General features: G+C 26.1%; 5 protein-coding genes across 25 annotated transcripts in view; 3 read left to right on the top strand and 2 right to left on the bottom strand.

The window, feature by feature from the left end:
* Positions 1 to 1,480: 1,480 nt before the first annotated feature.
* Positions 1,481 to 7,467, top strand: LOC126895638 (protein regulator of cytokinesis 1-like). 7 transcript variants are annotated; one of them, XM_050667750.1, is made up of 13 exons: positions 1,481 to 1,742; positions 2,276 to 2,441; positions 2,510 to 2,608; positions 2,710 to 2,853; positions 2,921 to 3,040; positions 3,104 to 3,256; positions 3,404 to 3,568; positions 3,758 to 3,981; positions 4,054 to 4,201; positions 4,708 to 4,866; positions 4,944 to 5,072; positions 5,499 to 5,721; positions 6,226 to 6,375. In XM_050667750.1, exons 1-12 carry the CDS (start codon positions 1,702 to 1,704, stop codon positions 5,673 to 5,675), a joined length of 1,725 nt encoding a protein of 574 aa, XP_050523707.1. In that variant the 5' UTR covers positions 1,481 to 1,701; the 3' UTR covers positions 5,676 to 5,721; positions 6,226 to 6,375. The 7 variants fall into 7 exon arrangements, 6 of the variants coding, with proteins under 6 accessions (XP_050523707.1, XP_050523706.1, XP_050523705.1 ...); XM_050667749.1 differs by having other exon boundaries at positions 5,499 to 5,717; positions 6,226 to 6,374; XR_007701685.1 differs by lacking the exon at positions 6,226 to 6,375 and adding an exon at positions 5,297 to 5,427 and having other exon boundaries at positions 1,482 to 1,742; positions 5,499 to 5,567.
* Positions 7,468 to 9,207: 1,740 nt separating this feature from the next.
* Positions 9,208 to 32,371, bottom strand: LOC126895639 (tropomyosin Per a 7.0102). 13 transcript variants are annotated; one of them, XM_050667758.1, is made up of 10 exons: positions 32,229 to 32,371; positions 31,772 to 32,034; positions 18,614 to 18,747; positions 17,152 to 17,269; positions 13,764 to 13,834; positions 13,398 to 13,473; positions 12,674 to 12,736; positions 12,266 to 12,335; positions 11,465 to 11,543; positions 10,074 to 10,597 (listed from the first exon to the last, which is right to left on the bottom strand). In XM_050667758.1, exons 2-10 carry the CDS (start codon positions 32,009 to 32,011, stop codon positions 10,594 to 10,596), a joined length of 855 nt encoding a protein of 284 aa, XP_050523715.1. In that variant the 5' UTR covers positions 32,012 to 32,034; positions 32,229 to 32,371; the 3' UTR covers positions 10,074 to 10,593. The 13 variants fall into 13 exon arrangements, with proteins under 13 accessions (XP_050523717.1, XP_050523711.1, XP_050523710.1 ...); XM_050667760.1 differs by lacking the exons at positions 10,074 to 10,597; positions 11,465 to 11,543; positions 12,674 to 12,736; positions 13,764 to 13,834; positions 17,152 to 17,269 and adding exons at positions 9,208 to 9,595; positions 13,054 to 13,116; positions 14,179 to 14,249; positions 16,784 to 16,901; XM_050667756.1 differs by lacking the exons at positions 11,465 to 11,543; positions 12,674 to 12,736; positions 13,764 to 13,834 and adding exons at positions 13,054 to 13,116; positions 14,179 to 14,249.
* A 7,029-nt stretch (positions 32,372 to 39,400) lies between these two features.
* LOC126895668 (unconventional myosin-IXAa-like) overlaps positions 39,401 to 60,948 on the bottom strand; it is a 31,203-nt gene continuing 9,655 nt past the window's right edge. For all 3 annotated transcript variants that reach the window (XM_050667808.1, XM_050667811.1, XM_050667809.1), the window contains 19 exons: positions 60,882 to 60,948; positions 60,155 to 60,386; positions 59,933 to 60,090; positions 59,643 to 59,868; positions 59,340 to 59,540; positions 59,210 to 59,280; positions 58,358 to 58,438; positions 58,217 to 58,299; positions 56,575 to 56,803; positions 55,595 to 55,845; positions 51,986 to 52,272; positions 42,919 to 43,095; positions 42,550 to 42,835; positions 42,253 to 42,488; positions 42,100 to 42,177; positions 41,837 to 42,033; positions 41,516 to 41,771; positions 41,114 to 41,297; positions 39,401 to 41,051 (listed from right to left, as the gene is read on the bottom strand). The exon at positions 60,882 to 60,948 is cut by the window's right edge and continues 185 nt beyond it. In XM_050667808.1, coding sequence (XP_050523765.1) covers positions 40,942 to 41,051; positions 41,114 to 41,297; positions 41,516 to 41,771; positions 41,837 to 42,033; positions 42,100 to 42,177; positions 42,253 to 42,488; positions 42,550 to 42,835; positions 42,919 to 43,095; positions 51,986 to 52,272; positions 55,595 to 55,845; positions 56,575 to 56,803; positions 58,217 to 58,299; positions 58,358 to 58,438; positions 59,210 to 59,280; positions 59,340 to 59,540; positions 59,643 to 59,868; positions 59,933 to 60,090; positions 60,155 to 60,386; positions 60,882 to 60,948 — 3,410 coding nt within the window. In that variant the 3' untranslated portion in view covers positions 39,401 to 40,941. The remainder of the gene's footprint in view (positions 41,052 to 41,113; positions 41,298 to 41,515; positions 41,772 to 41,836; positions 42,034 to 42,099; positions 42,178 to 42,252; positions 42,489 to 42,549; positions 42,836 to 42,918; positions 43,096 to 51,985; positions 52,273 to 55,594; positions 55,846 to 56,574; positions 56,804 to 58,216; positions 58,300 to 58,357; positions 58,439 to 59,209; positions 59,281 to 59,339; positions 59,541 to 59,642; positions 59,869 to 59,932; positions 60,091 to 60,154; positions 60,387 to 60,881) is intronic.
* Positions 44,837 to 47,326, top strand: LOC126895674 (microsomal glutathione S-transferase 1-like). The gene is made up of 3 exons (XM_050667819.1): positions 44,837 to 45,068; positions 46,618 to 46,712; positions 46,785 to 47,326. Exons 1-3 carry the CDS (start codon positions 44,937 to 44,939, stop codon positions 47,032 to 47,034), a joined length of 477 nt encoding a protein of 158 aa, XP_050523776.1. The 5' UTR covers positions 44,837 to 44,936; the 3' UTR covers positions 47,035 to 47,326.
* Positions 48,710 to 49,721, top strand: LOC126895671 (uncharacterized). Its single transcript, XM_050667815.1, has 2 exons — positions 48,710 to 49,109; positions 49,185 to 49,721. Exons 1-2 carry the CDS (start codon positions 48,969 to 48,971, stop codon positions 49,719 to 49,721), a joined length of 678 nt encoding a protein of 225 aa, XP_050523772.1. The 5' UTR covers positions 48,710 to 48,968.

Below are 60,948 nucleotides of genomic sequence, written 5' to 3'. Positions count from 1 at the left end.
TTTAAATATAAATTTCTCAACCTTATTTTTATTTACATCAGTTAAAGGTTACAGGAGAAAACTGTAATTGTCCATTTTTGTAAATTTTTCATGAAATCAAAAATAAGGTTATAAATTCTTATTCTATTAATGATAAAACAAAAATAGATCGTTAAGTATTAAAAAAATGAAAACATTTTTTATCCTAAGGATTTCATACTTTATACTACTGTCACTTATTGAATCTAACGATAAAACAATATCGTAAAAAATGAACTACCATTTTTTCCCTCGCATACTTCAGTTTAAGGTTATCTAGGAAATAAAATTTTCTATTTATCATAGTAAAAATTTTAGTTTAAAATACATTTAAGATTAAATTATTTTAGCTTGCTATATTTTGTTTCTTAAGTTGAATTATATAATTTATAATTTGTATGTTATATATATATATATATTAGATACATAATACCACTTAATGAAATCTTGTATGAAAAAAATACATAAATAATAATACTGCAAGATAAAAACATATCAGTGGATAATACATTTTAGGCAACTTGCCGAAATTTTGCTTACAGTCAAATTAAATATACTTATGAATGGCAATAATCCAGAAGCACATATTTTTATAAAAATATGATTGTATTTATTATTTATTTTAGTTAATTTTATAAACTTTATAGTATTATTTTTTATTTAATATAGGTCATCGAGCTAGCGTAACTAATAGAAAAGCTAATAAAATAGGAATACTTATATCATAGTGTTAAATTTTCTGATGATTATTAAAAAAAAAGGTAATCATCAAGAAAAATAATAAATACTTAAATTTTAAACGAGTATTTTTTGTGCCTGAAGAAAATTTGAATACATGGACTTATATAAAATCTTTATTTTTCATTTGTGGAGTAGACAATTTTTTCTTTTTAAGTAAGTCTTCAAAATTTATTTTGGACCCTTCTTTGCAACAACTTAGGGCACTCTTTACGATAACATCTGGCGAAAATGCTACAACTTTGCAATGATATTACCGTTAATGACCATACCACAAACAAAATAATACCATATTTGTTAGTAAATTAAAAAAAAGTTTCAATTTTTATATTTTTCAAAATGTTATGATTTTAATAACATACAATTGTCATAATATGAAAATAGTCTATATTCTTTATTATATTCTGATTGATTAAATAATAGTCATTTAAAAACTGTTTAAAAAAATATACTTACTTTACCGCTCTCTATGAATATAATAATTAACTAAAAATTTTCACATTATATATACTATTTATTAAACAATGGTTTATTTCGAAAATAATATAAAACAAATAACTACATACAATTATACTTAAGTTTCTTTAAATAATTCATTAATAAAAAATGATTATGAGTTTTTTTATTTATAGGTGTTCCATATCAATAAAAGAAAAAAGGCAACAGTGTTCATCGGTGACTAACCATTGTTGTTTGAACGAAAAACCGTTACAAAAAATAACCGACATCTACTGCTGCTACAATCAATTTGTGTTGTGTTCAGCTTGAACATACAAGTAAACGAATTGCTAATGTATGTGTGTACTAAAGTTTCCAATTTTGATATTGTTTTAAGCATTTTTATTTTACAGAAGTGTATTTTAACTTATTAAGTTTTTATGTAATGTAAATTACCATAGATTACTACTTAATTTTTAATTAATTGTGCTTCTATTTTTTACAAAAATGTCGTCAACTATGTTTGGATCACCCATCCTAAAGGATGAGTAAGTTTAAATTAGTATTTTAATATTAATATCTATTTATGATAATTTAAATTGAAAAAATGATAGTAATGGTTGTACTAGTTAATATTATTATGTTTGTGAATGTGTAACACCTGCTACAAAAGTAACTAATGTAATTTTGTATGATGTTTATAAATTTATAGTTTTTTTTAAAATGATATTGTCTTTATAGTTCTAATTACGTTACAATATAAATTTTATTTTATTAAACAAATTATTAGTGATGTTTAATTAAACATATTGCTGCTTATACTGTAACAGTATGTATCTCAAGATTTGACAAAATAAAATTTTTATCAGTTATAACTAAAGAAATTTTTCTACATATTGTTTGTGGGACTTAACGGCTATTAAAATAAAATCACTATTTATATTAATACATGTATAATTGAAATTTTTTTTGATCATCCTAAAAATCTAAAAAAACTGAGAAATGTAATGTTGCGATATAACATTGATGTATGATGTTATGTAACATCACACAATACAGTAATTTTATTATTCAATTTTAGTTCGGATAATGATAAGATTAAAATAATTTTGGATGAGATTCAAACATATTCTATGAATGAAATACTTAAGGTGAAAAAAAACCTAGATATAATATATGGTGCATATTCAGAAGAAAAGAAAAATGGAATCAAACAACTACATGAACAATTAATGCTTCATATAACTGTAAGCTTTCTGATATATTGAATAATCTGCTTTTAAGTTAAATACAAATGTATTTTCCCTTTTTTCAGACCTTTTTTGATGATGTAGTATTAGAGTCTGACAGAGATAAAGCTAACATTATTAAAGATATTGAAGACTTATTGCTTGAAAAAGATGTTTTAGAAAAAGTAATACCTTAATTTTTTTTTTAAATACTTCATATTTTATAGTAAATTTGTAAAATTGCAATACTTTTAAATATTAGTGAATAATATTTTTTTCATTTTAGGAACTGCAAATGCATATACCTGTTGATGACCATAATGATGCAACACCTTTAATTGATGTTCAAATAAATATTGATAAAGCATTGCAAGGTTGTAGAAAAATTAAAGAAGAACGAATGAAAGAGTTAAAAAAACTTCAAGATGAAGTAAATTTTATTTATTTATTATGTTAATGAAATTGTATTCAGCTTTTTACAAAAAATTAATTTTTAGGAATTGAAAGTATGTAGTCTTCTCAATGAACCCCCAAAATATGCAAACATCAAGAGTATGCCTTCAGCTACACAGCTAGAAACTATAAAACATCATCTTGTTGATTTACAAAATATGCAGGTATATTATATCACTAGTCCATGTTTTATTAATTGTGAAAATAATTTAACTGGAATAAATTAGATAAAACGTCGAGCATTATTTGTGGAAAGTAAAGAAAAGGTTGAATTATTAATGGAAGCTTTAGAAGAATCACCAATATTGAGTTTTGACAAAATGGTTGTGGGTGATTCAAGTAATTTTATTCTATCACAATCAAATCTTGATGAACTTCAGGTAATTATTAATTGTTTGTTTAGCAATAATTTGTAACTGAATATTTTATTATGATTTATTCATGGTTGTATAATAAGTTAAATATATTTTTATGTTTCTATATAATTCCATAATTATACATTATATAATTTATACAAATTATTCCAGAAATTAATCAAACGCCTTGAAGAACAAACAGAAAATCAAAAATGTATTGCTATGGAGTTACGTACTAAGTTAAGCTCATTGTGGGACCGATTGCAAATTGATGTAACTTACAGAGAAAATTTTGTAAGCTCTCGAAAAGGCTATGGTAAAAAAGTTATACAAGAGGTAAATTCATTACTTTTTTTTTTGTCTATTAAATAAAAATTTGGCTGAAATGTATTTTATCGGCCAATCACAAATTAAAAAAATTTCAGAATGTTTTATTATGCTGAGTAAGAGTATATGAAAACTTAAGTTATTTACAAAATAAATAAAGAAAGTTTATCATAGTACAATTATATTAATTTTTTCTAGTTAAAATCTGAAGTGGAAAGATGTGAAACTCTTAAAAAAGAGAATATTAAACAATTTATTGAGAACCTTCGTTCCGAACTTAATGATCTATGGAATAAATGTCATTTTGGAGAACGACAAAAAAAAGAATGTCAAATATACTATAGCACAGAGTATAATGAGGATATAATGGATTTGTTAGATTTTGAAGTTGACAATACTAAACAATTTTATAATGATAACCGGTAATAAATTATTGCTTAATTTATACATTTTGGATAAACATTTTAATTTTATATTAAAAATTATAATTTCAGAGATATATATTATTTAATTGAAGAAAGAGATAACCTTTGGAATAAAATGGTTATGATGCAAGAACAAGCCAATGATCCAGCCCGATTGTGGCAAAATAGAGGTGGACAGTTGTTAAAAGAAGAGAAAGAAAGAAAATTGATTCAAAAAGTAATTATTATTATTATTTAATTCAATTAAATATAATTTTTTTATCAAATATTCTAATTTATTTGATAAATGTTTATTAATATACTAATATAAAATTACATTTGTGTAAAGATATTGAAATTTTTAAAAATTGAAAATATTTATCCTATTAGTTATAATAAAATTATTATATAACTAAACCTATTTAATTAAAGTTTGAATAAAAATAATGCAATTAAGTATCTCATATGAATTGAAAAATTATTAATATAATGAGATGAATTCTACAATTTATGTAATTTAATTACTATGTGATATTAAATAAAAGTACTTTCATTAATTGACACTATTATTATTATTTTATTTATTTTAATTTTTTGTTAATTAGGTTATTAATCAATGATGTAAACACCTTTGTAATTGTATGCAAATGATCTTAAAATTGAGACATTCTATTAAAAAATTAATGTGTTGTTCCCATATCTATTTAAATTTCATCTAATACAATTTTTTTACTTTGTGGTCAGGAATTGCCTAAAGTAGATAAAGAATTAAGAAGTTTACTTCAATCATATGAGCAAAAAACACAAAAGCACTTCATGTATAATGATGAAAGATTATTAGATATTATTGAAAAACAGTGGAATCAAATGAAAAATAATAAGAAGACTCCGCAATACTCTAAGGTAATATTAATTGAAACAAATACTTAATGTTTATAATATGTCAATACTAATTTATATTTGAATAATTCAATTTTCAGCCTAAAACTCAAACAGGAATTAAAGCTCAAACTCCACTTACAAATACAAATAACAAAAGGAAAATTGTAGCAACATCTGGCAGTCATGCTTCTAAGGTCCGTAAAATTGGCATGGACCATAAAGCCGTGGTAACAAAATAAAATATAGTGTACCAATAAATATATTTTTAATATTAGTTATTTATCACAATGTAAAATTGATCTATTTATCTTCTTATCTATATCTTGATTCTTTCTTTCTTACAACTATACTATATTTTATTATGTAACATGTATTACTTGTACAATTATACTTCATTAGTAGACCTCGTTTATCAGACCTATATTTGAATAATATGTGTTAAGTAAAACAGGTCTATGTTATCTTCTATATCAGCTTTATAACTCAAGTTTTTTGAACCAGTTAATATTTACACAGAGACATAATCCAATATTTTGAAATATATAATGTGAACTGAGTCATATAAACGAGGTTCTGTCTAGTGTAAGTAAACTTGTATTTTAATATGTAATTATTTATTAGTTGATGTTAATATTCTTGTTATTATTACTTAGATGACACCTAGAAGAGAATTATTTAGTAAAGATACTAATGTTGCTACATTGGTACCATTAAACTCAACCAAATTAAATGACATTAATATAACATCAAATCGACCTAATCGAACATCTCGTCGAGGATCCAATGATGAAAATATATCTGTGGAATCCTACGCCACCTTCCAGGTTTGAACTACGTGAGGCAAATACGTTCCACACAATATTTCTTCGTTTGTGTGTAATTTCTCTCTGTTGCTTATGCCAAACTTTATATTAAAATAAAATTTATTGTTACATAACTATCTTAGCTAAAATTGTGCATTTACTTAAATTCCCAACACCCACAAAAAAAAAAACATAGCGAAATAATATAAATTTAAACTTGTAATAATAGAAGTACCATTATTTATTGATTGATTTTAATCTGTTTATTGTTTAACTAAGGATTTCCATCCATTTTTTGAAACATTGATTCAAAAATTTATGATAGTTATTACTTGTCATAATTTTTTTATCAGTTATTAATTTTTGTATTATCTTATAATTTGTTGATTCTCATTCACTACTTGCTTAATAGCTGTGATTTTTTGTGGGATGGTTGCTTTTTACATATAACAAAATTGAATCGGTTACAATGTTAATTGCCTTTTTATTTGTTTTTTATAATTTGGAATCTTTAACAAAATATAACCATATATATACCTCTATTATGTATAATAATGATAACTTAATAATTTTTTAGGAACGTCTTGAAAATCAAAAACATGTTATACTAAGTCCAACTTCTAGAAATGTCCTAAAAGAAAATGTACGCTTTACTCCAAGAAAACCAATTGTAAAAACGCCCTTAAAACAGTCACAATTACCAGTACCTTCTACACCCAAAACACCATCAAGAACAACTCCTAGAAAAGTTGTCAACCCTCGAACTGTTACCAAACTTACCCGTACAATAAACAACAAACTTCCCATAATTTTTTAATTATTAAAAAAAATTTAACATTTGTTTTACATTTTTCGACTATTTTGTTATTTTTTTTTACTGTGTTTTTATCAATTTTACCTTTGTAAATATTTTATGTCAGTATTATTCTACAAGCACCAACATATAATTTAATATGAAGAAAAGCATTTCGTTCATGTATAAATTCTCATAAAATTTAACATTTACAAAAATTGTTCAATTAAGTTCTTGTTAATTTTCGTATTTTGTGAATTTTTGTTTTATTTTCAACTCGTAAATGTTACAATGTTAATTATCTAAGTAATAGAATTATAATATTTATTCATTGATAAAATAAATAGATTGTTCTCTGTGTGTATAAAAAACTGTTTAAGTGTAATAAAAATTATATTTTTTTAAATCTTTTACTTTTAACTTTCCAATAAAAGTTAATTTTATTGTAATACCACATATAAAAGTAAAATAACATACTCAAAATTAAAACTAAAAATATTTTATAAATTATGACGTGCTTATTTTTATATATTACTATGTAAATTATAAATAATATATATTTTTTATACTTATTAAATATATGTACATATATAATTTTCACAGCTTAAAATAATTTGCAAAAAAAAAAGTATACATAAATATTAAGTATTATTGTTTGTTTTTTAATTATATATTATACTATTAAAACTAAGAAGTGAAATAGAAAATAACATTTTATGTTTGTTTAACACCAAATTAATGAATTTTTTTTTTTTATGTTATATAAAATAAATAATGAAAATCTATTAGGTATTGGTATGCCTTAACTTAATATACTGTCAGATTTGATAAAACATTTATTTTTAATAATCTTAAAGAATTTTTTAAAGAAACTAATTTTTCTCTTTTAGTTGCTAAATTTGTATCATTAATTTTGTATGGGCGTCTGCAGGTATCAATTGCCCAACTTTGACTTTTTGCTTGGTCAATTTTCATAATCATGTATTATAAAAAAATATTAATTAAATTATATTATGAATACCAAAATTGTGTGCATTTTTTTTTGAGATAATAACATAAAAGTTTAGATTTTATTTGTTAAAGAAACTTAATTGCATAAATACCACAACATATTTAAAATTTTTGAGAATGTCAATTGTATTAATACAATTGCCATTCTCAAAAATTCTTTACCTTGCAAAGGATTATACACAATTATTTTTTGAAAATCTAACTCATTAACTGAGGGGGCTAAGCTCCTTATTATTGCACCTAGGCATAACCTTCATAAAATCGTATTAAAGGACACCTCATCTCAAAATTGAGTCTGATGAAAGAACAGTAAAACAATATTTTGCACCTCCCATAAAAAATTTAGTAATTTTATTAAATTAACTTTATTTTATTATGTACTAGCTAGTGAAGTAATATTATGTAGGACATGTGATGACACATTAAGTTTTACAAATGAAAAAATGATGAAAGTAATTTCCTTAAATTGATAACTCAAATTATCCACGACACACCACAAGCATTTTTATTAATATGAGCGTGAATGTTAATGTGTTAACCAAAGCTTAGTATAAAATTTTCCTTTTTTTGTTATTGGTTAATATGCAGCCAAATCGTAAGATTGACCAATTTGGTCAGCAATGTCTCTGTACTCTTGTTTTGCAGTATCGAGTTTTTCTAAAACAAATACAAAATAAGCACCATGCAATTTAATATTAAAAATAAAAGTACTAATTATTAGTGTTTTTAGATTAAAGACTCATAATTAAAGGTACTAATGCAATAATCATATTGCTGCAGTTTAATATGAAACTTATTTTTTATGTCAGTATAAATTCTATAAAATCTGTATATCTGATTATTGTACTAGTACCTTCAAATATAATTAGTTAAATAATTTTATTTTAACTCAATTTTCAACAACATTTCTAGTTTTTAATTTTTTATATAATATTAGACGCAAATACCATATAAGTTATATATAAAACATATAACAAAATTGTAACTTTAAAATAATATTAGTTTTTTGATATAAAACAGATTATTTCTACAAATTATGATATTGAGTGGTGTTATGCCCCTTCACTCAAAGCAATGACATAGTTAGGGTTTTGTCTATTAGAGCAGGATATACAAAAGAAATGTTTTTTTCACTCCTCTAAACTAAAAGTTAGTATCTTTATCTTGTAGAAATTTGAATGAATATATTCCATTTTACGAATTAAGAAGCATCCGTGAAAATTAAAAGCCGAAACCATTTATTGTTAAAATAAACTTGTTAATGTCACAATAATTTTGAGACAAAAATTAAAAAAGTTTCTTTATTATTTTGATTATAATAAATCAAATAAATTATAACTTATTTGAGAATTTCCCAATAACCTAAGTTTCAGAAGTACAATTTTCATCTTGACTTTTTAATCTAAGGTTTAAACAAGATACAATTATGTCCACTCAACACTATTATTGACGTAGATTAAATTCATGCAACAAGTTTAAAGTTTATTCAGATTTTTAAGGTAATAACCACTTTTTACTTAGGTTGTGCTAAATGAAAGTATAATAGCTTTACATAATTTGTCAGTTTATAGCAAGTTACCTAATATAGGATTTGTTATACTAATCTGTATTTAACCAAATTCAGAAATATACTTTATAGACCATGCTTTTTTTTTTTTTGCTTATCGTAAATACAATTATTTGAGTTTATATATATTTAGTGTATAGAAAAACAGGAACAAATTCATTCATGCATACAAAAAAGTGCTAAATAAATAAAACGCATTCAATTATGTATTTGAACAGTATAATGTGTAATTGTGTGAATATTTCACATAGCTCCAACAAAATAACTAAATCATTTCGTTATAACATAGTTAGATATTTACATAAACAATGAAACACTGATGGCATTGCACTAAACTCAATGTTTTATAGTTATCATTCGGCAATAATAATAAATAAAAATACATTATATAGACTGATATAAATAATAAACAAGCTGATAAAATAGTGCAATTACACAACATAAGAGGATATTAATCTTAGTTTTATAATTTATTATATTGTGATGGTTAAACATATTAATCAACGAGTTCAGAGAATGTTTGGTCAAGATCGTCACAAATGTATTTGTATTTCTCTTTCTCGTGGACCAATTCGTCTGGAAAATAATAAAATATATATATACGTTCTAAGTTAGCAAGAAAATTATTATTAAAAAAATAACTGGGTACGACTCTTTATATATTCTTTTTATCTTCCACATTTTATTGATAAAATATATATATATATAGCACTTAGGATGACAATAAATAACTGTATAGAATTTAATTAAAATAATAAAATAATAATTTATAAGATGAGCTATTGGTGATTATAACCTAACGTTAATGCAAAATCAATTATTCTGTACAACAGAAGTAATGTTCAAGTACAGAAGAAACAATTAACAATATTAATAAATTTTTCTTTTAATTGTTGGTTATTTGACAAATAACAATAACAATACGACGCATAAAATAAATCACAAGATATACTATCAAATTGAATTGATTTTTTAGTAAGGCAACAATAGTTACTTTTCGCTTTTAACGTCATATAAAACAATAGACTGTATTATAAACGAAAGATAAAATAGATATTCTGTATAAATATGTTATATTCAAACAGACAAGTATCAAAAATATATAAATAAATAATTTTAGTACAATTAAAAAAATTTTACATGGTAAATAATTTGAAACTATTAGTGTTTAAAATTTATTAACTGTATATTTTAAAGTAACAAAGGTTACTTAACTATTTAACTTGTCTACAAGCGTAAAAACAAAGCTATAATAAAAACATAAATTGTAAGCTTATACAATGCACAAAATAGATATATGTTATCAAACTACAGAAAATATTGAGTTGAAATCATTTTGTGGATGATGTTAGTAGACTGTATTGTATTTTTAATTTTATTTATATGTAAGGGAATGTAGAAAGGGAGTGTAATTGGAAAAACAGGCAGACAGATGGGAACTATACGTTTGTGTACAGGATAGTGTAGGTTATGTGTAAATGTGTAGTATTGGTGTTTAGATGCCATACAAATCAACAAACGCAAGATCCAAGCTGTCACCAATATCTCTGTATCTTTCTTTTTCAGCAACCAGTTCATCTGAAAAGCAAATTGGTTAAATAGTCATTAAGTCCTATCAGTCTGTACATAGGAAAAACATTGAAAAGGAAAGTAAGAATAAGATCAAAATCAAGCCCAAACCAATACAAAGGATGAAGATCTAGTAAAAATATACAAAATATATAATATACAATTGNAAACGCAAGATCCAAGCTGTCACCAATATCTCTGTATCTTTCTTTTTCAGCAACCAGTTCATCTGAAAAGCAAATTGGTTAAATAGTCATTAAGTCCTATCAGTCTGTACATAGGAAAAACATTGAAAAGGAAAGTAAGAATAAGATCAAAATCAAGCCCAAACCAATACAAAGGATGAAGATCTAGTAAAAATATACAAAATATATAATATACAATTGAAATTTTTTTATTAAGTATGAAGATGGGTACTATTAAAATACTTAAATTAAATATTTTTAAACCTAAAAAAAAATACTTATCTATTAATAAAAATAAAAAATTAATAAGGTTCAAGAATTGATTATTCTATTTCTTTTAATAATTATTAAATACTTTTATATATTTATTCTCTAATATTGAATTATGAATGTTAAAAAAAAATGATTCTAATTCTAAAAATATACATTTTTTTAATGAGTTTTTTTAAAAGCCTAAAAGTAAAGAATTGGAAATGCTTAAATGTTAGTATAATGAAAATAAGTGCAATATAAACATAAAATGTGTGGTCGAACCTGTGCTTTATGTGAAGTTAGTATTTGAATGTATTTGGGAAGTGTTAAAACAAAAATATTAACTAAGTGTATTTAAGTAAAAAATACTTGTAAAAAAAAGGAGCAAGAGATTTATAAAGGATAAAGAGGAATATGAAAGGATGGTAAGTTATTTTACATGTTTTGGATGTCGTGCAAGGTGGCTTCCATTTCTTCTTGTAAATGCTTGTTCTTTTCTTTTTCCCCAGTAAGATCATCTGTTATGTCGAATCCAAGATCAAACAAATGCATCACACATAAAAACAAAATATTAGACAACATGCAAAAATAAAATACACAAAAATAAAAATATCTAAATAATAGTATAGCTAAGTTAAATCATAACTACAGTGCAAAACAAAAACTGTATTTTTAATTATGGAAATCTAAAGACAGATATAGTTGAGTTTATTTTCATTTTAATAAGGTATTAAACTCGATAAGTAGTCACACTTAGAGATGAGTGAACACAATCACACATTGTTATAACCATAAGGTAACACAAAAACATAGTTAGTAAAAATACTTCCTTTTTTTAGTCTTATAATAATTTAAGTGTGTTGACAAAATTTAAAATTAAAAAAAATGGAAATTTATATAAATGTTATTATTTGATGCCTATTTTTTCTAAAATGTTCTATACAAATAAATATTTTCAAGAATTTTAGGTAATTACTAATGAAATAAAATTAAAAATTAGTTTTACAATAACATTTAAATTAAGTCATTCTAGCACATATTTAATGAATTATCTTTAATATTTAATATATAAATGAAAAGCTATGAAGTTAAAATATATATGTCAAAATAGGTTACATACCCAGTATTTCACCACTTACTAATAACTATTTTATTTTCATATTGAATATTTGAATATTGTAGAAATATTTTATGATGTATAAAAAAATTAAAGACATAAACATAATAATGCCCAACTCACCTTCAAGCCTATCAACTTCTTTCTGCAATTTCTGCACAGATCTTTCAGCAAATTCTGCTCTAGCTTCAGCCTATAATTAAAAACAATGCTTAAATATCATATTTTTAAACAAAGCAAAATTTGTAAAATTTAAAAAAAAAACTCATGCAAATGTGTAGTAAAACATGTTAAAATCACTTAAAATGACAAATTAAAACAATAAAAAAGCATTTTTAAAAATAAAAATGATAAATCAGTACAAGAATATATGATATTCTTAATTTTATTATTTAAGTAAAAATAATTTTTTTTTACTTTTTCTTTAAATTGTTAAACAAGATATCTTCAATTCACTTTAATCAAAATTTAAGAATTCACAGGTAAGAGATATTTTAAATGATTAAATGCGTCTGTTTAAGACCTATTTACCTCTTTAAGTTGTGCACTTAGACCTTTAACTTGTTCCTCAAAAGTTTCTTCTCTTTGAGTTGCCTAATTTTTTTTAAGTGCCAAGTGTATAGTGAGTTAAGCGTGTACAAACCAGTTGACAAAACAAAATAAAAAACAAAAACAAGTTAGTTATAAAATATCAATATCACAAATGTCATGAAATTTAATTACAATGTTTTGGTAATGTGGAGTTAAGTAAACTAATGTTTAGTGAACCAGAGCAATATTTTAGTGAGTGTTATAAACACAAAAAACTTAATTAAAATAGACCAAAAATCAGTGTGCAATTGGTCAAAAAGCAATTTAAAAAAAAAAATGGTATGCAACCACACAATCTGAACCATATTATTTTGTAATACCTCTTTCAAACGATTTGTTAAAGTCTTAATTTGGTTCTTATACTCTTCTTCACGTTGGTTAGCCTGTCCAAAATCATATAATGAAATATTTGATTTGACCAATGTTTTATTTTATTTTACCCATTAAATATTTAAAGAAATATTGGGATAAAAACATTAAACTTTGATTGATTAATTTTAATAAATAATTCTTCTACACTTCTTATTAAAACGTAAAATAAAAACCATATAAATAAATAATATAAAATAATTAATTGTTAAATATAAAATTCTAAGTTATTTTCCTATTATATTTATATGAACAATAATATTGTGCATTTAATAAACAGATAATATACATTTACCTTTTCCTCAGAAACTTCCAACGATTTTAAGTTGTTACCTACAACACGTAATTCTTCTTCCAATTCCACAATTTTTCTAAAAGATTAAAAACTTGTTGATTAATGCAAGGTATTTATATAAATTAAAAAAACAATTATTTGATACAAAATGTCAAAATAGGAAACATTGATAATTTTTGATTGCGATTAGAAGCTAAACAATCCTTACAAAATTTTCAAACTAATAAGCAACAAACAAAAGTTATGTTTTTAACTTACCCACCATAACAATACAAACTATTTATTTATTTATAATTGATATTAAAATAAAATTTTAACAAATTATTTATAGTATGATTTACATAATGCATCTCATAATTTACTCACGCATCACTGTGTTCAGCTCTTTCTTCTGCTCTTTCTAAATCTTGCTCCATCATGACCAATTTACGACCAACCTAATCACAATTAAAAATAATAAAACAAATTGCATGCAAAGCTGTTAAAAATAAAAATCAAAGAGGAATTGAAAAAAATGAAGGAAACTATGTAAGGATAACACACAAATATTATCAAATAAATAAACACAAAATGGAGCTTAATAACTTGTAACAAAAGCTTATAAATAATAAAATAAGAGTAACTAACAATTTTTGTAATAAATAAGCCAAAAAAACGCGCATTATATTATCTAAGCTATCAATCTCATTTGAAGCAATAAAAATCGCAATCTCAAAAATTATCCAACTAATTTCCTGTATCATTATTTTTTCTAATTTTTAATGATTTATTTCGTGCTTACGATTCACCAGATTCAGCACGCTCTTCAGCTCTTTCCAAATCAGCTTCAACCATGGCCAGTTTACGCGCTACCTGATAGTAATAAATGTACAAACATTTTATTTATTTTATAATAATGACTGTAATATCAAAACTACTTTTAAAAGACAAAAACAGATTGAAATAAAAATGTTAATACTTTAATATTAAAAAAACACACAACAAAGGTTAAAGGTTAGTGTAAAATTAAGTCTTTCATTGAATCCAAGTAACATTTAAAAAAGTAATAAATTAAAAATATTACAATTTAGAATAAAACTAATACAAATAATTATACTATAAATATTATTAAAAAACAATTTATTTACTTAATTATAGACTATTGAGCTCAAACCCATTTTTAATTATTAACATAAGAGAAATTGTTTAAAGGAAAATAATACAGCACTATACTTGTAAATAAATGTGTAACATTTATTCCTAACATTAATTGCTTCACAATATGTTTGTAATTTATTAAGTTTAATAGAAAATATTTTTAATAATATAAAGGTTAGTGTAAGGATTATAATATAAAAGAAAACTATTTGCATTTATATTATTCTGACAGGTTTAATTAACCCTTAACTCTAGCTGTTACAAACGCACAACAGCATAAGTCTAAGGTATAACCTTATATATATATATATATATACATATATATAAAATTTACTATATTTATAATTTTTTTTCATTTTAATTTTCAAGTAATACTACACCATAGGCATTTTTTAGGTTTAAAGAAGATATATACATTATTTATAAACAAAAATTAATGAAACTTCATATTTCTTTGTAAGATAAAAGTATTATTTAATATTTAAAAAAAATGTGACATTGATCATAAAATATTGAAAATAATGAGTTAACTTTACAAAAAATATCTTTAAAAAATTAATTTTTTAAACTATTATTATAATTTAAATATTTTAAGTAATCCTTGAAAAAAATAAAAAATCTTAAAGTAAAAAAAATCTTTTGATAAAATACAATTCATTAGTGGGCTTTTATAGTATAAAACAATCATCGATAAAAACACAAGTCAAATTTTAAGTTGAGATTATAAACCAGTAAATTTAATAGAAAATTTATAGATTTGTTAATTAAATAATCTTTATACTGCTTGCGTTATTTTATATAATTTTTTTAATTTGTGTTCTTTTATAAAAAAATTTAATTATGATAAAATAAATACTTTTAAATTTTATTTCAGCAGTAAATTTTTATTTTTTTGTAAATGTTCTATTATTTCTTACAACTTTTTAAAATTAACGTAATATAATTTAATTTTGTGTTGAGTATGGTTTATGTATTTTTTTTTTAAATATAATATATAATTTATTAATTGAATTTTATCATTTTTTCTACTCTTTTACTAGAAGATCCTAAACATTTCTATTTTTTAATATTTACATTTTGAAATATTTTAGAATATCAGAATATTCAAATCATACTCACAATTATATCAATAATTTTTTTTAAATACGACAATTTTGAAAGTAAATTCTACATATTTCTAATGAATACCTAATGTATGTTTTTTATTTATAAGTAGAACTATTTTTTCAATTATTTTCACAAAAATTAATTCTAACAAAATTAGTTTAAGATAAAACTCTACTCATAAATTACTTAAATATTGAAATGATTATGAATAATAATCAATTTAATTCTCTTTATAATCACCCAGTCAACAATATATATGATAAGTTCAGATGGTCCAAAAAACATGTATATGTACATTTATTTATACATACTTTGATAAATTCAAGCATAGATATTATATGAATAATAAAAACACATAAAACATAAAAATTATAAAAATATTATTTAATTTGCATTTTTTAATATAAAATGTAACATGTTCATCAATATTTCAAAATTAAACAATTTATTGATGATAAAACAAAATAAATCTAGTACATATAAAATGATACTAACTATATCTCATTCTTAAAAACAAACCATGACAGATTGAAGGTAGTTCATTATTATATATATTAAATATGTATAAAATAAATCGATTCAGTTTTTAACTTAACTCTTTTAGTTAAACATGTATATATATAATGCATTAAAACACTTATAATGAAATATAAAAAATAGTCCTTTTTTAAACACGATAAAATTTATTTATTTTATTATAAATAAATTAATTAATTTGTATATAAATAATTATAATTTTAAAAATGACATATTCATAAAAATCATTACTAATTAACAATATTTAAACAAGATAAATAGAATTTGATATTATAATTGACAAAATAGTTATGATAAAAATGTACACATTTTTATTCAATTTTACAGCTGATAAATCACATTTTACTCGGACTCAACAAAATAAGTTAGCTAAAATCATTAATTGGCTAATTAGTTTTAAAAACCAAAATAATTAAGATATTTCTTCAAATAATCATTAACTTATTTTCCATTAAGTTAAACTGTATTTCTTCATAATTTCGATTAGTTTATCTAATATTCATACCACATTGTTATGGTTTTTTCATTAATATTGGTTAGTGAGTTACAAAAAATCAGGTAAGGTAACGGTTCATCAACAGTGTTAGTAGCACACTATCGTTCACCTCATCATATTTTTTATCGGCTTCTTCAGCCAAGAAACGGGCTTCTTTAAGTTGATTTTCCAATGCATCCATACGTTCTTCATCGGCCAAACTACGATTTTCCAACACCTTACGTGCACTATATAAATCCCAAATTTTATACCCTATTTATGTAAATTTTAAGCTTCTAAAAGTAAATATTATGTATTCCTAATATTCTCACTAATAAAGTCCTACCTATAATATTTATATATTAATAAATCCTATACATAATTTTTAATTTATATTGTACTCTAAGCCACGTCGTGTTTTTGTGTTTATAAGGAATAAGAGGAACAAACAAATATTTTAGTAAAAAAAATAAAGCAACTCAAAAGCTATCATTTTACCTCCTCATACTTCTTGTCAGCTTCTTCAGCAATGAGTTTGGCTTGAGCCAATTGAGCTTCAAGTATAGCTACTCGATCATCTTCCATATTTGTTCGATTTTCCAAAGCTTTACGAATCCTTTCAATTTTAAAAATATACATAAAAATACACACATACACATGTTATTGTGTTCTTAGTTATCATGCAAAAACAATGAACTACTCTAATTTATATCTATAATTTAGTTAAACAAAAATAGTTATTCGTTAATAAAACTGTTATACTTGTATTACATTCACTTATACGCAAAATTATTATCTCTTATGAGCTATTCATTAAAATTAAGAGATGGAAAACTTATATATCTCAGTGAAACTGAATAAATAATTTTAAAAAATATATAACAAACATTAAAAATTATGTCTAAATTTTCATTTTTTAACAATATCTTAACTTACTTAATTCACTTTTTTTTTGTATTAAAGAACCTATTCCCTCTTATTTTTAATACATAATGTGATTAAAATAAATATTTTATACTATTTTTAGTATTAAAAATTATTATGTACTCGTTGTATTAAACATCTAATAGAAAAACATTATTTAAAATATTTTTGATAGTTCAGCTACTTTAATTTTAAGAAAATATCATGAAATAAAAAAGATTTTCAAAGAATAAAGAAAAAAAATATATATATATATATTTACAAAATTTAAAAAAAATCATGGCAAAGTAAAACCAATAACTTCTGCTCATCTGAACATTGAAGCTAAAAATAAATTTTAAAAATTACATCTCTATTTCCCAACTAAAACTTCAATTATATTGATACAATATAATAGGCTATAAAGGAAATAATATCTCATTGGTATCTAAGTAATAGATAAAATAAAGGTACTTTTTAATCAAAAAAAATAATTAATAAGAAACTGATTGCCCAAAACTAAATATTTCAAAAAATATTATTTTCAAATCATAATAAAAAAGTTAAATAATATTTCTATCAAAATTTTATTGAAAATAATTAGATTCAAAAAATAAATTAATCTGGTTATAAGATAATTAATTAAAACACACAATTTTATTAAATGTTTAATATGTTGGCTAAATTAGTAATGTCAATTAAAAACTAATGCTTTTGTTCACACAGTAATTGGTTAACAATAAATTAAACTCACCAACTAAATAAGAATTATTAATACGACGTGACGGTACTTTTTGAAAGAAAGTATGAAAATGCATATTTTGAAATCATTTATGGTATAATTAAAATAATTATAATAGAATAAGATACCCTAAATTAAAGAGTTTATAATTAAAATAAAATATTGAAAAGTTTCTATCAAACAATTGACTTTTTGTTACCACTGTTTTTAGTAAATGAATACCTATTTTTTCCTTAAGAAAATTGAAATTATTTTAAACTTTATGGACCAGAATAATAGTTGTGGCTCAAGATACATATCCAATAGGGAACTTACCGTTCAGATTCATCAGCAGCTTGTGATGCTTCTGCTAACTTAGCAGTAGCAGTAGCCAAGCGCTCTTCAGACCTTTCTAAGTCTTCTTCAAGTAATTGAATACGTCTATTAAGAGCAGCTACTTCACTTTCAGCCTAATTAAAAAAAAAGCACAATTACTATTTATTTAAATATTTGTTGTTATTTATAATATATTAAGTTTTACTAATTATATCCAAAATTTGACTAGGTGTATTTACGTAAAATAAGTATCAACAGGAAACCAAGCCTAGGTAGTAACTTCCTGGATAAACAGCAGATATATTTTACTTAATAAATGGAGAGCCTATTGTTAGGTGACAAAATGTTTCATCACGCCTAACTAACCTATGTAATTGACCTTGTATGACTAGATTACACTAAATAAACTAAATATATATATATATATATATTACACAAATAACTTTTTTATTTTAGTCTAGCTTAATTAGCATATGGTAATGTATTTAATTTTTTTTTTTTTTTTTTTAAATCATTTAATACTAAATTTATAAACAAAATTTGGATGAAGCTTTCATTTTCTTTATTGCCTCCAAAAGTTAAAAATTATACAGATTGTCAAATGAATATACTTTTTGCAAAAGAAATTAAATTCTATTGTGCTTTGGTACAAATGTGTTATAGTATGAGAAATGAAAGATTAAGTATATTTTTTTTCTTATAAAACAGTCTCTAGAACAAACTGTCAATAAATACTTGAACTAAAGCTAATTTATTTAAATTTATAAATATAATAATACAGTTATATAGTTCACATTTAAAAAAATTATTGATGTTGAAGTATATCATTCCACCTCTAACCTTCTTATCAATAACCAATGATATATTATGAGTATATAGAAATAATCAAATATTATATATTCTACTTACATTCATAGTAAAAAATTAAATAATCAATTAAATTGAAAACGATGATCATTTAATTTTAATCAAAATATTATATTCTATCAACATTTCATTTTAAAAAACAATAGATCTAATAAATAAATAATTCTAGCACCATTATTAGAATAATAATTTACTTTGAAAAGCATGATAATTCTAGTTTTATACACCACAAGTGCAAATATATTATGATATGTAATCTGAAACGCAACCCTCTTATTAGGTAGATTCATATCTTACTCCTTCAATTAGTTAAAAGTCGAAAAATCATCAACTAATAAGGAGTATCGTAAAAATTCTATTATAAAATTATAACAATAATTTAAGAAGACAGTATGGTATTTATCTAATAGAAGTATTAACATTGAAGATAGGGAAATTATAACAAATAGTAAATTTAAGTTTACTAGTTAAACTTGTATATCAACTTGAATTTCAGTACATAGATTTGTAAACCCGTCGATAATTACTCAATCATCGTAACCAATAATATTTCTTTACCGAGTTGCCAAATTATCGATTCTAACAAAAAACTCCAATATTTAGTTTTTTGTATAATTATTATCTAGAGTAGTGTTAATAAACATTTCTTAATTAAACGATAGTACAAATCAATGTTTGACCATCAATACTGAAACAGTGTTATTGATAAAATATCTCAGGTCTACTTGTTATTAATAATAAAAAAACCTTATACACAGCTCACTAGCTTTTCTTACAAATAATACCAAAAATATTGATAAAGAAACATACTTCTTCTCGCCTCATGACCTCCATTTGTAGCTTTTTATGAAAATCCTCGCACTCCTCCTTATACCTTTCCATCTCTTCTTTGGTCTGACGCATTTTTTTCTTTAAAACGTCTAACAACGACCCTTGCTGTAAGGTGGTCATGATGATTTTTGTTTTCGAATAAACGCGTTGGCGGATTAAAAAGGGTATGCGGAACGAATAACACCGGACACACACAAACCGCACCCTCGAGAAATTTCAACTGTAACTCTCACGTTATCAAACGAGGGACGACAAGGAACAACAAAAAAAAACACTGACAAACCTTCTACACGTCGCACAATTTTCCGTATAAGCCACACATACACAAACAAATACCGAACGTTCCGTAATCAACCGGCTACGACGACGGATCGGGCGAATACAATACCCAATACATACACGCACGGCCAACGACGGGTCATATACGGTGGAGTGTATGTAACGGCGCGGAGGAAGAGTGGGACGAGGAGAACAGCGACGGCGGCGAAGGGGCGGCGGCCTTGCTAGCGACGTTGCCGGTTTTTGCGACTAACAGGGCAAGAGGAGAAGCTGAAGCGCGGCAATTTCGTTCGTATTTGGCGTTGACCGGCACACGGCGAAATAATAAAAACAAATTCATCAGTTACATCCACGCCGACTTAAACTGGTTTCACGCACGAACACGCTGGAAGCGCGCGTCCCGAGTATGCGTCACGCGCTTTTGAGCCGTGCCCTCTCTCTCATTCACACGTCAGGGTACAATCGGTATTCAAATAATATTAAAAGCACATTAGGTAATGACCGTTTAGGCACGGAACCCAGCGATTCGAGAATAGATTGTGGTGAGCGTGTCGATCATTCCTAATCAATCCCTTAATTCCCACATTCGCTGTTCTGTAACAAACGCAATAGCCTACGTTACGAAACGAATAATTTTTACAGCGGTACTACGACACACTGACGCCATATAAGCACGATTAGCTTTATTTGGCCATAAAACGATCATCGGTACAACAGTTCTCGTCACACGTTATGTCCTACGTTTCCACAATAGGTATGATTCATGTTTAAAACTGAACCATGTTAATGACTAACGAAAGTAGTATTAACTTTATAGGCTCTCGTAAACTACATCTCGAGTAGTTCGTTATCAACGGCATCGCGTACCAATAATCGTTCATTTAACGCATTGTAACCATGTCGTACCATAATGTCTTATTAACGTACATTCTTCGGGCAATGTAATATTTTTAATTACCGCGTACTAAGTACACGTTTAATAGCACAAGTCCAAACGTTTTCAACAACAACAAATTCCTTGTTAATTATGCAGAAAAATATAAACACATTGGGCAAACGCGTTTAAATACAATATCTGTTTACAAACGAGTTGTGTTCACAATCAACTTTTTATAACGAACACTTTTCCAAACATATTTATTCGAGAAGCTTATTCAAATCGTAATCCGTATCTATACTTATTTCAATTGTTCTTTTTTAATAAACACGGTTTTTTTATCCAATTTATAAAATACCCAAATTATACTAAGGATGTAGATTAACTATGGACACACATTTCGATTTATACTTTTCAAAGTCACTCAATCGTAAACACAATTACCACTCTATACTAAACGCATGAAGTACTTCTACAGTGACATCCCCTTATTGAATAAAACTACCGGCAAGTACATTACGACTTAACTATCTTCAACCGTATATCTATAGAACAAACCAATTCAAATAAAGTTAAAATCATTAAGCTGAACAAGAAATCAAGTGTATAGTTCATCGAACGCGCTCTAGTAGTGAAACTTAATAATACAATACAACCCAGATTTTATCAGATTTATTTAAATCGATAAAAAAATGATACGTTTCACGCGTTGAAAAAAATAAATGTGGGTTTTAATCAGGTTTGACAACTCATCATTTACCAGTAAGACTAAGTATACCACATGCGTTTCACAATAAATAATTCAATAAGCCGTATTCGCCGCTAAGAATGGGATTACTAAAGAACTCTATGTACAGTCATAAAATAATTCACACGATCGACTTTCAATTAAATTAATAAAATACAATTAATAATAAGCCAGATTGTGTAGATAAAAACATGTTTTTGTTTCATTAGTAGATTTGTAGTTCCATGTGATGTTTGGAAACCAATTGAAAGGAAATAAATTGTTTCAAATTCAGCGGCAGCGCAACGCAACCAGCTATATCGAATTGTGGTACATATTAGACAAATAATTTTACATTTGAGTCGAAAGAAAAACGATTAATAACGCCGTAACAACTAAACCATTATCATTACGATTTAAGACGTATAGAAATTGCCGAACAAATGAATTGAAAACAGCAGTGTAATGACCTCTACAGTTACAAAAAATAATATTCAAAGTAAACGCAGTCCACTCCGTATTATATAGCGAAATGCAGTGGTGGGATTTGCTGCACACGTATGCTTGGCACCGCGCCTATAGTTTAATTACATGAATAATTGACCGTGTGGCAAGTCAGTGGTTATTAAAAAATAATATACATACAAAAACGACAATTTTAAGTGGAAAACTGATATAAGACACACGCGAAATAAACGCGTTATGGTCGACTTTAATAAACTTGCAAAAAACAAGTTAAAAACCCATTAAGTAGAATAATATCATCCAACTTGGAGGACCGCGTTGGGAACCCGTTGTTCCACGTCGCGACTATCACTCCCACCTATGGAACGATCATTCGGCGCAGTCAGCTGTGTAACGCTACAAATAACGATAACCAGCCACGCCGACCATTCCGTTAACTTACCCGTCGCAACTGTGGCTTAAGAACGTTGTGCAACTCGTTCCTGATGATGCTAAACTTCATGCCCGTTTCGGTGCTGAAAACTGAACTGGATAACGCTAGCCCGGGATAGTCTGAACACCTCTTCCGCCGACGTTTTTCTCGCTCTGCAATCACCTCGGCGCTTTCGCTGGGACACCGAAGTTTGGCGAGAAGTTCAGTCTCGTCGCTGGCACCGTCCTCGACGCCATCGCCATCAGTTCTCTCGCATTTGGGTGTAGGCAGTGGCAGTCTTGCTCTGCTCGCCGGTGGTCTGTACAAGCCAGGAGTCACAGCTGTGCCCGTTGTCTCAGCTCCGATGACAATTCTTTGCTGTAGAGGTTGTTGTCGGTCTTCTGGCGGCCGCCGAGCCCTGGGGCGCCGGTCGACCGCGGTCGCCTTCCGGTCACGTCCGCGGTTCATGGTGCAACGAGACAGCAACAGCAGCGCTCTCACACGGCCGACGGCCAAGTGCCGGTGGCCCGCAGTAAACGCTACGAGTTGGTGCACACGCCGCTTCGGTTCCGTGTTGTTTTGCTGGCTGCTTACCAAAAAACATACCAAGACGACTGCTGCCGTCTGGCCTGTTGATCTCCGACCGTCTTTTTCCCTCTCTACAAACTGCTGTCTTGCCGCTTGTATGTTGTATCGCGTTAATTGATAAGGACAGCACAGTATTTTTTCTATCAAAACGTTACACAAACACTGTATGCGTACTATTGGTTATCGATTACATTATAAATTTTTATAACAATAGTGTCTGTGTATTATCGACATTTACACGTTAAGGAAGTCCATTAGGTATAGTACAATTGTTGTTATCAGTTTACAACAAACTATATCAAATACGAGCGCGGCACTCGTCTGCAATGAAACCAACCGTGTTTAATATGAATTACTTGAGTGAACACATACGTATAATATTACATAAAAATATTCATAACGTCTGATGATATTCTAGCACGTAAATAGAATTATAATTCAAACGTCATGTTGGCATCAATACATGACACTTTGGCCAATATAATATTGGCACGTTACAAAAAATGTATATATAATTAATCGGCAATCGATTATGGTTTATGTTATAAAACAATTAACACACTGGGCACTTGTAATATACATCGTTGAAATTCTTTACCGAATTTAGTAAGATATTAAGAATTTCAAGAATTTAAATTAAGCCAAATGCAAAGGTAAATAATTAGTACTTAAGTTATAAAATGTCTCGTTTATAGTCATCATTAAAAATATCATTCTTTTGACATGCATAAAGCTTTTCAACTTAAAGAATTTTCTTATTTGTATATTCTCTCAAAATAAAACCCTAATTAAACTTATGAGCATTATGACAACTTTCTTAAGCTGATACTTTATCAATACCACACGCGAATATAATTGTTACTGTTAGTCAAGAAAAGATTCAATTCGATGACGTCATTGTCTTAACTAATGACACAGACTCTTGAGAAATATTATTGACAATTCAGCAATCATTCGATAATAACACACAAATAAGATTGCTGACGAATGTTAAAAATTATGCTTGCGAAGTGGTTATTATTAATGAAGGTTAAATATACGCCGTGATAATTAAAAAAATATTGTACATACTCGTGACTTTAAGTCGAATATAAATGTATGTACATGCGATTGACCTAATAATGAATGAACATCATTAAGTGAACACAATTCAAAACTAGTACCACAGCAAATTATTTTTCTTAAATCTGTTTTCTATCGTATTAAAATATGATATAATTAAATAAAAATGTAAACAATATTATTTACAATTTTATAAATTGACTATGATGCATTCAGTTGCATTTACAAGTTTAAAAATGTTTAAGCGCTTACTTCTGAACTAACTGAAATATCGACGAATAACTTCTTAAAATATTTTAATTATCGAGAATTCAAATATTTTATACATCGAGATTTTATTGTTATTTTTGATATAAAACTCTGACCCATTAATTGTCATGTATTGATAAATATTTGTTTGACTATCTTACAGAAAAAATGTTGTTTACTTAATAATGATAAAATTATGACTGATCGTTAAATATCAATTTGTAGCTATTATTTGTAATAAAATTAGAGTATAAAAGAAAATTAATAGCAGAATGCAATCGAGTCTATTTGATGAAAAATATAAAACTTAAATTTATAAGTGAAAATGTGGCCATAATCAATACTTGAGATTTAAAATAATATTTGTTATACCATGAATAGTACAATAAAACAATGGATTCATTTAAAAAATATAACCTTAGCCTCCATATATACAATTCTAAAGAACAACGAGTGATAATAAATATCAAACGAAATAACCTACACAAATGAAAAATTATCTAATATAAATTTTTGTATTGTTTATGATTGATCATAGAACATATTTTAAAGGACAAACATGTGAAAATATTTTCATCGCTAACAATAATATCAAGAACGAAAAATTGCAATATTTTCATAATTAAAAAGAAGAATTGGTTGTACTGTTGAATGATACACATTAGACAAAAATACTACTAACTGTAAATAATAAGAAACCAAATAATTGCTGATAAATGAGTTACAACAATCATACACTATTTACTATCAGTAAATTACATTGTTATCAATTTAAGCGGATAACAGCAGCAGAATTAACCATATTATAATTTAAAATATTCTATGGTTCTTTGTTCAATATCTAACTATCGACGAACGTATTATTTTCAGTTTTAATTAGTTCATTAAATTAAAAAAAATAATTTAGAATATTATTTTGTCACAAATAAATACTTTTAGTCGAAACTAATTTAATTTTAAAAATAATTTACCGGGAGAAAAGAAATGAAAATGTAGCAACCCTCCAAAAAAAAAGATTAATAAAATAAAATTAATTGCCGTTATAATTTACTTCTAATAACTTATAAAATCCATAAAAGATAATTTCGAAATTTGTTCTACTATAATTATAATTAATACTATTATTTAGTTTGTATATTCAACAATTATTAATTAAAAATTTATTACTTTAGAGAATAAATTGCTGGAGAAAAAAATTGATTTTAAAATTTATATCGTTTAGGTAACTGCAAACAGAAAAACCTATTATAAAGTTAACACTTAAATGTTTACGTTAAATAAAATGTAGAAAATTATATGGCAGCTATGTATACAGTAATGTAAAATACTTTGCATCACTTAAAATTATTAGGCGCGAAGATTATCATTATTACTATGGTTACATAACATAAATGTATTTAGACAAAAATAATTATAACTGTTGTGTAAAGTAAATATTTAAAAATTTAATATTTTTAGCATTGATATCGTTTAAAAAGTATAGTATAGTACACAGAAAACTTATTGTTTTTCGGTAAACAAAATCGCCATTTTTATTAAAATTTGTTAATTAAATAATAAAATATGTAAATGATCTAAATATATTTTTTAAATATATCGTTCAAAAACAGTTAAAATTCAATTACAAAAAAAAAAATTTTGAAATTCGTTTAAAATAAGTTTTGAAATTTACTTATAGACTCTTCTAAACACCACCAATTACATTAAATGTTATCTCAAATTTGACACTCGTAGATATTTATAATTAATAAATTAATATGACGAACGTTTAGTAATAGGATCATTATATAGAGTGTTCAGTAAGTAAGGAAACGGGTATCTATTGTCTCATTGTTTATAACAATTTGCTTACTTACTGAACACCCTATATAACATGTAATGGTCCGACGACTGACTAACCCACCAGCCCCAAAATAATCACGCAAAAAATATAGTTACTTTAACCTCGAGTGCAGTTGTAGTCATACACAATTGTAAATAAATTTTCACTTAGGACTAGTGGAGTGAACATTTAAATTATATTTAGGGTGTTAAAATAACATTAGTTTATAGTGTTAATATGACTAAAGACTTTCTCATTTTGAGAATTTTGAATGAAGTTAAACTGGGATTCAAATTAACATAAACCCGTAAGAATTTAAAACAAATAAGTTGATATTTTTATCATAACTTTTTATATTTATAATTTTGGAATGTATTAATGTTCAATGGTCCGGTGCAGTTGACGTAAACTCAAAAAGATTTAACTCAACCTATTGGCTATAGTTAAAACAATTTCAATTTTTTTTTTTTTTCAATGCATAATTAAGAAACCTTTTCTTAATTGCATGCAAAAACATTTAAAAAAATAACAATAATATATACTAATTAAACCGTTATAAAATAATATGAGCAAAAATGAAAAATATAGTATACTTTTTACATATTAAATAAAATGTAGTAAATTTGTTAACACTTTGTCACATACAAATGTCATTTTATTCAATATAACTGTACATATGATTTCAACTAGAAAATGTGTTATACATATGTACCATCTTTGTCACTGTAGAATACGACAACAATTGCCATAGAATAATTCTAAGTTATATTTCATTATTTTTAATGATATTTTAAAATTCATTCGTAAATGAAATCATACAATTGATACCTATTAAAATGGAAACAACAAAAAAACCTTTCATTTGATGTGCTCTATTCAAAGTTGTTCAGAGAGGGGATTTATTCCACCTCATTAGTAAATATTTTGTTATTTTAGATAAAATTTTTTTCTTTATAAAATGGGGTAGTTAAAAAAAAAATCAGCTCACAAACATGGCTAAATTAATTGAATATACCTTTGTATGATCATATTTTTTAAGAATAACTTTCTGGTTTAACAACAAAGATGGAGTAAATATTTTAATAATCCCTTACATAAAATTTATTAAAGAGTTTTACCTTCTCAAAATTTGTAAAGCCCCCCATAATTATTTTATAATTCATAACAATTAAAAATATTTAAAATTTTATATCTATGTATTTGAGTAACCCCCCCCCCCAAAAAAAAATAAAATTAAAATTAAACCCCGAATAGTTTGATATTATTTCGGTTGATTGCATCAATAAGATTGTGTTAAATAATCACAATCAGTTAAACTTTTGTTTTGTAATTGCAGTTGAAACGTTCGAAGGACATTTAAAGGGTATCCGATTACGAACCGAGTAGTGTAAGAGTATGGTAAGTTCACACAAGCAAAACTAACACTGTCTCTCCGTATTTGGCACACAAAATGGCTGATGACCGTGTAACATATACTTGGGACAGTGCGACGCTATTCTATTCTCGAACTGCAAGCCCAACTCTAATTTTAGCACTACGCGGACCATGTCTTTGCACACAGCCATACTCGAGTACAACGTAACCCAGCAAAAGTATGTGTAGATGAGTATTTTGATACTAAGCTAAACTCTATCCGAATTAAAAATGTTCCATTAAGAAAAAAATACTTAATAAAACAACAAGAGACTATAATTATTTTTAAAATGAAATGCTATATGAGATTGATTGGAACAAGTCGGGAATTAACACAAAGAATTGCGCCAAATAATAAGTGTCCCTTTTCAAAACATTTTTCGAATGAAGTAAAAAAAAAAATCCTTTACTGCTGTTAAGTGCACTAAAATGTTATTGAAAATTTATTAACGATTCTTCTAAAATTTATAAAAAAAACACTTTTTTTTTTTTTTTAATTAAATGTTTTAAATGATTTAATCGTTTTAGGGAATTAGAAATTTTGGTTCTTTTAAGATAGCTAAAACAAATAATAAAATAAACATGATAATCCTAGTCCTAATAATGGTTAATAATATTCTTATTAAAATGTATAAAATAATGTATATTGTACATAAATAAATAATTTAAGAAAATTATAAATGTCATCTAATTAAATAAGAATGCCTGAATTGCTAACAAATGCAGATTGAAAACATATTTCGATTTTTAGAAGATTGTAAAACGCATAACGCTGTAGTTTTTATTGAACTCTTTTATTGACATATCAAATAACATGTACGTGGTTAAAAAAAGTAATTCACTGGAAAAAATTGAAGAAATGTGCTAATCCGAATTTAATTAAATAAAAAATCACCATGCAGTGTAGCAGTCGCACTCCTTTAATTGTTATCATATCAAATTATTAAATTTTATAAGTACGATTTCTTAAGAGTTCCGTAAAAATAAAATAACATGTCACACTATTGCCTATAATTAAAAATTAGTTATTTCTTTATATTATTAGTTATTTATTTAATGTACCTGATGTCATAGGCGCATTTATAATACAAGTTTTGGGGTTGCTAATTAATTTTTTCCTCTACTATAGAATTATTTTTATATATAAGATAGTTTTATATATTTTTTGGAGGCAGGACTAATTCTTCAACTCGGCTGAAAGTCTAAGCCCATTCTAGCCTCTTATTTTTACCAATATTTGGAGCGTACCGAAGAAAAATTGGATATGAAATTGTTATTAACTACTTAAAAAACTCGAGAATAGGTGATTAGGTATGGCCACCGATTAGCCTAGTGAGAAAGCTCTCGTCCAAATAGTGGGAGATTTGGGTTCGTTTTTCAAACCGCTGGTATATTTTTTCTTCAGTATCTGAATTTCTAATAGAATATATTCTTCCCGAGAGATATCTAGCTTCCAATTTTACTTGTTATTTCCAACAAAAAAGATTATTGATCATCATACGGTTATGTTTCGAAGAAGAATTTTAATAAATGACCATCTTAGTTAAATTACGGGTATGAATGTATTTAAATACATAAATGACAGAAAAAAACATACAAAATTCCAAGATGGATCTCCCAAGTGGCGTATCTAAGGGGACTGAAAAACTAAGCCCTTCCTATTAGTTGAGGTGAACTAAATTTTAGATAAAAAATCGCCAAAATGTTTTGATATTAGGTAAAACGTTACCCTTATTGAAAACCCTGAGATACCATCGGAACTCACTAAAACTCAATCTTCACAAAGGATAAATATTGTGACGATAGTAGTTGACACAATATAGTTCGTGTGTTTAACTATGTAGGATTGTTTTTTCAACATTTTTTTGAATAAAAACAATATTTCTTTTTAAAAATAGAATTTTATGTTTGGAGGAGGGATTTTGTTGTATTTTTAAAAGTAACTTAATTTTTTTTTTAATTTTTTAATGAATATGCTGTATTCGCATAAGAATTGGGTTATAAACAGTAAGAACGAACCAAAAAAAGATTTTCATGGCTCTCATCCAAATACTCTGCACAGTCGCACTATCATTTCATGACTAAAAAATCTAAATATAATATTTACCCAGAAATGGTAATCACTACATTTTTATGCCCACACGCAACGTTATATTTAAGAGTAATAATTCACGTAATATTATTATGTCTGGAGCGTTAATATAGTTAACCCACTACATTGTCATTAACAAAAGATCATGACAAATAACAGTAATTATTTAATAGTGATAGACACGTAAAATCAGTTTTAAACTTAACTTTGGACAAACATAATTTTTAATATAAAAATAAAATTTAAGTACAGTTTTTTTGAAACCTTTTAATAATGAGTATGAAAACCTCAGTGACTAACTTGGGTATTTAGTTATTTGGGCTATCTAATATAAATTCTTTCTTTTTAAGAACCCGTAAAATTGATCGATTAAAAATTTTGGAAGTAGACGTCTTGATGTTTGAATAAGGTCACTAAATGGCAGATTAAAGATTTTTTAAACAATTGTTTTAACATGCGATAGATTGGGCACTAACAAATGAGATATTCAAGGTTAAAATAATAAGTGATAAGACAGGAATGTACGTGTTAACTCTAAAGAAAAATAACCGTAAGAACTTGTACGTAGAGCGCTTGATTAAGTAAATAGAAAACTAATATTTTTTAATGGCCAAACACAGTCCGATAACGATATTCGATAAAAAAACGCATACTGACGGGTTTTATTTACAAAATTCGTTTGGTATGCGACAATGGAAGCCGAAACCAGTATAATATGTCATATGGTCGTCGTCATCGCAGTATAATAAAATCACACAATACCTGCGTAATACCTAATACAAAAAATATAGGTAATACACAACAGGGTTTACATAATAATAATTTTACACTTTTCTCGAATATAAATATAATTTTGTAATACGATTCGGCTTGAAAAAAATCAAATTTCATAAGCCAATAAAGATTGTTGGTAAAATTTAAAGAATATTATTGTAAATAAATCAACGCAAACATCATTATGAACAATGATTCTCAGTTACAATGTGTTTTTTCATACAGTTTAGTGTTTAGCTCAGCGTTTTTTGCTAGCCATTCGGGAATGACGGTTAAAAAACTGTACAATATTAATTAATTTTTATCTGCTAGGAATTCTTCACCGTGACCTAATGCGACGATCGACGGGGAATATTAATGTGCACGTGAGTCACTATTCGCAGATACTTTAATATTAAAAAATCATAACGGATGTATTTCGTTTGAACCGAAATCTCAAGCTGATATCTCAAACACAATACTATACACATGCTGTATATTTTTATTTATTTGTATGACTATTATGGTAAATATGTTACACATTTTTGTAAACCATAGTTTCAAAAAAAGTTCTTGAAAATGTATACTTAATATCAGTAATACAATTTGCAATTAAATAGTCAACACCTAACCCCTTTAGTATGTTGACACAACTAATTTAACCCAATACACTTAGTCTGTCGGTCGGATAACTAATATTTTCATAAAAAAATGTACTTACATTTTGAAGAGCTTTGTCCTTCTCTTCGAGCTTAGCGCTGACTTGCATCAGCTGTTCTTGGGTTTGGTCGAGTTCGTTTTCAATAGTTTGGATTTTCTTTTGTAGGGCTCTAGCTTCTTCTTCGGCTTTTTCAGCTCTCAAATTAGCATCTCTAGCTTGTTGTTCGCACAACAAAGCCCTGTCCATGGCATTGTCCTTCTCCAGCTTCATCGCCTGCATCTTCTTCTTGATTGCGTCCATTTTGGATGTTTTCTTTTATACGGCTGTAATTTGTTAAAATCGCATACAACGGATCAATTCAAAATGAAAAAAAGTAGAGAATAAATATTTAATTTAATAGTATACAATTAAAATAATAATAACTAAAATAACAACAAGTTCAAAGACATTTATCGATATTTTTTGTAATCTAAAGTACAAGGAAATAAAATGAATTAAGATAAAATAACATTCTTACCTAGTAACGAAAAGATTAAAAATCGTGTACCACGACCACTTAGGCACCGTAAGCACACGCGTTAGCACTGAACTTGTCGACTAGTTGGTCAAACCGTCCTGGTGGTAGCGGTCTTCGTCGTGCGCCGTCTTTAGGACGTCGGGTGGGGATGTACACTACAAACGATCAGCTTTCTTTTGGCCTTAGTTATTGTGGGAGTGGGAAAGAGAGGGACAACAGAGTGCTGTCTATTTTTGGGATGTCCCGAAAACGCTTCGGGCACGAATATGTTCCAGTCCTGGATGACATAACGTCTACCAATGCAGTACAAATTGTGCATAAAATAATATTATACGCTGTAACATTTGTATTACAACCACAATCACAAGTTGTAATAGTTATATAGCAATGGAAGTCACAATATGCATCGATGTTATGATACCATGTATTTTTGTGCAGCTTAAATCAGTATGCCAATTGAGAAAAAGAAAAATACCGTTATAATCATTGACAGGTTTACGTTTAAGAAACGGAGGATGGTTGCAAGTGTAATACGAGGTAGTGACAAGCATAGTCGAATAATTTTGATAATAATAATTAATTTAAATTCTTTCTATCCATTGTCATCAATAGCACTGATAATTCATTGTTTATATAGTTTATTTATGTTTCTCATTCACCTGAAATAATCGATTAAAATCAGTGTTGTAATTAGGGTTTCGCTTAAGGAGGATTTACATAAGAAAAATATTCACTTCCTTGTCTAAACGAAAAAAAATTGTATATTAACCATATATAATATATACCATTGTATATATAATTATTTTTGTAATGAGGGATATGGGTGTCATATACTACCCCCATGATTTCAATTACAATAGAATGGCATTAGTCCGTAGTTGTCACTAAATTCTTATATTTCAGATTAGAATATTTTAATTATTTAATTTTATAAAATGTGACACTTTGGAAATATTCTAAGTAATAATATACTATAGCAAAATAGATTTATTTGTCATGCAAAATACTATACTAAGACGGTCAATATCTAGAAATAGTAGGTGATTCTCTTTGAAGGTACACAAATAATGGACTGTGCCGTGAATTTTTTTTTAAGATTTTCACATAAGTTAACTATTATAACATAAAAAAAGTATATCATAATTACTTGCAAGTTATTTTGACATAGTGGTAATGTTAAATTATTTAAATTTTAAAAATATTTCAAATAATAAATGTATTAATTATTTAGTGCACATTATCATGATAAATAGTTTTATTAAAATTATTTTGTTTCAATAGCTAAACAATACTTCTAATAATTCAAATTTTAATTCGAATTATCATAAAAAATCAGTGGCAGAAGCAGGCACGTAGACATGGGTGGGCCTGGCCCCCCTTAGATTTAATGTGGCCCAGGGCCGGCCCCCCCAAATTTAAAATTCAATTATTTTTACGAATTATCAAAAACGTGCTAGGCCTTATATACATTGAAATTATTATTAATTTGTGATTACTTTTGAGTAATACAGTTATTATTATGGTTGTATTTTCATTTTTATATTCATAGAAAACGTTATTTGAAAAAGATAACGTTCTAGACGTTGGAATAGCAATTACTCCAAACGTGGTTGTAGGTAAATTTTTTTAACTCTGGTCCAACAAATGATAACAAACTACGAAGTATCTGCATTGATTAGAATCTAGTTGATTACAAAATTCAATAGAGTATACTCTATGAAAATTTTTTTGATAAATCTTATCTTTAATTTGTTTCTTTTAGCTTCGATGCGAAGCTGAGAAGGTATTGGTTTTACTAAGATGTGTTTTTTTTTTTGTGTCTGTTACCACTTTTTCTCACTGAACCAATTTCTTTCAATGATACGTCAAAAGATCACAAATTATATCTAGTCGAAGACATAACCCTCAAAAATTGAAAAATTTTCCCTCGTTCCCCGTAAATGGGGGAAACCTCCAAAAAAATTACAAATTTAAAAATCGCTAATTTTCGAAATTTTTAAAATTTTTTTTACTTAAAATTGCCATAACTTTTTTATATAGATGCATGATATCGTTATTTTTCATTTGATATATTTGTTTTATAAATCTGACCCTTTACCTGCCAACGGGGGGGATTTAAAATGACAACTTTTTCACAAAAAATTAACTTTTTCCACTTAAATTTTTAAAATGTTCCGGAAAGTCTGACACTTTTATATATATCTTAAATTAAAGCTAATGTAATATACTTTAATTTGAAAAAAAGAAATTGACCTCTGGACATGTCTTTGTGGTGAAAATGGCTACCGACTTCTATTTTCGTGTGAAAATTCTTGATTTTATTTTTTACATTTTAACTTTTTAATATTATAACTTATTGAAAAGTGTATAGATCAACATTATTTTTTATGAGAAATAATATTTTTTAATAATCCCTTTTTCATTCGACATACTTTATCTTAATTAGGATATTAATAATGAACTAGCAGATCATGTAGCTTTTGGAATAATCCACCAATTTTTTAAAAATAAACACAAATTTTGAACTTGTAAGATTCATAGAATAGGATACTGTCTAAGGAGGAGTGGAGGAACCCCCCCCACAAGCTTTTCATGGGAAACAAATTATGGAAAATGATACAAGGGCCCAAAATTGTTGGCCCCTCCAATAAACATTTTCTGGCTACGTGCCTGGGCAGAAGATTGGTGAGATAGATCCTCTTAAGCATTAGCATTCCTTTTTTGACATTTTTGTATAATTTTTATTATATTTTTAAAATTTTATATATCATAATTCAATATAAAAGTTATTGAATAGATTAAATACAAAACAATTATTAATTCTACAAATTTAATAGATTAAAATTTAAGTCTTGATTGTTATTTATACGTTGGTAAATTTATCGAGGTACTATTCTAAAATAAATATATAATTTTAAATAGGTTTAATTAGAAGAAAGACATTAATTCATATCTAATAATGCTTAATATGTTATTATGGATTATTAATTGCTATGTTATATAGATATAAAAATACAAATAAAAAAGCTCTGGGATATTGGGGCACAGCTCCAAAAATGATATTTATCATAAAGTTATTCATCTGGCAAAAATCATTTGACGGCCACTGTTGAAAATTAATCATTAAAATGAAACGATCATAATTGTGATAATCGAAATAACTCGATTATTCTCATAATAGAAATAATTTGATTACTAATTTAACAATTCGATTATGCCTATCACTGAATTGAAGCCCCCAAAAACTATTTATTCGCATTTTATATTGGACATGTATGTAACTTTTATATGTTAAGCAAAAATTGTATTTTGTTTCTAGATCATTTATTGATTTAAATAAAAAAAAATTAAATTAAAACTTTTATTTTTGATTTGTAATAACTATTTTGGAACGCAATTAAAAAAAAAAACTGAGTTCTACGAAACTTAAATAATATTTGAGTTTTTTTATATTATATTGAAACATGCACATGCTTAGGTTAGGATTAATCTTAAATTTTTCAGAGACCATGAAAATTGTTTTTTATGGAAAAAGTTTTTGAAGACAGTCTATAAAATAAAACGTTTTTAATATAAGACAAGGCCTTAGACCAATTGGATTATCTAGTAGCCGGCACTGCCCTATTAAATGTAGCAATGGTAATATGATTTAACTAAAAAACTTCATAGCGGCCCTAACAGTTACTAAATGTATTTGTAATAATTTTTATAATAAGTTTTCAAAATAATCAGTGTCTTCTAGTGTATAATTTTAAACACATTTTTGATTTATTGATAATTTAGTAAAATAGAATATGGTGATAATAATTATTACATATTAGCACAGATTATACTATAATATGTTAGCCTGTGATTTTAGTTTCAATTCGAAGCTGATATGGATTTTTTTTTGGCTTTCCTATAAGGTAATACTTTTGTGTTAGGGTTGTTTTGTCAAATGTCAAAGTAGATTAATTTCAGAACAGCGTTTATCTATTAGTAACTTTGTTATGCCTTGGAGTTATGTTTTATTGCTCTTAAGATTGCAAAATTGTAGTAATAATTATGACAAATTTACAATCTTAAATTAATTATTAATTTACAGACATCATAATTTAATATATAATAATATAACATGATTAATTAAATGCATTATTATACTACTTACAGAAATCATAGATTTTGTAATTATATATAAAGTATCTCTATGAAATTGTTTGAATACATTAATGAATACTTAGAACGTAGTTATATCACGTAATGTTTTTAAAAAAGGAACACATGTCGCAAAAACGATCTACGTCAATTATTGAACATAATATATGAGAAATATAATTAATAGCAATTCATTATTTAATAAATATCATTGATAACATTTTTTTTTAATTTCACCATAATATTCAGAACAATTAAAAGACTTATATTTTAATACACTTATTTGGTTTAAGGACTAGTAGTCACCAGTAAAATGTTCTTCTAATTAATATTAAAATCAAATTCAATAAATTCATTACAAAATGTAGATAACATACGATTAAGTGTGTAATGAATTACAAGATTTTTATTGCTATAACATATATAAAATAACCGCAAATAACGTGAGTTAAGTCTAAGTATTTTGAAGTTAATTTGCTCCAAAAACTCGGGATAACCTATTTTGTTGTTTATCAACCTAAATGATCATTTATTATATCGATATATACACACACTTATATCTTATTTTTAGTGAATAATTTGGTTACCATTTAAAGTTTCTCTTATATTCTTTTTGTAAGCTATATAGCTTATATTTTATGTAAATCTATGATCGTCGGACAAAACTACTCCTAAACGAATGTCAGACATTTTTTTAAAATTTTTAGTAATAATTGAGTAACTAGAAGAAATTAGTTAAATTTCCATTCGTTTTATATTCGTTAAAGAGAAGTATTTTTATTTTTTTTGTCTTTATCATAGGTTTATAAGAATATTCAATTCTTAACACACAAAAAAATTTATTTAGAGTACTCTAAAAAGTGTTTAACTTAAAAAAAAATTTTTTTTACAATATATATTTATTATAGGGGGACATAGATAATTCCATTCATTTTTTGCTAACGTTAATTTACAAACATATTGCTCTCAGTTTTTCAATTTTATTAGACCATGGAAATCTAATTTTCTAAATACGTATCTTACTAATCCTATACTAATATATATACATTTATTCATTATGATTTTATTAAAAAGATTAAACAGTTGTCTACCAGTTATTAAAAATAATTAAATTAAAAAAAGAGTTTAACATGTATGTATTTGACCATGAAACGTAGCAGTAAACATGCCCTTAAGTGGTATTGCTTTTATGAGAGCCTTTCTGAATACTTATACATTTGTTACTATAAAGATGTTCTCAATTGTATTTAAGAAAATTATCGTTAATTTAGTCATAATGTCATAAGCGCAATTTCAATGAAATGTTTGAAGGAGCACATTATATGGAATTTACCCTCCTTAAATTTTTTTTATAAGTAATTTTTCTGATATTTTAGCTCTTCCGGTGGCTCAATTTGCACTAATACTCATAGTAATTTTTATAAGATTTCTTTTATTTAAGATTGTTATTATTATTTTATAATCAAAATTTGATGCGTTGATGATGCATTTAAAATATGATTCAATATGGTTTATTCGATATCTGTGGACTTATCATTAAGTAATTTATGTTCGACTTTCAATACTAGTCTAGTAAAACACTTTTAAACTTAAGCATGTATAATGTCAGTAATATAAATCAATAATATTTAAGTAATAGAAATCATATAAATATACTTTACTACTACGAAGGCTACCACTGTTGAGTCATCGTCTTCTTGTCTGGTTTAACTCCTTTTATGGTAACGAATCTACACAAATTATTAATGGTTTAACTAAGACAACTATCACAATATGTTGTGAATTTTCATGAAGTTGGTGATTATGAGAACAGCATATGTAATTACTAATTCAGATCGATATCGGTATTGATCTGTGTCCTATTTTACAATTTTACATCATGCAATATTTTTTCTTTTTGCAAAATATTTCTTTTCAAACTGGAATTATGAATATATCGCACTTCTTTTAAAATATCAAAATAATTGAAAGCTCATGAGATATTTAATTATAGTAAAATTATTATGAATAGACTACAACATGAATAATAGTTTTTTATTAAAGATGTTAACATTTGGACTTAAATTAAGCATTTGTTTAATTTTTAATACTCTGCTTCATATTTCTCATTAGGCATAGTAGGCAATGCCTCTATTTAATAGGGGAATTAGAATTTTATGTCTTATCTTATTGTATCTTTATATAATATATAAAGTCTAGAATTTTAAGTCTTTTTGTCAGAGATTCGTGAATTATCTTGACAAATATTTTTACACTTCATCATTAAAAATAAAAAAAGATGTATTTAACTAAGGTGAAATGGCTTAAAAAGTTGTTTTTATATGGATCATTGAAAGTATTTTAATGGATAACTAGTATTTTATAATTATATTAATTTAATTTAATTACGTCTTAATAATCATCCTTTAGGTTAATTTACAGAAATTTACTTTATATTTATGTGTTTATATACAGCAAAGTATTTTAAATTTAATTGTAATATTTATGTATTTTGATCAAATCTGTATAATTATTATAAACTCATTATAAAAAAATAGAAGTTTAAAAAAAAAAAAAATTTTTTTATTGGTTGAAGCTTGTGAACGAACCAGATAAATATTTTTTTAATTAGTTATACTTGTAGATACATACATTAATCAAATGACCATTATTAAAACATTTTTATAACAATTATTAATAATTATTTTAAATGTGAATTTCTATAACATATTCATTAATTTAATTCAAGTACCAAAGAATAAGTTTTATATTAAAACTTTATTATTATAGTTAAGTAAATTCCATGATTTAAGTTAATGGATAATTATGAAAGAAGTAATGTAATAATAAGTTTTAATTACATATTTATAGCCTAATAACTATATTTCTATTGTAATAAAAAATAAATTAATAAAATTAAAAATAAATAATTAGTTCAAAAATAAGTATTGAGCGAACATAATTTACATAAACATATTACATTGTTTTGTATTTTGCTAGAAAATAATAAAAATCAGAAGTCAAATTTCTATAGTTATTTACACAATAGAAAATAATAGTTGTAGTATTAAACAATTTATTTTACAAGTATATACACTTTTAAGCTATACAACAGTACAAAATAAAAATACATGATCAAATTTATTACAAAAAATATTGGAAGATAGATCACAGATAAGATAATATTACATAGGACTACACAACATTAATATTAGAAGTAATTATTTATGCAATCAGTGTAACAGCTTAACAAAAAAAAAAAAAACTGAACTTTCTGTTACAATTTATAGGTGTAGTTTATTATAATAGTAAAATATTTAAAATATCAAGGTAATACATATGAAATTGTTTTAAAAAAATAACAGGAATGTAAAATTAATAACTAATATGAAAATAAGTAGTACTAAAATAAAAAAAGTAATATTTAAAATTCATAAACAATGAAATTTTTGGTGGAATAAGTACTTATATTATTTAACAATTGTTAATGTTAACAACAAATAAATATATATAATATATATTTTTAACACTTTTCACAAATTTTGTAGAATTTATATATGATTCAATTATGATTATTTACATAAATTATTTATAATAGTCTAACAATATAAGTTGTATAAAGAAAAAAATAAAAATAATCAGACCTCATTAAGTGTAAAACTGGCATAGAATAATTTCAAAATGTTTTACAAAAATTATAAGTATTCTTATAAAATATTGAAGTACTAAATTAAATATAATCCAATTCTCAAATAAATAAAATTAAAGATAAAGTTATAAAATGTCTCAATAAGATAATTTAAAGAAAAAAATGAACACTTTATTGTTTGTTCAGTTTCAAATTAATGAATTTTATAAACCAACTAAGAATAGTAGTTAATAATTTGTTCGAATTGACTTTAATTTTTAAAATTAAAGTTATCATATTGCAATTATTAATTCAAATTATATTCAATCAACTTTGGATTAATCATTAAGTAGTTTGCAAATATAAATTTAAATTATAATAATATATTTTGGAAATTGTATTTTAAATTATTATATAATATCAGTCATTTAAAATTTTTTTTATATATAATATTTTAGATTAAAAAAATAATTGTCTCATACTTATTAAAAAAAAAAATTCATAAAAATAGTTTAACAAATTTTTGAGAAGGAGTAAGAATATTTCTTTTATATCTTAAATATTTGATTATACAAATCTAAGTGTTGATGTTAATTTTGTTTAAGTATGTAAAAAACTTGATTTGTTGTAATTTATATCTGATAAATGATTTCTAAAGAAATAATAACAAATAATAGAATTATAAACCACAACTCCTTCTTGTAACAGTCTTTTTGTATAAAACACAATATCTTTGTACACCATCATTAAAAATAATAAATAACAACATAGCACCAACTATCCAATTAATAAAGGAAATATACTATTTCACAAAAACAACAAGTTATACAAAAGTAACAGCCTTTGGGACAACTCAATTATTTTATCAAGTCAACAACAAAATATACTTAAGATTTAATTGATAAATTATTATAAACATAAAAAAAAATTGTCGGTATAAAAAGTTAAAATATAGTATTTTTCAATTAGTATTCAAACCATAATAGGGTCTTCATCACTGTCTATTGTAGTATTACTAGATCGTTTTACTTTTTTTGTAACATTTCTTAGTTTAGCTTTACGACTTCCAATTGTACTAGAATCTAAAAAAAAAAAAAAAAAAATTAGATATGAAGTAACACAGTTTATATAATCATCTACACACTGGCATCAACATCATCTAAACTACCGTCATCAGTTGATAAAAGATCATCATCTGAATTAGTGCGTCTTAAACTTGGTAAATTTGATGTTAAGAAATCTTTTTCTTTTCTAATTTCATGTATTTGTCCAACTAACATTTTTTCTTCCTCATCCATTTTACCTGGTCCTTCAGTAGGCCCATACACCTGTAATTATAATTATAAACACATTTTATTTAAAATAGTTACAATTCCAGTATCAAAGAGTGATATAAAATTAAAATGCTATTACTTTTAGATAAAAACCACTTAGCTATTAATTTTATAGTAAGACCAAACATATTAAATTAATCACTTTTTAACATAAAAGTCACTATAATTTAACACAGCTTAATTATTATTATATAATACTTTTAAGCACATACTTTAGAAATTCGTAAAGAGGATAAGCGGTGAGTAGCAGTATGATGAGCAGTATCTAATGTGTCAATATCAGCTAAAGTTGATTTAATTTTGTCCATTTGATGACTTATAATAGAGCTAATACATAAAGTTTGTTGTTCAATATCACGCAGTGATTCTTGTGCTGGTACTAATTTATTAGTCCTCAAAACACAAGGTGCAAAAACTATGGCTAATGAACTTGCGTTCATTCGGTTAACATTTTCATGCAAAGCAACTCTGTAAATAAAAAATAACTTTTTATTAAATACATTGTTAATACTGAAATAATATTTTGAAATTACCTGGCAAGATGAAAAACAAGTCTTTCCATTAAGTCATAATTGACTTTTGGCAATTTTTTTAAAATATTGAACAAAGTTGATACTCTATCTTCTGATAAGCTAGCAGCACGAATAAAATCATCGTAACAATCAAATGTTAATAATGGTTCTGGCATGTCACGAAGAAAAGATTTAAGAACACTAGCTAAAACATGAACCTGAAATAATATAAATAGTGTATTTACTAATATTAATTTAACTTTAATAAAATAAATTAAACAAACCTGATATTTCTCAAATTCTATTTTGCTTACATCATTATTATCTATAAGTTCTTTAAGTTCATTCACTCGAGTTGTAAGCTTAAACAAATATTTTCAATTATTAAATAACTATTTTATAAAAAAAAAAAAAAAAAACAGTTTATTTAAACATACTCCTGGTTTACGATAAATTCCTTCAGTATACATTCCATACATTTCAATAATTGTAATTAGGCACTCAACAACTGCAGGTACTTTTCCCATACTTAGATCTAACTCACATAGGGGTCTTCCAAAAACTTTTCCTTTGACTACAAAACTGCCTTTTGACTGAATATTTGAGCTTACATCTTTTAAACATTCCTTGTTGGCTCGAGGATAGCATTTTTTATGGCATGTCAATTTACAATCTACAATAATTCATACAATTATACTTAAAAAATTAAAAATCAATATATTGCTTTCACTTACTTCGACAAACCAAACTCCTTTCAATAGGCCATAGAAAGAATGACGTACAAACTTCACATGCAGTAGGTATATTTATCATACTCATTTGTAAAATATGTCCACCATGAGTAATATGATCTTCTGATTTTGTTTTTTTTTCTTTTTTACGTTTTCCTTTACTAGGCTTTTCAGTATCAACTCGATTTTGATTCATGAACTCATTCATAAAACCGCGGAATGCATTTACACATAGTGTTACTGGAAAGTCATCTTGAATTTTTTCATTACCACAAACAGTTTCAATGACCTAATAATAATAATTTAACATTAAAATACTGATCGATATAAAACAAAAATTTTTAGTATGTTTTCAAAAAATATTTTAATTACATGCAAAAAATTAGCGATCAAATCTTTATATTTGATGTTAAGAACTTGTCCATTTCCTTGTTTGTTTGCAACACTATATGTTGCAATAAGATTATCTTTAAATTCTCGCAGTGCTTCTTTGAATATTTTATCAACATGCGATGGTTTTTTTACTTCTTCACGTTCTATTTTGTACAACTAAAATAAGAATAAATTGATTATTGAACATTTTCATGGCACCTTTTATCATATTTATTCTTTTATTAAGGTTTTTTTTAAATCATAATTTAAATAACATGACATTAAAGGTTATGTAATAATAATTATTCTTAAAAATTTTAATCTAGTAGCGATTTAAACAAAAAATAAAAGCAAGAACCAAACACCAAATCTTGAATTCAAAACTCATCATCTTCAAATAACTCTTATTTAATGTAACCAAAACATATTATTGTAAAACTTTTGTAAATATTGTAAATAATTAAATGTATAACTATAAATCAATGGTTTGTGCTATCGCAGTTATTAAAAAAATTAATAAATAAAAGCTATAATTAGAATATATAACTATATTATTAAATACGAGATTATCTATAATAATTATGCAGTCATTACCTACTAAACACGAAAATATTGAATGCTTGATGTTCAATTATAAATATAAAACAGAAAATTTAACAATTATTATTTTAACCTAATTTTTATATTCAAGTAGAGTTAAAACTATTTTTATAAAATATTTTCTTCGCGAAATATAACTTGAAAATTATTATTACTTTATTCGAAATTTTCGTAAAGTTTAAACTAAACGAAATATACAGATTTTCATATAATTATCTTTATCTATCACCTGTAACTATGTTAATCTTATATAACGTTATACGTAGGAATGTATTGAAGACTGGTCGTGGGGGGCAGGTGTCTAGAGCAATTAGTTTGGAGACAGTTCTGAAAAAAATAAGTCTTATAATTTTTATCGTTAAAAAACATTTGAATATCTTGCATTGTTGTAAATTATTCTTGTTGATCACTTTAAAGAAGTTATAGGTCTTCAATATTTTCCATATAGGATGGCAGAATTTGGAACCCGATTATCAAAACTTTTATGTGATCACATGTCCAAGGCTAGTACCAAAAGTGAACCCTTAACTTTATCTATTAGTTTTATTTTCGAGAATGCATAGTGCGCCACAAAATACAATTTTATGGGTTTTCAACACTAAGAGGAAGGTTAAAACAAAACCAATGTCCTAGATATCGAATTCAACGGTATTAAAAATGTAAAGTATAATAGAAATCGATAACGTTAGACTAGTTAAATAAAATCAATAACCCACTAGTACGAGTAATTATTTTAACATAGCAAATATAAATCGAACATGCATACATTATGTATGAAATTGGCAAACCAAAATATAAAATACTTTATATATTTTTTATTTTTATAGACATGAAAACTCAATATTTTTAAAATATACTAAGACGTGCAACATTTAACATCATATGGTTGTCGAATTAATGTAAATTATTTTCGAAACTTTAAATTTTTTTTATAATTAGCAAAATCATACAAATAATATTGCTACAATATATTGTAACAATAGTTAAAACCTGGCTACATCACTAACTGAAACATTAAACGATACTGTTAAAATAATTTTTTTTAATACTTTTAAATTTTAATTAACACTACTGTAGGTATTAAATTTTTTTTTCTTAATAAATCAATTAAAAATAAAAACAAAATGTTACTATACAAATGGAAAAATTAAATAAAAAAATTATTAATCATTACTTCTACGACGACGAAGTATATACTTATCCTAGATAATTATTTTTTATATAAATATAGTTGTATATGATGGAGAATATTTACCGGAATATTAGTAAAAAGTGGGGGGTTTTTATTCGAATACACTACAGCAGTAGTTTTGAGTTACCATCAGTTAAACACAGTCCTGCTAAATGGTAACATGCACGTTGTTGTCTAACGTTTGAGAAACAATAATTAAGAATAAATTTGACATAATAAAAGAAATATGGCTCAATTAAGTTCATCGTTCACAATGGAAAATCCTGTTTTCGAATGTTACGCTTTTTACAGTAGTATATTAATTTTAAAAATGATCCTCATGTCTTTTTTAACTATAATCCAAAGAATGAAGAAAAAGGTAAGAATAAATGTTTCAAAGGTTGATGTCATAGTAACGTTAGTGTTTTTATCTTTATTTAATACTTAAAATGACTTTTAACTTCTAAAAAGTTTTCTATGAACAAAAATTGATATTTTACTATATATAAAAGTTATTTATTATAAAAATTTCTTAGAGGTCTAATTGTAACTAAGTAAAAATACTAAAAAAACACACTTTCTGTCGAACAACGTAGTTTCAGTTTAACCGTTCTCGTATAATCTTATTCATTCCTTTCTAATAACGACTTCTTTCGCTGTTGTCGAAACGATCAATTTCTCTAAAGCATTTGACAAGGTAAACAACTCTCGTCTGATAACACTTTTTGATATAGACAATCCTTTTATGTACTAAATCACTTACAATATGTCTATATTATTCAAGCTATTTATATTTAACTTCTTAACTAAGCGAACTTTAACAAAATTAAATTTATTTCTTCAGATTTTTAATACCTTCAAATATTTATTCATTTTCTTCCATTTTTTAATTTTTTATTTGCCCAATGAAATTTATATGGAATAAAAAACAATCATATTAAATAATTTAGCGATTTAGTAAGAAATTTTTTCTTAATTTTGACTTATAATCTTTAAACTATGAATCACATTTAAGAAACATTTTAAATATGAATGAATGTTCAATTTCTTCATACTTTATTACGGTCTATTCACTTTAGATTGTGGTGTAGTCAAAGACCGTAGGGTCCATGTTCGCCTACTGACCGCAATATTCATCTTTAAAATGAAGAGATGAGCAAAAAAAATTAATCAAAAATATATGTTGAATATTTTCTGACTTCATTGAGAAACTTGGCTACACCAATCTTAGGTACATGCTTGAGTAAGCTTAGCAATGAGAATCCGAAAACCGTATCCGTAATAATTGTTAATTACGTTTATTAATTTTTATAATTTAAAATTATATGTAATAGAATATGTAAGCCTGAATTTTAAAAGCGTGAGAGTTTTACCTAATGAATTATTATTATAACAAAAATAAAACTTGAAAACACTTGATATCACTATTTTGTTCGATAAAATACACAAAATCAAGCTTTCATTTGAAGTAAAACAATTTAAAATTTTACTAACTTCAAAGCATATGGTGAATCAAAAAATATTAGAAATTCAGCTCATTAGTTACAAATTATGTTTGATTTATGAGCGTTCTCCAAGGAGGAAGAGAACCTCCTCAACGATGAAAATAGATATACGATAAAGGTGTATTTTGGAGAGATAATAAAATTTTTTTTTGTATATCTCCTCTTAAGACAAGTCCCTGAGAACAATGATTACTAAGATTGACTTTTACATTGCATAAACGTTTATATTTAATGTTACAGTTTATAAGCGAATTTAGAAATATTCTCGTTTAACGAAATTTCATAATTCAAATAAAATAATTATAAAGTAAAAAGAAATAGAATAATGAACAAAATTTAATAATATAACCATTAATATTTTAATTAAATTTAGCGTTTGTAATCTTTTATTATTATTTAAAAGTACTATTTATATTTTCAAAGGTTTTTATAAGCCCCGAAGACTTAACACTTAATCCGATCAAAGCGAGCACAGGAGAAGTTTTATATGATGACCCTGATATTGAAAGAGTGAGACGGTAATTTTCACTATTTAGCATAAAGAACTATAAAATATATTTAACTTTCAAATATTTATTTAACCTTTTTAGAGCTCACTTGAATGATTTAGAAAATATACCGATATTTCTTATCACTGGATTGTTATTTGTCGCAAGCAGACCAGCAGAAATGTTAGCAATGAACTTATTTAGACTATATACACTTGTTAGAATAATTCACACTTCGGTATATGCGATTTATGTTGTACCTCAACCCACTAGAGCTATTATGTTTATAATAGGAGTAATAATCAACATAATAATGATAATATGTATACTCATAAAAATGCACCAATTTTAATTTAAATTTTGCAAATATATCATTACATAATTTTTTTATTTAATTATTAAGAGTAAAATTGCATCATTTAGATGATTAATTAATTAAGAATTATGAAGAAATAGTATTTTATAATTTTTAATATTAAATAAATATAGTATTTAATGTACAATAAACAAAAAATTCATGAGCTTTTTGGGTACTTAAATATTTGCATGTTTGCAATAAATGATGTTTATAAATTAAAACTATAAAAACAAGTGAAGCTTATTTATGAGTAACCAGTAGGTATGCAGAAAAATAATTATTTCTTTTGTTCAATGAACAATCTTTTTTAATGTTTAAATTAAACCTTGTATTTAAAAATAACAATTTTTTTTACAAAATCACTATATTGAATAAAGAAACTTAGACTATAAAATTATAAGGTTTTGGCGTATTGTTGAAAAAAAAACAACTAATAGGCCTAATTAAATTTTTTTCCTAAAAATTATTCTTAAAAAATAGAATATACACAATTTTTTTATTGACAAAAACTAAATCAATAAAAGAATTAAAGGGATGGTTAGAACACTTTAAGTCCTAAAATAATATACCTAAAAATTCGTTACTGATTAAATATAATTAATTTAATATATTTAAAAATTTTAAGTACTTGGTGGAATTAATTTATTATAATAATTTTTTTAAATATTTGGTAAGTTAAAAAAAACAGTATTTTAGTAAATCCTTTCTCGTAGGTATCTGATTTATTATTATAAGAATCATATAGAAAAAGATTATAGTGTAGCCATATAAGTAAATGTATTAAAACTAGTCTAGCTAACTAGTCTAACTTAGTCTAACTAATCTTCTATACAGAGGTAAGTCATATATCAATCAATATATAAAGTGGTGATGGATGAAATTACTAGAGTAATACAAGGAGAGGTACCGTGGTGCATATTCTTCGTTGACAATTTTGTTGATAGTAGAAAATAGGGAGAAAATAAATCAAAGGTTAGAGGTGTGGAGATCAGCTCTTGAAGGGATTAAAAATACATAGGAGTAAGACAGAATATATATAATCTATATAAGGAGATCAGTGACAATAAATGAAGACATGATAGAAAAGGTGGAAAGTTTTAAGTATTTAGGATCAGTTGTACAAATGAATTGTGGCATTGACGAGGATATAAGATACAGGATTAAGTGGGAGTCGGCGCAAGAAGTGTCTGATGTGTTAAAGGAACGAACTTATAAGAGGAAGTATAGGTGTAACGTCAATCGTGGATAAGATGAGAAAAAATAGACTTATATGGTTTAGTCATGTTATTAGAAGAGAGGAATTGAAAGTTGTAAGAACAGTTATGGAAATGAATATTGAAGGAAAAAGAAGTCCAAAAAAAAGTTGGTGAGATGTTATTGAATACGACATGAGGATGGCTAATGTGTGTGTAGATAATGTGGGAGATAGTGTCAAGAAGAAGTTTAGGATAAGGGTGGCCGACCCCAAATAGTTGGGATGAAGACGAAGAAAAAGAAGATATATCAAATAAATAACCAATATAATAAATACATTTAAATAATAATGTAAATCATAAAATGAAGAGTGAATGTGTCAAACGTTCTATGTGCCAAAAAATTGAAAAATTGTTTTATTTCTGATTTATGTTCTATGTGCCAAAGGTTACACNAAATTGTTTTATTTCTGATTTATGTTCTATGTGCCAAAGGTCACAATCTTGTATGTGTTTCAAGTGTCAATTAAATTTTTTACTTGTACAAAATTGCGTTCATAGATTGTATTTGTTCTGTGAGACATGCCCTTTGTTACCTGTACGTTTTAAGTGCCTTGGGAGAATATAATAGTTTGATGATTACAATATTATGATATAGCCCGTTATATTTCAAAATAACTAATACTGGTGTTGTATTCGTTAAGTTTTCTTTTTCATTTGTTTAATTGTGTTATTATGGATACTGAAAGTATACATATTTTACGAAGTGGTAAAAAAAGAAGAAATGATCAGACTAAAAAAAGAATTAGTGGAAAATCGTATGCGACCAGGAAAAGCAATAATACAATTCAGGAAATCCCGACACCGTTATTAGAGGTTAGTACCTAATTAATATAATATAATAAAATTATTCATTAAACGTTATAAAATCACTTTTATTATACATTGTAGCCTACATGTAAATGCAAATATGAATGCAAAAATATTTCATGGGAGTGGAAATTGAAATTGTTTAATGACTACCACCGTTTAGCAAATGATAGTGAACAGGGTACCTACATATTAGGACTAATTCAGGTTACCGAAATAAACAGACGTCGTCATGGTCAATACTCACATCCATCACACAGTCATAAACAGTGCACAATAAAATATACAATTCCAAATGATGAAGGAGGAGTTAGTCAAGTATGCAAAACCACATTTCAAAATATTCTCGGTGTAAAACATAGATTTCTGCAAACTTTACAATCGAAAAAAAAACAAGGTTTATCAGTTTATAAAGATGCTCGGTTAGGTAATCCTAAACGAAAAAGTTTTAGTAATGAAAATAGACAACAAATCATTGATCATATTAACAGTTTTCCTAGAAATGCTAGTCACTATGGTCGTTATAAATCTAAAAAAGAGTACTTAAGTCCAGACTTAAATTACAGCAGATTATTTCCCTATATATGGGAGGGCTTCAAATATAAAAAATGCATATAAAAAGTAGAACTTTTTTAACTTAACTTTTGAAAGTGTTCCGGAAGGTCTGACACTTTTATATATATCTTAAATTGAAGCTTATGTAATATACTTTAATTTGAAAAAAAAAAATTTGACCTCTGGACTTGTCTTCGTGGTGAAAGTTGACATCAAAGTTAATAAAAAAATACGATTTTGGTAAAATAAATTTTTTTAATATTTTTAACTTAATAATGCTCTAACTTTTTCAAAAATGAACATATCAATATAATTTTTTTTATATAGATGCTGGATGTCTTTACTTATTATTTGGTATATTTTTTTTGTAAATCTGACACTTAACCTGCCTACAGGGGGGGATTTAAAATAACAACTTTTTCACAATAAATTTACTTTTTCAACATAACTTTTGAAAATGTTCCGGAAGGTCTGACACTTTTATATATATCTTAAATTAAAGCTAATGTAATATACTTTAATTTGAAAAAAAAAAATTTGACCTCTGGACTTGTCTTCACGGCGAAAATGGCTACCGAATGCTATTTTCGTGTGAAAATTCTCGATTTTATTATTTATATTATATTTAACTTTATAATGCTATAACTTATTGAAAAGTTTATGGATCCACACAATTTTTTTATGAGAAATAATATTTTTTAATAAACCCTTTTTCATTCGACATACTTTATCTTAATCGAGATATTAATAAGGAACCAGCAGATCAAGTAGCTTTTGGAATAAAACACCAATTTTTTTAAAATTAAACACTATCTAAAGATTTGCATCGAAGCGTTTATTTTTGATAGTGATTTTAATCACTGTCAGATATCATTATACTTGATCCAACTATACCACGTCACAACTGTGCCGCGACCCCCCTGTGCTGGGTTTTTTTTTTTAAATTATTATTTGGTTTGTTAATTTATTTTTCAATTTGTGATACTCAAGAAAGCTACTGTTTTCTTTTCTTGTTACATTTTTATATGAAAAAAAATTTTATTTTACGTTTTGAGATTTACTGACAATGTCATGTTAGATTAAAGTTAATAAAATTAAGAGTATTTTTTTATTTAAGTTTGTACATTTATTTTTCAATCTGTGATACTCAAAAAAAGTGTTGATTTTTTTACATATTTTATAAAAATATATATGAAGTCTTAATTAATAACGAATGATTTTCTATTATCTATAATAAAATATTGGTACTTGGAACGATAATATTATCACATTATTTGGAACTTGGAACTTTAATATTATAATACTTGGCACTTGGAACTGTCATTAGCAAATGTTTAATTTATACTAATATGAAATGACAAAATAAAATAATAGAAATTTACGAGGCTATTAATATAGTGTAAATATAGCATAACATATATTTTTATACAAAATTATAAGAAAATTTTTAATTTATGATGTTTTTTGTGTTTTCTGAACAAATATTTTTTTGGCACATAGAACGTTTGACACATTCACTCTTCAAATACTTTTTCAAATTTCATGACCTGCTTTAATATTTATACATTCTTTTTTTTACACACAGAATACATCTTTCAATTTTTATCATTAAAACTACTTGCTTGTGTTTTTATTTTTAATAAATAATATTGAAAATCTAATTCACTTTTCATATTATGAGAATTTATCATGATACTAATTAATTAAAGCATGTTAAATACTCTTTTATTATATTTAAAAAGATTCAAGTCAAGGATGTACAATTAATTCCCCGTCTACATCTCTATTAAAATACCATTGTAAAGGTACTTTATACTATTTAAACTTACAATGTATAATTATAATAGAATAAGAAAAAACGCTTCTCTGGGAAAATTATTGGCGACAGTCGGAAATTTTTTTCTGCAAGCCTTTTAAAATTTTGATCGTTTTTGAGAAAAACGATGACTGACGCCAGCGTCTTACGACTTAAGGTTTGAAAATTTCACCAGACCTGCTTAAGGATATTTCTAAGATATCGTAAAAAATCAAGTCTGATGTAATATTTTTTCTGCAAAACACGTATCGTGGGTGGCGTTGCCGGGTATTCTTACCAGAATCAGTGGCCTAGTAGTGATGATGGCCCAAAGAGGCTTACACACCTTCTGCCCGTAAGGCTCGTAGGGCACCAGGTCGGGGGCAGAGCCCCAGCTAGGCAAAGCCTAGTGTATAATTATTATTTTTTTCAAAAATAAATTAATAACCTTTAAATTTTTTTACTCATTAAACTTACTTCTAGAATACTTATTCTATTTAATATTAACTTAACAAAAAAATGTTCAACTTACCTTTTTAGTTATGAAATCTTGCATAAGCTTAAGTTCACGAACATCAGATATAATTTTATCTGTTCTATCTGTAAATTCGGATGTACCGGTTAAACTAAACTTTCCAACAGCTGAACTGCTTTGACTGTTTGTAATGATAGGCGTAATATGAGCTTTATTGCCAGCTGACATAGGTTTTCTAGGTTTTCTTCTATTATTTGGTCTATTATTTCCATTTTGATGTATACAGGGCATTTGTAACACACCACCATTTTGAATGCACTTTGTATGGAACAATTTTTTACAATCTTTTGAAAAAAAAGAAAACAAGTTATTAAATGAATACTAAATTGTAAAAGTTAACTTTTAATTAAAGATTACTTAAGATGTCATTTTTTGAGATAGAGGCATATTGTGTTAGCAATGAAGTTATATGGTTATGGCTTGGTTAGGCATATAAATTAAGAAAATGACTGGTAGATAACAATTTATTGTTTAGTATTTTAGAATTTAAAGTAATGACTGGAGGTGAGGAGTATTTTATATCACTAGTCATTTCCTAGTTGTACTCTACATCCCACCTATGTATACTGGTCCAAAAATTAATATTGTAAAAGTTAATTTCTTAATTAAATTATTTTCTATTTTATAATCTAGTTAAATATGTATGTTGCCATTTAAAAAAATAAAGTTGATACCCCTTTAATTTTAAAGAATAAAAAAAATTAATTATTAGCTGAAAAATTAAGAAAGATATGTAACTTAATACAAGAAATTTTTTTTTTTCAATATTGTATTAATTTTGAGAGTAATTGAGTGATTTGTGATAAACCGATCACTTGGTAGTATAGGGATAGAAGTTTGAGTATATGTCTAAATTCCAAAAATATTCTATAATTTATAATATAGCTTACATTGTAACTTTTCCAATCTATATCAGTTATTTCTTAAATTATCAATGATACAACTAAGGGAGTTGGGGATTAAAATCCCCACAAAATAGTTATCTATTCTTGAAATTTGTTATGATGTTAAATCATTTATTGAGTTAAAAATATTTTAATTCAATAAAAATAATTAAAATATTTTTTACTTATCAACTTTACATTTTAATCAGTCTTTCAAATTATGAGCAAAACATTTTTATTTTATTTTTTTTTATAACCATTCTTGAGAAAAAATACCTGGCTATTACACTTAATAATATTATACTATATAAATTATATATAATATAATATGTGCTTTTGCAACTTTTTCATAATTAATTGTCTTTACATTAACCTGATCAAATCTAGAGAGAAAATCAGCAGTGATATTTTCTTTTCCAGAAATGTGTCTAATGTCTGTAGTATATTGAGCAATGAAATCTAAATATCTAAATTGTCTAGGTGAACATTTGTCTAATTTTTGTTTGAAAGCATAAACTATAGGTTTATGATCGTTCCACACGGTAAAAACCCGACCTTGTAACATATGTTTGAAATGCTTAACAGTCAAATACATAGCAAGGAGTTCCCTGTCATATGTACTATATTTTTGCTGAGTGGCACTTAGTTTCTTTGAAAAAAATGCCAATGGCTTCCATGTTTTGTCTTCTTCTTGTTTCAAAACTCCTCTAACAGCATAATCTGAAGCGTCAACCTTTATACATAAATTGGCTGCACTTTTTGGATGTACTAGTAAAGTGGCTTGTGTTATAGATTTCTTACAGTTTTGGAAAGCATTTTCTGTTTCTTCATTCCAGTGAATTTCTGTTTTGTCATTTTTTAGGTTCCCTTTTTGGTAATTTAATAGTGGTATTTGAAACTTAGACATATTTGGTAAGAAATGCCTGTAGAAATTTATCATACCTAAAAATTTTCTTAGTTCTTTGACAGTTTTGGGTTTCTTGTAATTAAGAATTGCTTGAACTTTTTGAGATAACGGTGTAGTGCCTGAGCTACAGATACGGTACCCTAAAAAATCAATTTGTTCAACACCAAGTACACACTTGGTAAGATTTAATAGCAATCCAAAAGTTTCAAATCGTTTGAAAACTGTTCTGAGGTGGTTTTCATGTTCAGCTTTACTGTTTGATGCTATAAGTATGTCATCTATGTAAGGAAAACAAAAATCTAATCCGTCCAGTACTCTGTGCATAAACCTTTGGAAAGTTTGACCGGCATTGCGTAGTCCAAATGGCATACGAATAAATTCGAATAGTCCGAAAGGAGTACAAACGGCTGTTTTTTTGACATCCTCAGGAGCTATGGAATCTGGTAGTATGCTTTTTTCAGGTCTATTTTAGAGAAACAGGCCTTACCTTGTAAAATGGACGATACATCATGTATATGTGGAACAGGATAACTGTCTGGTACTGTTTGATTATTGAGGGTATGATAGTCACCACATGGTCTCCACCTACCGTCACTCTTCTGTACTAAATGTAGAGGACTTGATCACTCGCTTCTGGACGGTTGACAAATTCCCAATTCAACCATTTCTTTAAATTCTTTCTTAGCAATTGCTAATAGATCTGGGGGCAGACGGCGAGGTTTCAAGTTGACTGGATTCCCCACTGTTGAAATGTAATGTACTACATCATGGTTGATAGTCATTAAGTTTGACAAAGGTTTAGTGATAGATGGAAATTCAGCCAATATGCTTGCATATGGATGGTCAAAGTAAACGGTTTTAACAACAAAATCTGGACATTTAATTATTGAGCATTGTTTAGATAGGTTCGTCACACTATCAATTAATTTACTATTTTCTAGATCGATTAGTAAACCAAAATTTTTAATAAAATCTGCCCCTATTAATGGTCTAGTGACATCTGCGATCACAAAACACCATTTAAACGGGCGGCGTAGTCCCAGGTTTAGTTCTACGGTTTTAGAACCATATGTGTTAATTGTAGAGCCGTTAGCTGCATACAGTTTTAGTTCTTTTTTTGTATCAGATTTAGTGGGCGGTATGACTGATATTTCAGCACCACTATCGACTAAGTAGGAGATTTTGCTTGAGATATCAGTGAGCTTTTTTTCTTCGGATTCCGAGAGGCGTTCAATAAGTATTTCTTTAAGTTTTAAGTACTTGTTGTTTGGTGGCGGTTTTTCTAAAATGTCGGATATGTGTGCAAGCAACTCGCCGTCCAGCGCTCCGACGACATGGTGATACTTAATGTCGTCGTTTATAATTTGTGCAGTAACAAAACGTGATTCCAGTTGGAAAAACCACATTTTTGGGTTCTGAATCCAAAAAGTTGGCGTTTTGAAATGACCGAACACGTGTTGTAAATCACTTTTCGGATAGGAAATTTCATCGGCGGCCATAGTTATGAAGTGTAGCACAAAAGAAAAATCGAGGTCACCACTTATAGCGTTCTGTTATTAATAAGATTTATTATAACGCACTATATAAAATACAAATATGAAATATATAACTAAAATATATACTAATAATTGACACCATAGAGAACATAACCTTTTTCTCTTACCAGGAAGGATCAATAGGTGATATGTGGTATCACGCTACAATACAATATACCATATTCCTATATCATTTAAAATTAAATTATATCTATAAAACCCATATGACATAAACAGATCCATCAATATCCTAGATAATTTCCATTAATACTATACTTACCAGAACATTTGTGTCCTTGAGTTAAAAATGCATCCATAAGTTTATTGCAGTATGAGCACTTATCTTGTGGTGTGAATCTTCCTAATTTTCTAAATCTATGACCCGCTATGGTAAACATTGTAGTACCTTTCCATTCTAGTAGTTCAAAAGAAGGTGAATAAGTCAATTTGGGTTCTTCTGTTCTTATATTATGTGCAGTGGAACCATCACTGTTTCTTCTTTTTAACTCTTTTTCATTTACTTTTGGTGGACTAAAATTACAGAATTCTTACATTTATAAGATAGTATTATATAATATTGGTATAATTGTTACAACTTTTAACATATTTTATTTAATTTAAAATAAAAAATTATTAAGAAATAGACATAAATATGTAAGCCAAATTAAAAAAAAAAATTTGATTCACTTATGGGCATAAGCCCCACATTTAAAAATTTTAGGTATACTACTAAAATATTTAACATAAGCTATACATTGCAGACAAATGCATTGTAATAAAGCACCTAAGAAATGTATACAATGCACATACATTTTGTACAAATTGATTTTTTATATAGACTTGGTCATTGTATATAATCCTAAACTTGATGCAAACAATGTGTTTAGATTAATAGAAATCAGATTAACAAATACATATTTATAGCAGAAATCAATTTATGAATTGCATGGAGAAGTTTGTTAGTATAAATGGTGTATCCAATAATAGTGAATTAAGGAGGCTGTCTTACTATTTTTTTTTTTGTATATACATAAAAAAAATTACAATACCTATTACAATGCCTGATTTTACACTTTGTCCCCATAATATATATACATATACCAGAAAGTTCAGATCATAATTACAGTGATATAATAATCGTGTCAAAAGTTAAAAGAATTATTAATTAAATCTGTTTCAAGCCTTATATATGTAGTAATTATATGATTAAAAAGATAACCTTAAATGTTCTAAAAATATTTTAAAATAAAGATAACTCACTCAGGTGTTGATTCTGTTGCTGACACTCGAAGTCTACTCATAAGACGTGCAGGAGCTGTAGGTTCAGGGATAACATGTGGAGTTCTAGTTAACATGGTCCGTTTACTAATACATTCATTAGGTTTTTCATTACGAATTCTATTAGCTGGTTTAATATGATTTTCATCAATTTCGCTATCACTGAAAGCTGATGCATCTTTAATAGGACCATCTGTTTTATTGACGTTTACTGAAAAATTGAGTAATAATATCAAAATTTATAAAATATAATTAAGAAATTTCTTTATTTTTCTTATAAATAGTTCAAACGGTGTGATACAAATTACTTTGTACTATTTGATTATAGTAAGATATAATAGCTATTAGAGATATAACAAATATTGTCAATAGGTAACAGAAATCAACCCTGCCCAATTTTAATTAAGCTTGATTAGACTGAATTTTTATTATCTTAGTACCAGGCCTAACTTCAAACTTTTACAAAAAAATTAGTAAATTGGAACAGACTAATATAAAACACACCAAATTGAAATTAGGCATAAATATAAATTGCACTGGGTATAATCAGGCCATGAATTAATCATAATTATCAAACATCCTGATTTTATATTACAAAACAAAATTTAATTCATTTTTTTCAAAAACTTGATATATTTTATTTTAGTTAAATATTTAGTGATATAACATTTATACTATAGAGATTTCAAATGACACTTTTATGTTTTTAATCTTCTGTTGAAGAAATTTTACATTGGCAATATAATATTGTTTGCTGACGATAGAGTTAATAGGAGAAAATTAATCAAAGGCTAGAGGTGTGGAGATCAGCTCTTGAAGAAAAGGGTTTAAGAATAATTAGAAGTAAGACAGAGTATATAGAGTACGAGTTTGACAAAGGAGAATACGAGGTAGGTGAAATGAGGTCAGCGACAATAGGCGAGGACGTAATTGGAGAGATGGAAAGTTTTAAGTATTTAGGGTAAGTTGTGCAAAAGAGTGGTGATATTGACGAGGATGTAAGACACAGAATTAAGTGCGGGTGGTTGAAGTAGAGAGAAGCGTCTAGCGTCTTATGTGATAAAAGAATTTTAATGAGTCTAAAAGGTAAATTTTACAAGCTGTAGTGAGGCCAGCTATGATGAATGGTTCAAAGTGTAGTGTTGTTGACAAGATATGAGCGTAGATGATGTGGGAGATTGTGTCAAGTGGAAGTTTAGGATAAGGGTGGCCGACCCAAGTAGTTGGGATTAAGGCGAGGAAAAAGAAGAAGAAGACTATAAAGATTTCAAATAACACTTTTATGTTTTTAATCTTCTGTTGAAAAAATTTTACATTGGCAATATAATAAAACTATACAATAAGAGTACCAGTTCAACGGATTTCAGAAAATTATACTAGACTGTCATATTTACAAATTATTAAAATACTGATTATATCAAGCTATACTTATTAAGTCCAAAATGATCTAAGGTAACTAATATGGACATCATAATAGAAATAAATGTATAAACAATAAGAGAATATAAAGTGCAATGATATAATAAGTACCATCCCACATAATAAGTAATTTTACAATATCCCTTTCAATAGCATCTTAATGAAACTGTATTATTTTGAAAAACTTGTTATTATTAAATAATACCTTGAATTATATCAGCAGGGATTGATTCTATTCTCATACGACGCCCTGATATTTTTCTACGAGGTATCCTAAATTGGTCATCTCTAAAATTAAAATTAATTTATTATACATTTTAAATAATATAAAATACAATATAAATACCTAGAAGTAGTATGGTGTATTTTTAATTTTATACATTTTGGATCAACTTCTGATTCACTATCGCCTTTTGCACCACTACTTCTATAAAAAATATCATAAAATAAGAAATTAATAAAAAAGCATTCAAAGGCATCTAACACTTAAAACTATTTAGAAAGTATTGTTGCCATATTTAAATACATGATTATTGAACTCAAAGTTTTTGTTTTTTTTTTAAACATAACGTAAAAAAAAAAAAAAATACTTTTCAATGTTTTTTTACAATTTTTGATTAATAATTTAGCTTAACTCTCTCCACAAATAAAAAGCAGGATGGGGGTGGGGGATGCTACCTATGCTATGCTGAGCAGTAAATACTTCTCATCTCAAGCACTCCTTAAATCTAGTATTTAATATATATTATACATTTTAGGGGCGTGGTGTGGCGCGGTGGTCACACTAGTTGTTGACAAAACTTTAGTGTTAAGCTGCGTCTATCGCCGTAGGTGAACGGATGGGTGACCATGCGTGCGCTTCTACGGTGGCGAAAAAAGTACCATGTTCCCAGTGCAGAAGGCAACGGGAAACCACTGCACTTAAATTTCCCCAGGACATACCAATCCAATTGGTATTAACCAACCAAACGGTTGTGAAAAAAAAAAAAAAAAAATATACATTTTACTTTTCCAAAAAGAGAATTTTTATCTTGACAATTATGCTTAGTAAATAAAACTTATTATAACAATAATTTATACTTTTTAATTTTCTTAACGTACACTGGGTAAAAGAAAAATTAATAAATTTAGTTAATAGTAAAATAATTTATCAAATAACTAAATTTCCAATTCATTACTGAAAATTAAAAGTTCTTACTCAGAATCATGTAGCTCTTCTTGACTTGATTCTTTTGAATTAATAATTTGGGGTGCAGATATACTTGTTCTCTGTAGATATAGTTTATTAAATAATATAATTTTAGATTTGAAAGAGTTGATAAATTTACCATTTTTTTGATCTGTGAAAATTTCCGTCTAGCTAAATAACCCCGTGAATGAGCTTGAATAGTAATAACACTACGCCTTAAATTTTTGTACCAACTGGAAACTTTGTGTTTACGCCATGCCGACTGAATATACACAGCTGCAGTTTCATCCATTCTCATTTTATTTACAAACCTTTGAGCTAATATCATTCTCCACCAAGACTTACAAAAAATAAATATAATATAAATATAAATAATAACAATTAAATTTTTTAGAATTAGGTTAACCTTAAATTTATCTATAAGATTCACTATTCTGAATACCTGCAATGTTTCAGTAGCCCAAGTTATTTTAAGAAATTGTCTTCTTTGCAATAATGTACGGAACCAACGTTGTATTATTACAATACTTGCCATAATTTGTTGATGAAGTTTAAAATCCAATTTTAACTTTTCACACTCACGTAAAAACACTTTAGATTCACCGAGTTGAAAGTTGTCATGATCTAAGTTAAGAGTTAGTAAAAAACTTTTGACATCTTGTGAATTACTGAAAGACAGAATTTTTCTATTGAAAAAAAAACATATTATAAGTAAACTATAAATATAAGTACCTATGAAGTCCTTTTGGTAATAGTATTCTATAAAGCTGAACGAATTCATCATAACTCAGGCGTACATTGTAACCAGCTTGACGAATTCTCACAGTTTCTAACATTCCTGTGTAACGGAGTTGTCTTTGAACAGTGTCATGATCAAACAAATTAGCCACCTAAATTGTTTAAATATTGTGTCATTTTTTATTTTTATAATATTAATTTTCAATTGGTTTTTACCTTATTACCATTACTTTTGATACAACGGATGAAAAATGGATTTGCTTGATTAAGTGTTTCCATTAGACTATTTAAAGACATTTGGAATTGAGCTGTAACTGTAAGAGGCTGTTTACGAGCTTTACTACTTATAGTTCCTTGAACTTGAACTCTTCCTGCAAGAGTTTTTACACTTTGTAAATTTTTGAGGCCTTTATTACCACGATCTTTTGGTCTAAATGATTTATTTTTCCTAAAATTGTATACAAAAGTTAGTAATGTAGACCTAAATAATTTATAGAAAATTTATGTCATTTTTTAAATTTAGATTACTTGAATTGCATTATACATTTACAGATATATTTATCATTATATATTCTCTGAAAATATATTATTCACAAATATAACATCAAAATAGAAAAGTTAAAAATGTACACACATACCACCTAGTAAGAAGCAAATTATAATTTTTCCAGTTTTCAAAAGAAAAAAATAAACTCATGCTCAAGCATAAAAAAATACATGCATATACACATGATTCATTAAATTATACTAATAGATTTATAAGTGGAGAGAAGACAAAAAATGTTATACTTGGATCATGTGTTATATATTGTTAATAATTATCCAATTATTATAAAATATTTTATTTGACCAAAAATAAAAATATCATAAAGCTAGAAATTTGAAAGTATCCAAACACCAATAGAATATAAGGGTATATGTTCCTATTTTACAGTAGACATACATAACAATTTGGGTAGCTCGTTCAATCACTTTATCTTCATCAGCAGATTTGTAGTTACTTCGATTTT

This window comes from Daktulosphaira vitifoliae, unplaced genomic scaffold, assembly GCF_025091365.1.
Source record: "Daktulosphaira vitifoliae isolate Bord-2020 unplaced genomic scaffold, ASM2509136v1 Scaffold_1, whole genome shotgun sequence".
Classification (NCBI taxonomy): domain Eukaryota; kingdom Metazoa; phylum Arthropoda; class Insecta; order Hemiptera; family Phylloxeridae; genus Daktulosphaira; species Daktulosphaira vitifoliae.
The sequence above is the reverse complement of the archived record's forward strand: the minus strand, read 5'-3'. Positions and strand labels throughout refer to the sequence as shown.

Coding starts and splice junctions, on each gene's coding strand:
- LOC126895639 (XM_050667752.1), bottom strand. CDS start 23,539: ATGAACCGCGGACGTGACCGGAAGGCGACCGCGGTCGACCGGCGCCCC. Junction 18,748..23,101: donor TTAAGCCACAGTTGCGACGG/GTAAGTTAACGG, acceptor TTTTTTAATTAG/GCTGAAAGTGAAGTAGCTGC. Junction 11,544..12,265: donor AGAAGTTGATAGGCTTGAAG/GTGAGTTGGGCA, acceptor TCGACATAACAG/ATGATCTTACTGGGGAAAAA.
- LOC126895638 (XM_050667745.1), top strand. CDS start 1,702: ATGTCGTCAACTATGTTTGGATCACCCATCCTAAAGGATGA. Junction 2,442..2,509: donor AATTAATGCTTCATATAACT/GTAAGCTTTCTG, acceptor CCCTTTTTTCAG/ACCTTTTTTGATGATGTAGT. Junction 2,609..2,709: donor AAAAAGATGTTTTAGAAAAA/GTAATACCTTAA, acceptor TTTTCATTTTAG/GAACTGCAAATGCATATACC.
- LOC126895671 (XM_050667815.1), top strand. CDS start 48,969: ATGGATACTGAAAGTATACATATTTTACGAAGTGGTAAAAAAAGAAGA. Junction 49,110..49,184: donor TCCCGACACCGTTATTAGAG/GTTAGTACCTAA, acceptor TATACATTGTAG/CCTACATGTAAATGCAAATA.
- LOC126895674 (XM_050667819.1), top strand. CDS start 44,937: ATGGCTCAATTAAGTTCATCGTTCACAATGGAAAATCCTGTTTTCGAA. Junction 45,069..46,617: donor TCCAAAGAATGAAGAAAAAG/GTAAGAATAAAT, acceptor ATATTTTCAAAG/GTTTTTATAAGCCCCGAAGA. Junction 46,713..46,784: donor GATATTGAAAGAGTGAGACG/GTAATTTTCACT, acceptor TAACCTTTTTAG/AGCTCACTTGAATGATTTAG.